At 39.7% G+C, this 72,089-nt stretch overlaps 1 protein-coding gene across 1 annotated transcript; it reads left to right on the top strand.

The window, feature by feature from the left end:
- Window positions 1–29,586: 29,586 nt before the first annotated feature.
- On the top strand, window positions 29,587–64,901 carry EXO1 (exonuclease 1). Its single transcript, XM_032389350.1, has 14 exons — window positions 29,587–29,714; window positions 31,088–31,261; window positions 33,946–34,065; window positions 36,882–37,005; window positions 37,982–38,119; window positions 39,054–39,266; window positions 40,541–40,728; window positions 41,642–41,738; window positions 46,844–47,069; window positions 50,904–51,150; window positions 55,387–55,957; window positions 58,559–58,660; window positions 61,206–61,399; window positions 64,692–64,901. The coding sequence occupies exons 2-14, from the start codon at window positions 31,101–31,103 to the stop codon at window positions 64,831–64,833; spliced, it is 2,523 nt and encodes an 840-aa protein (XP_032245241.1). The 5' UTR covers window positions 29,587–29,714; window positions 31,088–31,100; the 3' UTR covers window positions 64,834–64,901.
- The last annotated feature ends 7,188 nt before the right edge of the window (window positions 64,902–72,089 follow it).

Here is a 72,089-nt window from a genome sequence, read left to right as displayed (position 1 = left end):
TTGTATCATGTCATTTTGTTTGAAAGCTGCCTACTAGGGTTACTTTATTTGGTAGTTCATTGAATTGCTTGTCCTGAATTGTACTTTGGCTTTTTTGGACCTAAACTGAGGGACACTGTGATAAACAACCGAATGGAAGTCTCTGTTGTACTTATCAGGAGGATCCAGAGATGACAGCATCATCCCCAGCTCACACAGGGTCCTTTACAAAGACTCAGAGAGAGCTCTCTCTCAGGTCTCGGGGTAGGGAAGGCTGTGCTTTGTCCAGAGAACTGATCTGCTTTGATCTCAGAACACCAGCGTTCCTGTATGGGGATGTTATTTCCTCTCTTCTTTGATGGCTTAGAACATTGACAGCCAAATTTGTATCCTTCCCTAACAACTGTTTTAGAACATGACTACATCTTATGTTCTTGCACAAGAAATCCTCTGGCCCAGATTGCCTAAGTAATTTATGTTTACCTTTTGTATGGTATGTATTTTTATAAATTAATTTAGCCTTTCATGGGATGAGGTCGAGTACGGACAGATGATTACATACACATACACATGCATTTTATAGTTCAGCGTTTAAAGAATAAAAAAGCACAAAATTTGTTTCCAAATTTCCTTCTCAGTCTCTAGTTCTCTTTTATGAATTGATTTTGTCTGTTTCTGTGACGTTCTGCTGGTGAGTAATAAGTTCCTTCTCCCAAAGCTGACCTCTTTTTCATAAAGCACAACCCAAATAAAGCAGTCTATTTGCAAATCCAAATGTCAGTAGTCAATGTTTGTGCAAATGAGAGTGCCTCCTCCCAAAATGGGACTCACGAAACCTCTAGAAATGTAGACAATAACTTAGACCTTTCCACATAAATAGGTATCCAGGGGAAAGAGAAAAGAAGTAAGAATTAAGACCCTTTTCTTTTTTCTTACTAAAATCATGACAAGCCAAAAACCAAAACCAAAACAAAACAAAACCCACCAAAAACAGAACTTGAGGCACGAATGACATTTGTCATAACTGATGACACATTTTTTGTTGTTAATACAATCCTCTTAATTGATATGGAGAATGTATTATCACTAAGCCATTTAGAAGGCCTTTGAGAAATACACAACCATTAGGAAAAAATATTTTCCTTATGTCAATAAGTAAAAGGTTCCTTTAAATGTAATTGTTATTACATAAGAATTTTCAGGAGTTTGGGATACTATATTGAAAATCTAACCATACAGCTAATCTACTGTTTAGAAATGTGGGAAGGGTTATCTAACTTCTAAATTGTTCTCAATTAAAATTTCAAAACTGTCTTTTCATCGGTACTGCAGAGGAAGTTAAATCTGCCTTCAAACCCTTATAGACCCAGATATTGATTCGACCCCTTTCCAATCCTTCCTACCACTCCTTCCTCTTTTCCCCTGACTGATCTAACCCGAAGAACCATATCTTTCTACATTCTAGAATGTCAGCACACCATGCCATTGTGGATTCCATATATAATTTTCTTCTACCTTCCTTTAAAGACATTTCCCTCATTTCCCTGCACACTTGATTTCTACCGAAACCAACCTCATTTATTACTTTGTTTTCTCTTCCCCTACCCCACACTTCTGCCAAAGGAATAATTTAGATCCTGCTTCTAAGTCAATTGTCATGGATCAGGATACCTCTCACACTTCCCTCCAACTCCTATTCCACCCTCTATATTCTTTTAGCTGTCTTAAAAATTAGTAAATTGACCTTCCAAGGCATGGGAAACTAATGAATGCCCTGCTGAATGTATGCAACATGAGGAGATCTTTGAATTCCATTTTGATGTATATTAAAAATATGAAATGAATAACACCAACATGGATGGCATTAACTCTAACACTACAGAATTTAATTCAATTTGCCCTTGATTGACTCAGAAGGGTTATTATAACAATCCCCCTGGTATTTTGCTACTACTTAGAAATCACTGTCACTTACTATTTTCCCATAGTCTGCCTTAACTTAGTAGCTCATTCCGTTTATTTTAAAAATATTTTAAGAGTGACTTGTGATTTGTCCGCTGTGCCTGGCACATAGCTGGCACTTGATGATATTTGTTGTCTGATCTGAATTTCATGACTGCCATGACTAACTCCATTCCAATATGCCAGATGCTCTTCCTATTAGCACTGATGAGCAAAGCTGAATCATGAGCCATTCCAGCATGACAAGTAAATTATATATAAATCACATAAGAAAAAAATGCAGCCATTTCACCTAGAAAAAAAAATGGACTTACATTTTCTTTTCTCTGAGCTTTCACTTTACAAAATTATAAACTAAAAATTTGCCTGAGTTTCTGAAAATTGTGTCACTAAAAATGAAGAGATAAAGTAACATGGCTCTTTCAGTTATTCCCTCATCCAGACATTTCAATTGAGTTTTGCTTAGGTGAAATATGGACCAGTGGTTTCTAAAAGCTAGCCCACTGGCTGCATTACAATCTGCTGATAAATCGTTTTTTTAAAAAACAATACAGGGGTGCCTGGCTGGCTCAGTCCAGAAAAACACGAGACTCTTGATCTCGGGGTTGTGAGTTCAAGCCCCACAAGATCCACGTTATGTGAAGAGATTACTTAAAAATAAAATCTTTAAAAAACAAAACAAAGCAAAAACCAATACAGATTCCAGGTTTCCCCTAAAAATTCTGACTCCATTGTGTCTAATGTGGACTCAAGTCATTCTTATTATTTTAAAGATACCAAAGTGATTGTGATGTACAGACAGGTTTAGGTTGTTAAGACTAACTCAGGACATTACATAATCCTTGTGATCAATTTCTAAGTGAGTCAGCATACAGACAGCTTTAAAAACAGGAGGCACATGTCTTCTTCATTTTATTACCCACTGTGCTTAATGAAATGCCTTGCTCACTCAAAGAGCCTCATCAATGTTTATTGACGGGCTACAGTCAGAAATACCTGCTCAATCATACCTTGTCCAATTCAGTTTTATTCTGTGTGGGACTGAGAAAAACATCTCTATAATAGTTTTATACTTTTGTTTGAGATACAAGGTCATAAAGAAATATTCAGTTGACATAACTTCTCATGGATATACCTAAAATTTTAAGAACTTTCTAACTTACCAGAGTGATGCTGAGTCAAGTCTGCTGTGGATAATTATAAGCATGGACCGAGGAAGAAAGAAAAGGAAGGTGGCGCTGGTGGCAAAGCTGGAGGGTGTTTCTGCCATGCAGCCTCATGGCCAGGACATATGGGCACTGGGACTGAACCAATGGATCTGAGTTAGAATGCTCTACTGTGTTCTGGTGGGCTTTGGTATGAAGTCATCACAGTCAAACCTAAGATTATATAACTCTTTACAATGGGATGAGATACTAAAACCAACTCTTGCCAAGAACTGAAGAGTGTTCTTCAGTGACATGCTTAGAATATTCAACAAAAGTGGCCTGCATTTTTATCTGAGGAATTCGGATTATCTGTATAGATCACAGAAAACAGAGCCATAAAGGTGGGTTTCATCACTGTGCTTCCAGGTTTATTGCAGAATGATTCAATTGAGTCTATAAAGGCATATCTGCAGTCTTAGTCATTTATTCAACAAATGTTTCCTGAGCCCCTACTTTTGGCCAAAACTATGCTAAAAAGGAAGAAACTATTCTAAGCATTGAAGATAAGCTCTTTCATAGCTAATCAACCACAGAAGGAACAGATGAACAAATAAATAATTATAATACATCAAGAGATAAAAGAGGAATCTAAAGGTATTACATTTTCACCAAGTACAGAGCAACCGTTTGAGGGCCAGGGGTCTACTGAGTAAGGCAGTGGGGTGAGAGGGGAGAGAAGCCTGTAGTGTCTTGAGACATGTCCTGGGAGATGCCCAGGATGTACTTTACAAGGGAAGTCTGGAACTGAAGACATACATTTGAGAGTTGAGGCCATGGCATGGATAAGACTTCACAGGGAAAATAAATCAAATGCAAAGAGAGAGAGGGAGTAGGGAAAGAAAAAAGGCAGAGAACACCAAGCATCTCTTTCATGGAAAGAGCAGGTGAGACAAGAAGAGGGGGTGAAAGAGCCTGGGGGTGAGCGGAGGCAGGAGGTGGATGTCAAGTGGAGGAGGACCAGAAGACAAAACGGCTCTATTGTGTCTATGAGGAAGGAGAGGGTTTCAGGAAGGAACGACTGGTCAACACTGTACATTTTCAAAGGTCAGAGAATTTAAGAGCAGAAGGTTGTGCTGTACATTCTGAGAACTAAGACGAATTTGCAGACCTTCCAAAGTGGAAGGGTGGAGGCAGAGGCAAGGTGTGTGTGGAGCAAGGTGGGGGTGGAGGGCAGCAGAGATAGCAGAGTGAGAACAGCCCCTTCCAGCTGCTTTGCTGGAAAGGGAGAGAAAGCAAGTGCACTGCGGAGTGAGGGGCAAACAAGGTGGAGAGAGTGGGTTCTTTTTCTCTTGTTTTTGTTTTGGTGTGGGGGGTAGAGGTAGGTAGGAGCTGCCATTCACATCAGTGAAGGAATTGCTGGACAGAGATTTCCCCAAAACTCTGGGCGCAGTGGGGAGGCTATGTAGGAACAAAGTATCCAGAGAGGAAGCCCCAGGTTGGACAGCCAGCAGAGAGTCAGGTAGAGCTGATTTCAAATTCTGACTGGCTCTTTTCCTAGCTGTGTGACAGAGCACATTACTCAACTTTTGCAGGATTTGGTTTTCTCACATATATCCTCAAACAGAATCTCCCTCAGAAGCTTGAGTGGACGGTGCCTAGCACAGTAACAACCAGTTATAGGCATTCCCTCCCTTTTCTTTTGTCCTAAGCAAAAATCAAAAGGGATTTATTAAGAGCATATACATGTATTTACTAACCTTGAAATAAATATGTACATGGCAACTGAAATTTACATAAGTACCCACCTAGAAGCAATAAATGTATTCAAACCAATAATTTAGGTTTGAAAATGTAATAATGGAAAACATAAATGTTTCATATTCAGAAAACAACATGAAATGGTAGAAATGTATAATAGGTATCTGTAAATTTGATGAGCAAATGAAATAATGCAACCATAACTTCTACACGGCATGTTAGCACACAGACAGAACCTGGAAAAGACAATTTGTTAAGGTTTATCCTGGCTAGGGGGCGCCTGGGTGGCTCAGTCGTTAAGTGTCTGCCTTCGGCTCAGGTCATGATCCCAGGGTCCTGGGATCGAGCCCCGCATCGGGCTCCCTGCTCCACGGGAAGCCTGCTTCTCCCTCTCCCACTCCCCCTGCTTGTGTTCCCTCTCTCGCTGTGTCTCTCTCTGTCAAATAAATAAATAAAATCTTAAAAAAAAAAAAAAAAAAAGAAACATTATAAAAAAAAAAAAAAAAAAAGGTTTATCCTGGCTAGGAGAGCAGGCTGCTGACTGACAGCCACAAATTCTACCCAAAAGAGAAGAGGTTATTCATTAGGCTCTACTCGCCTGGGATGAACTATTCCTTGCTGATACATCCCAGCGCCTGCTTGGCAGAATGGTGCCCATTGCTGGGGTAGTCCTGTGTGGACTGTGGATTTGCTCAGGTAATCTGTAAAGTGGGTTCCAAGCCTAAGGACCTATGACATGCAGACTTTGAGTTCTGGAATTTGAACCCCCGTCGGTCTCCCCTACCCAAAAAGGAAAGACAGACATCTCATGACAATTGAGAATGCTCTCTTTGTCAGCAAAATCAACTGTTGAAATGATTATTCAGATTCCCTGCCAGATTATTCAGGCCAAGACAGGAGGGTCTCAGTCAAGTTACCTGTAAGTGGTGCCTGCAGTGAGCAGTTTCATCCGTCAAATCAATCCTTTTTGTAAATGTGTGCAGTATTAGCCAGACGGCTAGTCTTCTAGTATCTAATCAAGCATATCATTCCTGAATCCAGATTTCCAACCCTACCTGCAAGTTGAGAAAACAGTATGCCCCCCCTGGATCATCCAATGAAAACACTGTTTCTGGATGCCGAAATGTTAAAATCGACATGTGCCCTGACCGACTTTCAACCTTCTCCATGAATACATCCATGAAGATGAGTTTGTCAGATAATCTGATACTTCAAAAGGCTGAAAAGTAAAGATAAGGCACAAAAAGGTAGGAAGCGTGCTCGCGTGCACGTGTGAACGTGGTCCGTGTGTGTGCTTGAGTGTGATGACGAAAAAGCTGGCAAAAACACGGAAGGAACAGAGCCGCACAAGTACAAACACTCAGGAGTGAGGGTTAGGAAGAACAAGTCTAGAATATTCTAGTCAATGCTCTCCTGACTGAGCCAGCCAGGCACCCTTGTGCCCCCCCAAATCTTAATTTACCTATTTATGAGCTTGCCTACCTTTATATTGCTCTTTGAGATACCAGTTTTTAAATGGATGTATAAGTAAATGGATGTATAAGTAATGAGGTAAGGGACAGAAGGAGACGTTAATTTGCTCAACAAATATTGTGTAAAAACACTAGAGATACCTGGGAAAATAAAAGATGATCTCTACCATACTCATTGCCTAGGAGAAGAAATAGATGGAATCAGATATGGGCACTGTCGTGCTAGAGGTGCCAGGATGGAAGTCAAGACAGATACCACATGGACACGGGAAACCTTCCAATTCTGACAAATGGACACCTGTCCTTGGAGTGACAGCCATCATCTGTGCAGGGGGCCAGAAAGGAAGAAATATTTATTTTTTTAAGCTGAATGAAAGCCATTATCCAATTATTATAGGAAATGCACACCACATTAAAGACAGGAAGAGAAAGAACAATATATACAAGGGTTGCCAAGATTTGGAAATACAGAGGAATGGATGTAAAGGGGACCAACAGAAAGGATTCTTACTTATACAGCTAATCCCCATTTTATATTATATTACCAAAAGATAGATGATTGCATGTGGCATCTAAGTCAAAATAAGTTTTAGTTTACAGCCATATACCATCTGCACTACTTACTATTTTTATTTTGGCAATATGTTTGAAGAAGCATTTGATTTTAAAAGAAATGTCATATCTACTTTTAGAATTATTTTCCTACATAAAAGGCTGTAGACTGCAAGAAAGCTCAGAGACATAGGTGGCTAAATAAAATTTTTCAATGAATAGAAATAAACTAAAAGTCCCTAACATTTCCTTAAAATGTCTTATGCTATCAGAACAAATTGAACAAGTTAATGCATTGCTCATGCATACACACAATTTATTTGTGGTATAATGACTCAGATTTAGTGCTTGGCTAGTAAATTCAACTTCTGCATTTCTGTTCACTGCCTGGAAATATTATTTTTCTGCCGTACTGACTTAATCATTCATGAATAAAAGGAGATTAACATGTTGGGAAGAAAACAAAAATAAAAGGTTTCTGTTACATAGAACAAAGGATTTTTTATTAGAACAGTCTTAGGCAAAATTATATGCTGAACCAATAGTTAAGGGATTTCATTGATTTTACTATTTATGTTCTTCTGAATATAATAGCAGAATGATGAGAAATGTTGCATACAATTATTTGCAAAACTGGATCAGAAGTCAGAACAATAGAAAATACATATATGCCTCAAATTCACCTGTACAGGTGATAATCATGTGATTGTCCATCAAACATTAAATAGAATTCCTCTTCTTCTCTTCAAATTGCCAGGCCAGTTCAGTCCAGACCCAGAATATGTTTTTGACCTGGGGTTCCAGGACTGTCTCTGGTTGTTCTAAAGATTCGTCTGTAGGGGACTCACCATCTGGATCTACTCCAGTCTAAAGATCACACTAGCCACCCACACTTATCTTGAGTGGCACTGAATCCTCAAAGAAACCCTGTAAACGCCTGCTCTTCATAATTCACAGAACTAACTCAGACTTATTTTTGTGGTAAAGAACATAAGTTCTGGAATTAGCCCCCTAGGTTAAAATCCTGGCTCCACACAAACATGCTTTGGGGCAAGTTCTTTGAAATCTCTGTGTGCGAGTCCATCTGTCTCCAAAATGAAATTATAATAGTACCTACTTCATTGCATTATTATGCATATTGAATTACATAGTGCATGTGAAACTGCTTAACAAAATATATATTACACATATATACTTATTTAATGTATAATTTATATGTATATAGATGATGGATATAGATATGTGTGTGTGCATTTATATTTTTTCAGCTTTATTTCTCCTAGGCATTCACCCCACTTTGTTCTTATCTTGCCAATGTTATATACAAAATATTTTCTGATGTTTCCCCCAACTTTGTTCTCCTTCTGCGCTGCCCTTTGCCAAAATGAACACAACCAATCTAACCAGAAGGAAAGAGAAAAAACAAAGCTCACATCCTAGAAATTGTCCGTTTTTTATCCAGGTCAGTCCTTCTGACATTTCCCCCATTGCTTGAAATAGCAAAAAGATAAATAAAAACAGCTCGGGTAATCGATAATGTGCGTTTCCTTCACCAATTCGAATTATGAGACTCTAGATCCTGTGATAGGAGCAGCTTCAGCTGTGTTTTCAGAAAACATCAACAAACCCACATAGCTTTCCGTCTGGAGAGAAAATCCTTTCTCCTATGAACCCTTGATTTAGTTCAAAGGCCAATCCTACTCTAACCCAAAATAGAAGAGGATGGGAGCTCTTCAGAAGAGCATCTAAACCTGGGACTGAGGGGGCGGGGGAGAGACAAGCGAATAGTCACACAGCAAAAGTTTATTCCTGCCTGTGTTCTCACACCTTCCTGGGGCTTAATCGCTGCTTCCATGTCAGAAGTGAAGAAATGAAAAAGAACAATCAGAATGGATTAGGACTGACTGATCGGGAAGGGGAGAGACGGAGCTCAACCACAGACCTCCCAATTTTGTGTTCAGGCTACCCAGGCTCCGTGGAGCCACTCCCTGTGTGGTCACAGACCCCTAGCAGAACAGGACCATCTCGCCGCTGGAGATATGCTCCCTGGGTTCCTTAGTGTCGCTGAGAAAAGGCACGGATTCTGAAAAGCAAGTTGTGATATTGTGATATAAGAAGTACATATTTGGTTTTTAATCCCGCTTTCAGCACAGAGCTTCCAAAATCCTTGGAATTTTCCTAAGTGACCTCCTAAGAGCTATAAATGTGTCTTTTGTTATGCTAAGGAGGTGAGTTTTGGAAAGCTCCTAGGTCACGTAAGGATGGGGGAAAGGGGGTGCTTGTTACCAGAGGAACCTTGCATGTGATTAAAAGGTTGCCGCTTTCAATCCCACCCCTGACCTACAGGGAGGGGAGAGGGGCTGGAGATTGAGTTCAATCACCAGTGGCCAGTGATTTCATCAATCACGCCTATGTAATGCAGCTTCCATAAAAATCCTGAAGTCTGGGTTTTAGAGAGCTTCCAGGCTGGTAAAATGTGAGATCTGGGGAGAACGATACACTCAGAGAGGACACGGAAACTCCACGCCCTTTCCCCATAGCTTGCCTTGTGCATCCCTTGCACCTGGCTGTTTCTGAATTATATCCTTTTTAACAAACTGGTTTTCTAGTAAGTAAAATGTTTCTGAGTTCTGTGAGCCACTCTAGCAAATGAATGGAACCTGTTAAAAGAAAACCACAGGCCCAAAATGGTGTCACTTATGTTAAGTCAGTAAACTAAGACTTAATATATAACTTAACTGGGGTTTCAGCTCCCCCCTCCCTCCACTCGCCCCCCCCGCCCCCCCCACCCCTACTCCAGGAAGATAACCTTTAACCAGCTAAACTGGAATTTCCTGGTCAACTGGAATTTCCTAGTAGGTAATCTGATTGACCCCTTCTAGTCACCTTAGGAGGGCATGCTTGCCTAAAACTGCATTCCTTGCTAATAAATTCCTTCTTCCTGCCCCTCTCCATCCTTAGAAAACTTCCATTTTGTACAGCCTCTTGGAGCTTTCCAAAACTCACCTCCTTAGCAGATGGGATCCTGCCCAATTCATGAATCATTGAATAAAGCCAATTTGATCTTCAAATTTACTTGGTTGAATTTCGTTTTTTAACAAAACCAAGGAGGGGGTTACAGGAGCCACTGGTTTATAGTTGGTCAGAAGCACAGGGAACAATCTGGACCTGCAGTTTGGCATCTGAAGTGGGGACAGTCTTGTGGGGCTGAGCCATCAACCTGTGGGATTGGACACTCTCTCCAAGTAGCTAGTGTCATAATAGAGTTGAATTACAGGACACGCAGCTGGTGTTGGAGTGTTGCTTGGTGTGGGATCAGAATCAGAGTGGTTCAAGTCAAGAGAAAGAGCTGCGGACCTAAAACTGCTGTATAAAACTGGGATCATAAGGTCAAAAACAAGATGGTGGCCCAATGGCAGGGTTTAACACAAGATGGGATACTTACCATCTTCTTCCCAGTAGTTATTATGACTAAACCATGGAAATTTGGACTGGCCAATTCTGCCTGGAAGAGTGCCATTGGAGGGTACTTTAAGGAACCAGGTGACGGAGAAGCACCACCACAACCTGAGAGAAAGCTGTCACATATTGTCCATGTCCTTTTCTCGCCTTATGGGGGCTGTCAGTGAACTGGTGCTGTCAAGGATGGGATTTGAGGGGCTAGAACTAGGTGAGAACTGCCTGAGGAAGCCAAAGGCGGGAAAGCTTGGAAGAGCAAGTATAAGCCACTGCCCCTTGGAGAGACAGAGAACCCAGCTCAGTGGTAACAAATACCAACTAGGGGCTTGAAGGCTGAGTGAGCCAGCATGGGATGATTGCCAGGAAGGAGCCAAGCTTCCTTTCCAAGCAAACAATCTGCTAAAGGCTTTCATGCCCAGTGAAGCTTCGAGACTAGCTCAGCCATAGGACGTAAGGCCAACAGATATGCAGGAATCAAAGATAGTTCAAATTAAACATCAAATTCAAGGGTTCTGTAAATATGATATCTGAGGGTTTGCTTCAAAATAATGGGGAGAGGATCCTGCGTGCACAGACTAGACAAAACTGGACCTCCAAACAGAAGGGTGTAAAAAGCTCTTTTTTCATTCAGGATACATCATTCTGAATGGAGATGACAGTAGCTAAAAATTAAACATATACATGAAAAGGACCAGCTAATATTGTTAGTGAGGAAGGAAACTTATCCTGTAATGCAAAATTTCCTCTCAATTTACATCTACATAAGAATAAGGGAACATTCAAGAAAGGAGCCACCTTTATGCAGTTTGAGAGCAAAATCATAGGATGCTGTTTCTTTCCCAACATTAAAATTTTTCAATAATTACAATTCCATCCTTAGAGCCTAAGGTCTAATTTTTACAGGTTTTGTTCCCAATATTTTATGTTATCTCACAACAGCCCTGTGGAAAAGGCAGAGCAGTGCTATTGTGCGTATTGTACTGAGGAAGAAAATGAGGCCCAATGGGATGGAGGAACTTGTCCAAAACCCAGCAGCCTCGATAAGTAAGAGTCAGGACTCAGAGCCTCTGTCTGTTGGCTCCAAATTCAGGCCCTCTCTGCACCACCATGTTACTCGGCCCAGTTTCATGGGTTGCTTCTAATTGTCAATTTGGTATTCCATCCTGGTACTTTGCCTTGTTCAGTCTTTCCGGCCTTGACTGTTAGGATCATTCCAAATGATGGAAATGTGGTTTTGCAGTACAGTTTGCCCTTGAGCAACATGAGTTTGAACTGTGCAGGTCCCACTTATACACGGAATTTCTTTTTGCTAAACATAGTACAGTTCTGTAAATGTATTTTCTCTTCCTTATGATTTTAATAACACTTTCTTCTCTCTAGCTTCCTTTATTGTAAGAATACAGTATATAATACATAGAACATACAAAATTAGTTTTAATTAACTATTCATGTTATCGGTAAGGCTTCTGGTAAATAGTAGGCTATTAGTAGTTAGGTTGTAGGAGGGTCAAAAGTTATACACGAATTTTCAATTGCACAGAGTTGGCATTCTAACCCCCATATTGTTCAGTGGTCAACTGTATTCTGGTATGCCAGAATATCATGCTATTTTTTGAAAATCCAAGTATTTTCTGGTATTTTTCTTAGTGCAGCACCATTATTTCAGTATTTCAAAAATCTAAACTCTGAATTATGTACATTATGAGATATATCCAGAGAGTTCTATACTGCATTGACATTTTATATTAAATAGAGATGATTTGGGGGTGCCCGGGTGGCTCAGTCGGTTTAGCGTCTGCCTTCGGCTCAGGTCATGATCCCTGGGTCCTGGGATGGAGCCCCGTGTCCGCTCCCTGCTTAGCAGGAGCCTGCTTCTCCCTCCCTCTCTGCCCCTCCCCCTCTGTTCTCTCTCTCTCAAATAAATAAATAAAATCTTTTAAACAATAAATAGATGATAGATAGATGATAGATGATAGATGATAGATGATAGATAGATAGATAGATAGATAGATAGATAGATGTGACTTGCTAGAAAGCTTTCTCACTACATCACTTCCCTTCTAAAGCCTGTTCAAAGTATCCTTTGGTTGTATTAATTCCAATTTTCTAAATTACTAGTGAAGCTGAGCATTTTTTTGTTCTCATAGCTTTTTATTTCCCAGAGCTAGTTTGGGCCCAGTGTCCAGAAATCCCTGATGGAATTTGAATGGGGGCAAAGGTGGACATAGGGACTTAGGAAGGGGGGGCCCTACAGAAAAATGGAGTGGGAGTGAAGGCGTAGGGTGAAGAGGAGAAGAAAAGCTGGGGAAGCTGTAGATTAACGGTTCTTCCCTTTCTTTCCTGAGAGCACTGAACCCATTTTCTGAGAAACAGATGGTTCTCCCATAGGATAATTTATTTTAACTTCTTCCCAGCTTACCCTTTCTAGAATATTTAGTCTGGAAGGACACAGAAACAACAGTCCTTGGCTCTCTCTCATGTTCATCAGTTTCTCATGACAAAGTGTAGAAGATGATGGCACCATACAATTCTTTTTTTATGAAATACTGTCAGTAAGACCAACATTAGTGCTAGTATTTCAGGATTATGAAAACACCATTGTCATTTCTTTTTTTTTTCTTTAAGATTTTTATTTATTTATTTGAGAGAGAGAGAGAATAAGAGAGAAAGAGAGCATGAGAGGGGGGAGGGTCAGAGGGAGAAGCAGACTCCCCGCCAAGCAGGGACCCCGATGTGGGACTCAATCCCGGGACTCCAGGATCATGACCTGAGCCGAAGGCGGTCGCTTAACCAACTGAGCCACCCAGGAGCCCCCACCATTGTCATTTCTGTCCAATGCTGCAGTTACTAAGCCAGGGTACTGGAACTTACTAAGCCAACTTCTATGGCTCCTCTCGTGGCCTCCCCTTGTGCTTGGCCACCCACCAAAGCTGTCACATCCAAACATCAGTGGCCCTAACCACAGCTCCCACTGCTTGGCAGCTCTCTGCTGGTTCCACTGCCACACAGGGGACACTGTTCCACTAGGGAATACTTCTGCTCTGGGCAAAGCTGGGATTCTGGCATAACTGTCCTCATTCTCATTCAGGCTACCGTGGGTTAGAGGTTGGTACATATAATGCAATGAGTTTTTGCCAGAACCACCCAAATTTCCATTGATAAAGGATCGGTCAATTCACTTATAGTACATTCATACAGTGCATAATTATAAGTCATTAAAAGAGTGAGTTACATTTACATGTAGTGATATCAAAAGTCAAACCGGACTGTTAAAGTGAAAAGGGCAAGTCTGAGCAGATAAGCCCATCTGTGTCATGAAACATATAATCTCATTCATATAACGAAAACTCCATAATCAGGGTCTGTCTGTCTTCTATTTCTCAATTGAGTTGGTTATGTCTTTATAAAAGGAGGTCTGTAGAACTTACTGGACTGCCTGCGAATACTTAAATGCACATAAAATTTATTTAACACATAAATAGACAGAGTATCCAATTTCCTTAAAGTGTAAAAATAAATTAGGAGGCAAACTATGAATTGAATCCAAAATAATTTTTTGGCAGGGAGGAAGCAGGCTGCCAGCCAATGCAGAGATGCCAACTTAGAGGAAGCCAACTAAGCTAGGAAGTAGTTCTAAAAGAGTGAATAAACTGCCCCGTCTGTAAGGCAACTCTTCCCACGAGGGATGAGATGCTCAGTGTTCCCCATTCCGATAACAGCGAAAGGGGTGTCATATTTTGCTCACAGTCCATTACTGAGTCTGAATCCAGTGGTGCTCTCATACCCTTTCTCTCCCCCTTCCTTTGATTAAGAGTCAGTGAGAATTTTTTCATCTCTGACGGAGGAAAAAGAAGAAGCAGGTCAGGGTGATCATTGTCCATTAGTTGCAGCTTTGTTACCAGAAAAGGGGACAGAGGTCCTCACTTTTCATTAGCTACTGCTGTAGCAGGCTGAAGGATGTGCCACATGACCTGACCATGTAACTCATAATATTAAGGAGAATTTAGCTTTAAAGTTCAATGTAGGTGCCATAATGTAACAGATTTGACAGATACTAATGTCCATTACTGTTCATGTTTATTACACATATTTTGCTATTAGGTGGGCTTTCTAATTTTCTTAATGACTGCCAAGAGCTTTTCTTTTTCTGGGTAAACTCTCTCACTGTCTCATTCATCCTCTCTCTCTCTATCTCTCTCTCTCCACACCACTCCCCCAATTATTTTAAAATAGACCTAACTTTTACTCTTGTAGAAGATCAGTTGACTGCATATACGTGGATTTATTTCTGCCCTCTCTATTCGGGTCCATTGATCTATATGTCTGTCTTTATATCAGTACCATACTGTTTTAATTACTATAGCTTTGTACTATATTTTTAAAGTCAGAAAGTGTGAGGCTTCCAGCTTCATTCTTTTGTCTCAAAATTATTTTGGTTATTCAGTGTCTTGTGGTTCCATATGAATTTTAGGGCTGTTAATCTACATCCATGAAAAGTACCATTGGGATTTTGATTGATTGCAATGAATCTGTAGATTTTTTTGGGTAGTTTAGACTTTTTAACACTATTAATTTTTCCAATACATGAACATGGGAAGTCTTTCTATTTATTTGTGTGCTTTAATTTCTTTCATCATGGTTTTATATTTCTTTTTGTTTTAGTATAGTTGACACACAAAAATACATTAGTTTCAGTTGCACAAAGTAGTGATTCAACAAGCTTATACATTATGCTGTGTTCACCATAAGTGCAGCTACCATTGCTTTTACAATATCATTGACTATAAAAGCCACGTATGCTGTGTCTCAGTACATCGCTTTTACAATATCATTGACTATAAAAGCCACGTATGCTGTGCCTTTTATTCCCATGACTTATTCCTTCCATAACTGGAAGCCCGTATCTCCCACTTCCCTTCATGCATTTTGCCCAACCTCTCACCCCCTCCCCCTCTGGCAACCATCAGTTTGTGCTCTGTATTTATAGGTGTGATTCCGCTTTTTCTTTGTTGATTCATTTGGTTTTTTCATCAGTGTTTTATACTGCCTAGTGTATTTCACCTCCTTGTTTATTCCTAAGTCTTTTATTATTTTCTACGCTATTGTAAATGGGATTGTATTCTTAATTTCCTTTTGGTATAGTTTATTGTTAGTGTGTATAAACGCAACCAGCTTATAGCAAAGCTAAGCGATGTGGATTTTATGTTCTGTAACTTTGTTGAATTCGCTTAACAGTTCTAAAAGTTTTTGTGTGTCTGGAGATCTATACATGATATGATCATAACTTTTGATCCATCAATTCCTCTTCCAAGTTTCTGTTCTCACAAAAGAAATATAGGTACACAGAAAATCACTTAATTATTGTGTTAAGAGCCAGTGGCCAGTGACTGAAAACAACCTATACGTCTTTCAATCAGAGACTGGAGAAATCAACTCTGCCTTGTTCAACCAACAAAATACTTTGTAACTGTTTGTTAAAAAGAATAAGAGGGGCGCCTGTGTGGCTCAGTGGATTAAGTGTCTGTCTTCAGCTCAGATCATGATCTCAGGGTCCTGGGATCGAGCCCCGCATCGGGCTCCCTGCTCAGCAGGGAGCCTGCTTCTCCCTCTCCTGCTCCCCCTTTTTGTGCGCACTCTCTCTCTCTTTCTCTCTGTCAAATAAATAAATTAAAAATCCTCCAAAAAAAAAAAAAAAGAATAAGACATACCTCATTCTGATCTAACTGACCTGAGATGAAATCCAAACTACAGTTGACCCTTAAACAACATGGAGGTTAGGGGGGCCCACACCTCATATAGTTGAGAATCCATGTATAACAGTTGACTTCCCCAAAACATAACTACTAATAGCCTGCTGTTGATCGGAAGCCTTGCCAATAACAAAAACAGTCAATTAACACAAATTTTTTCATGTTATATGTATTATGTACCCTATTCTTACAATAAAGTAAGCTAGAGCAAAGAAAATGTTATTAAGAAAATTATAAAGAAAAAACACATTTATAGTACTGTACTGTATTTACTAGAAACAGTTTATGTATAAGTCGATCCGTGCATTTCTGATCCATGTTTTTCAAGGGTCAGCTAGCTGTCTTATCATTTTAAGTGGGTATCACTATTCCTGGTGGTGGTGGAATAGTGTTTTAAAGCAAGGTATGGAACAATCCATATGACATAGTACCTTTTCTGAAAAAAAAAATTCATGAGTCAGATGGCAAGAAACTGGTAATAAAATAATAATACTTTTCACCACCTCTGGAGAGCAAAACTGAGAGACTAAAGGGTGGGGATGGAGATGGGAGGATAGTGTGCTTTTCAGAGAAAACTCTCTTGTAGTATTTACATTTTCCACCTTCTGCATATTACTTATACATAAAGAATGAACCTTATCAATTAAGAGTTAAAAAAATTAACTTTATGAAATACTTTGTAGTATTTCTTAGTACTTTTAAATGTGTTCTTATTGTTATACCTACTCAGTTTTCTTAGGTACTAAATTGAAAGTAAGCAGAAGAGATATTGATTTGAAAGTTCTTTATAAAGTAAATTGTCATGTTTCCGATGTGTTTTAGTTGATTTTTAAAACTTCACCTTGTCTTACATACAAAGATAAATCTTTCATGCATTTGTTTGAATTCATGTACAGGGGCGCCTGGGTGGCTCAGTCAGTTAAGCCACCAACCCTTTTTTTTTTTTTTAATTTTATTTTATTATGTTATGTTAATCACCAACTCTTGATTTGGCTCAGGTCACGATCTCGGGGTCCTGAGATGGAGGCCAGGGTCAGGCTCTGCACTGAGCGTGAAGCCTGCTTGAGATTCTCTCCCTCTCCCTTTGCACCTCCCCCGTCCTTGCACACGCCCTCTCTCTCAAAAAAAAAAAAAATGAATTCACCTACAAATCTCCTTTTAGAGCACGAGCTGTCATATTTGACATGACATAGCCGCCCCACTTAGGAAGGCCCACCCCAGAAGCCAAGTCCCAAGCTGGCTTAAGCATCTTTGTAGTAGTAATAGCCCTCACTGTTCATGATGCTTTGCATATGAGCCACCATTTGATCTTGATCTTTTCTTCCAGGACTAAATAGATGCAGCTATCTATAGGTAAAGAACTGTTTTCTGCTGTCTTTTTGTGTTTTCATAGATAAGAGAATTGCAGCCTTGGTAGTTGATTCTTCCTTCCATCCTTCCTTCTTTCCTACTTTCCTTCCTTCCTTCCTTCTTTCCTTCCTTCCTTCTTTCCTTCTTTCCTTCCTTCCTTCCTTCCTTCCTTCCTTCCTTCCTTCCTTCCTTCCTTCCTTCCTTCCCTCCCTCCCTCTTTCTCTTCCTCCTTTCCTCCCTTTGTGTATTTGTCTACTTCTGTGTCATAAACATGATTTAAGAATTTAAATGGAACTCAGAGAGGAAGCACTTTTCAATGATTGCTTTAGGGTCAGCATGCATCTTTTGTACAGATTGACTTATTTGAATTAAAACAACTGATTTTTTTTTGTAGTTTGAGAACAGTTTTCCCCTCGGTTATTTGTGTAGGAGCCTACAGAATATGGAGGGCAGGAGAGCCCCACCTCTTGGTCTTTCAGAGCAAAGAGGGAGAGAAAAGTAGAAAAAGTCATTACTGCTGTTTCTTGTTACCTACCTCTTACTTACTAATGATTAATGTAGACTTTGAATAGAAGCTGGACCATTTTTATTTTTATTTTAAAACTAAAATTTTCTCCTAAGTTAACTTGTTAAAAAATGTAACTGATTTACTTGTATTTTTTGCTTTTGTTTTTTTCACTAAAAAAACCTCGGAATTCTTTTTATCTCATTGGTAGCCTTTTCATTTTATTTAGACTCTTTTATATAATTTCCAGTCATTCAAGTGGAAATTACTTATTTTTATGTAAGGCTTATTTCAGCTACTTTCCTCCCTTTCAGAGAGAGAAGGATGAGTTTTAGGAAGGGACATGTTTCTTTCAAGGAAGTGTTGGCCCCTAGTGGATCAAAAGTGACAACACACTTTTTGAAACAATTGGCTGATACATTGGGAAGAACTTATTCAGGGAAAGCAGTAAAACAGACAAGTTGCTAGTGCAGAAGAAAACACAATTCACTTTGCCAAATATCATAAATGCATTGGATGAAATCACATAATACCATTAGTAGAGCTGACTACCCACTAAATTTAAAACAAATGTATAAAATAGCATGAACAAAATTAAAATTAAAAAATAAACCAGAGGGAACACTGCTAACAAACATGATGTACAAGTAGAGCAAAACATACAAGAGACTTGGAAATCTATTTTAAAAACCCAAAGAAACCAGAAAACATTAAAAAATGCATAAAGTCTATAATTAGGCAAGAGAAAATCCAAATTGAGATGCTCAAATTCATTAGCAATCAGAGAAATGCACAGTAAAATAATAACTTATTACTCTTACCTGTTAGAGTGACCAGTAAGTATGGGAAGAATGTAGGGATTTAGGAGTTCTTATGCACTGCTGGTGGGCATTTAGACTGGAATATCCATCTGAAGAGCAATGGATGGTTAGTCACATAAGGTAGGACCTAGCAATTCCACTCCTGTTGAATATACACATATTCACCCATCATGTAGTACCTTGCAGCGGTTAGAAGTAAAGTACTAGATACACACAGAGCAACATAGGAGATCTTTAAAATTGTGCTAAGTGAAACTAAGAAGCAGAAGTAAATGTAATGTATAATACCATTTGATTTATATCAATCGGAAATACATGCCTATAATAGTATATATTTCCCAAGGCACATGAATGAATACATCAGGAAGCCTGCCTCTCTTGGATGCGGGGAAAGGCAGGAAGATGGGAATCAGGAAGATGGGATGAAAGGGAGCAATGTGCATGAAAAGAGGAATATCATTACCTCAACTCTCTACATCTGAGGTCCAACATCAAAAAAAGGAAGAAAAGAAAGAGAAAAGAAAACTTGAACAACCTAGTAGAAAAAAATAAGCAGAGGGCATCACGAGTGAGCACACAAAATAAATGCAAGTAAGGAAAGAACATACAAGACTCGATGCTCAACTTCTTAGTAGCCAAAGAAATAAAATGTAAAGGAAGAGTGTGATAACATCTTTCACCTAGCAGACTGTCAAAACGTCTTTTAATGAAAATACCCTACATCACTGGGGAAACAATGGAAGAGGCACTTCTAAAGAGCTGGTGGTTTAAATTGCTAATCATTTGCAGAAGGGCAGTCTGTACACATCAAGGACAGTAAGGATCAAGATCATCAAGTTCTGCAATTCCTCTCCAAGGAATTTATTCCAAGGAGGTCGTGGGATAAGAGGATAAAGATGTAACTGCGTCCACTGTCTACAAGAAAAGATAAAAACAAGCTAAATATCCAACAATAGGTAAACAATTAAATCATTATGATTCATCCATAATGAAGAAATATATAATATGTGTTCAAAAATATTGCACAGGAAAATGCTCACGAGATAACAACATACAAGAAAAACTTGAGATTATATATACACCTACATATAAACAGTGCCAAAATACATAGACTATTAATAGTAGTTACCTCTGAAAAGTCATATTACAACCTTCCTGGGGATTTTTGTTTCCTTCTCCATACGTTTCTGGGTTTACCTAAGGTCCCTACAAAATATGCAATACAAAAATATGTATTTCTATTATAATTAGAAAATACACATTGATTTAAGAGGCACAAGGACATCTTGGCTTGTCATGAACAGGTAATCTGAGGAAGCAGGACAGGACATCTGGTCTAAGCAGAAATACTACCCAAGGATGACGAAGTAATTACCAGCACCATTTCTGTAGTTGTTATTCTTTAGGAGCCAGATCAAAATACAAAATATACAGTGGGCGGGGGGGCAGGGTGAGCAGGACTAGTGGTGCATGAGGACCCCCACTGCTACCGCCAGCTCGTTTAGAGGAGATGTGATGTGCCGAGTAAAACAGAGGGAACAGATGGTCTGCAGTCCACTCTCGGTCACGATCAAAAGGTCACCCAAAACGAGAAATTTTGATGGATAAAGTCAGTGTCCTTTTCAAAGAAAAGGTACTTTGTATCATTACAGTTTCCACTGAAAAGGGATTTCTAGGGAGGTCTGAAAATTTCCAGAAAGCTACTAGCTGCATTTCACCAGTATCAGTTACAGATAGACCTGCAAATTCAAAGTTTCAGAAAAAGTATATCACTTGAAGAGCTATTGAAGACAGGTGTGTAAAGATACAATGGCACAGAGATCAGGGTAAGATACCTGCGTTATGCAAACCCGGAAATGCTTTTGCCAAAAATATTTTGTAGATTCTACACTGCCTTACAGGAATTTGGATGCAGAAAACCTAAGTCCACGTCTAACAGAGACAGACTCCCAGTGGAATGGGCTGGGTTCACTATGACTGACACACTTCTTGAGCCAAGACTCAATAGTTGATGATCTAGTCCCCAGTGAGCAGAAATACCTCAGCCTGGAGACCAGCTGTAGGTGGTGTGCATAGAAAAGGAATCCAACCCCTAAATAACTCTGATAATCAATGAATTCAAATTTTCACTCTGAAAGGTCATTGGGATTATCAGCTGTGGTGGTGGGCATGGTCCTACTGAGAAGGACGCTGGACATCATGAAGGTACATGGGTAGTGAACACCTACTTCAGAGGTGAGAAAGAGTGATCCCCGAAGGTAGGGGAGGAAAAAGCAAGAAGGCTGGGAGGGCACCAGTGTGGGAACAAGTCTTTGTGAAAATGTGATCATCAAGAATCAGCAGAAGAGAAGTGAAAAATACTTATCACCTAGACTGAGACCCAAAGATTTATGAAGGCCTACATATTTTATAAAGTCATCACATTTTTTTATTTCTGAAAACTAATCAAGCAGAGCAATAGTGAGCTATGTCATGCTCTGCTGAGGTGTTTTTGAAAGCTAAATAAAGCAAATGTTTGGAAAACAATGTTCTAGGGGAGATGATTCATTATACAGTAGGTAAAAAGAACTGAAGAAAGTTTTTCAAAGCTCAGAGGAAAAGGAAGTGCAAACTTCAGAGCTTTGGGTTCTCTGTCTGCAAAACGGATGGAAGTGAGCAGGAAGGAAGGCTTGGATGTAATTGGTGACCCTAGAAATGTACACGGAGCTGAAGACTCAGAACTGAGTCTTCAGGCTTTAATGACATTTAGCTTCCTCAAAATAAGACCCACTTCATTCTTCTCATCACTCATTCCATGAATACTTAAATACTCTCCAGGTAGCAGGCTCTGCAAGGTTTAATAATATCATTGCCTCCCAGTGCTCTGATGGTTTAATCTGGCACAAGTATAAGACTTTTTTGACAAGTGTGAGAAGGACCTTTCCCAACCCACCTGCTATACTGGACCCCCCTCCTACTCCCTGCCTGGGCAGATTTAATTATTTTCATAGTACTACATTCCTATTTCCTATTGATCCTGTTCCTATTGTGGCTCCCTTTTATTTTACAGAAAGCTGTTCAGTGTTTTGGTCTAACTCCCCACTGGTCTCTAGGCACCATGGGCACAAGGACAAATGTGTCCTTACATTCATAGCCCTTAGCTAAGAGCATGTCTTATACATCATAACCACTCTGTACCTATCTGGTAATATTCAGCTCTGCCAACAGGTCTTGATTCCTTGAGCCTCAGTTTCCTAACTGGATAGGACAAGAATGCTGGACCAGTGCTTAGCACAGGCAGGTGCGTGTGGTGACACAGGCCTCCTGAGCACGCTGGTCCTCCTTCTCCTGATAACACCAATTAATTTCTCTTTCAGAAGTCACCCTTTACCACTCTTAAGTCATGTGATTTCAGTGCTGCTGAGACTACCTGCCTCTTCTCCCAACCCTGCCCTCTAGGCTTGGGCATAACCAAAGCCAGATGGATTAGAGCCAATAAAAACTTGTCCTGGGCCTTTTGCTGAAACAGTTGAGAAAAGCCTCCATTGTTCCATGGAGGTTGCTAAGTGATTAGATATCAACTTTTGAGCTGCCAAGATTGCCCACATGCACAGCCTGCCTGCAAACACTTCATGTCAAGGCTTCATAATATCGTTTGTTCTCTTAGATCCACCCCGGTCTAAATCCTTAAGCTACTCCCGATCTTGCTGCAGCAAAGTACCACAAATCAAGTGACTTAAACAACAGCAATTTATTATCTCACTGTTCCGGAAGATAAAGTCCAAGATCAAGGTGTTGGCAGGTTGGTTCCTTCTGAGGGCTATGAGGGAGGGATGTGTCCAGGGCTCTCCCCCTGGCTTGTAGATGGCCCGCTTCTCCAGTGTCTCTGACATTGTCTTCCCTCTATACACATCTCTGTACCTACATTCCCATTTCCATAAGGACCTCAGTCACATTGGATTAGATCTCACCCTAATGACCTCATTTTAACTTAATTATCTCTGCAATAATCCTGTCTCCAAATAAGGTCACATTCTGAGGTACTGGGAGTTAGGGCTTCAACATATCTTTTTTGAGGGGTATAGAATTCAACCCATAATAGAGGGAATAAAGTCCCTTTTTACAAGAGCTGGTTTAAGCTGGGTTTCTGTCATTTGCAAGTAAAAGACTTCTTCTGCACAGTGCATTTCAATTTCCTTCCCTTACATAACTATTCTTTTAGGTCCCAGCAAGTTTCCAGAAATGGGTGATAATATGCAGAGGCACGATTTTTATTTAACCAATTCAGTTTCTTTTGAGTAGTTCTTGAGGGAAACCAGAGATTCAGGATGAGGTCGTGCAGGAGGAGACCTAGGCTCTCATTTTGATTCTTCTGTTATGAATGAAGTGGGCCAAATCAACTACAAAGATAACAACAATTTCATTTTAAAGGGAAGTAACATAATGCTATAAAAAGCCATTAATCTATGGAGGAAAATGTCTTTTTAGATAAAATATTCTGACTCTACCATTTGCTCTCTGATATTAGGGGGCCCCTGAACAGAGCTAAAAACCTCCTTCCCTTTTATGAAAAGGACAAGCCTGAACTCTCACTAAGTGATGGTGAAGACCAAATTAAAAATGTGCAAGAAAGCTCTTGGCACACTATAGATCACTACACACTATTAAATATTTGGACTTTTTTTTTTTTTCACTTAACCAATACTGAGACACTGTATTGCTTTACATACATTATCTCACTTCATCTTCACAATCCTATTACATCTATTATCCACCCCAGCTTTAGATAAACTGAAAAATAAGGACACTGGGAAATTTTTCCCAAGTCAGCTAATTAAGAGCTCACAGGTGGTGTAGTCCAGATAGGAATCCAGGTAATATATGTCCAGAACTTCAGCTCTTACCCAAGTGAGGGGGCACATAAGGGATAACAGACGACAGCTACAGAGACAAAATATGCCTATAGATGAACAAAAGAACAATGGGAAAATTGGCCACAGATGTTTGGTAAAAATATTTATTGGATTTTAAATGGTGAGATTAAAGCCTGTGTTTATCCTCTGCTTCTCAAAATAGAACGGCTGGCAGAGTAAGTGCCCCGGAGGCTGAAAGACCAATAAGTGGACACGAATTCATTATTCTTTCATTCTGAGAGCAGCAGCTTCATGCACAAATCTGGCTCTCTCAACACAAGGACCACTCGTCCCCTCATAATCAACGTAGCTCCTTTGTTCAAGCCCAGCCTCTCCCTCTTGTATTTCTCCTCACTAAGCAGGCTGTTACTGGTTGTTCTTCTCACTCCATTGATGTATCGATGTCTCTTTCTTGTTCCAGGTTGAATTTCACTGAGTTTTTCAATGGCAGTGTTCGTTTGAGCTCTCTGGTGAAAGAGTACCCTCCATCAGCTTACCACCATGGAACTATCATCCTGGCATCTTATTGTGTCACACCTTCCCACTCAAGTCAAAAAAAGCCACATCTATTTTTTACCTATGGTAGGACTGATCCCAAGCTCACCAGGAAAGGGGATTGCATTCTCTCAACTTTGGTTTTTCTAATTAAAAAACAACAACAACAACAAAGAATTGAAGCCTCGAGATGAGCGAGTAAACTTGGGCTGCAAGTGCTAAAGAATAAAAACTGCATGGTTCTAGTTACATAAGCTTCACAAGCAAGACAAAACTAACACATGCAGTTAGAAGACAATCACGGTTAACTTTGAGAAGGACAGAGATGTTTGTTCCTGGGAAGCGGGGACAAAGGTCTTCTAGGAGGGCTGAGTGGGGGTAACATATAATATTCATTTTGGGATAATTGGCTTAGCATTTGTGCATCTTTCTGTATATATTATACATCAATTAAAAAATACACAGTAGTGAATGGAAGAATTTGAGAAAGCAAAAACAAACAATTATTTTTTTATCCAGATACTTCTGTCAAGACATTTTACCCTAAGGGAAGCTGAGAAACAGGACAAAAGCTGAAGGGGTATTTTAAAGATGGGATAAAATGACTGTTTGGGAAACTCCACTTACTCATATTTGCCACAAAGGAGAAACACCTGTCCTATTACTTACTTAATAGGTTTTCTTTAAATTGACTCATTTTTAACTTAAAATTTTTAAAAAGCAAATTTCATATCCTAAGTATCACTTGCCATAACAGATGTAACTAAAATTGCAATGAAAACAAGTCATTCAATTAAAATAATTAAAAACAATTAAATGTAAGTAAAAATCAGTCGAATTGAGCTACAAAAACGGACACCTAAAAATAAGTTCCTCAGTCAGAAAACTAGAGCTCTTCATGACCAGAGAGAAGAAGAGCACTCTGTTCTCTTGCGGGATTGCAGGCTTCTTGTCTCATGGAGTCGAAGAATGAATCTCACGGACACAAAAGTGTGAAGTGACCTGAAAGTTTAGTAAGTGAAGGTGAGAACAGAAAGGAAAGGGAAAGCTCACTAGCTTGAGAGGGGTCCTGAATGGGCTGCCACTGAGGGCTTTTAGTGGCAGTCTTACTGAGAACTGACTGGGAAGCTTGTCACCTTAAGACTCTTCTGCCGTCTTGGTTTGTTCCCTGATCTCTTGTTTAGCTCTGTCTCAGCCTCTCCACCTGCCAGGAATAGTTTCAGAGCCTAGTCAAGGGAGTCAGGGGCCTCTTATCTCTCCTGTATATCCCTTCACCCCTTCCCTGCTCATGGGACAGGACCTGTGTGCAGAAAGAGCTATCAAGGAATGAGGGGTGACTCACTGGATACTTTTTAATTCATAGGGGTTAGGGATAGCGCAAGTTTCCAAGGAATCTGGAAGCGAGGCTTTCAGGACCTTGAGGGGCCAGCTGCTACCAAGATAATTTTCCTTTTAAACATGAAGACCTGAAGGCAGCCACGAGTTCCTTGAGGAAGGTCACGCTCTGCGTGTTTCAGGGATCTGTCAGTGGGCTGCAAGCTGTAAGGAGATTTTAATTTAAGTGACATTTCTTTTGCCTTTGTTTCCCACATCAGTTCCATGTCTATATATCCATCACACTATTGCTCATCATCTTCACCCTCACACTGTAAGCATCCTGCTTTTCACACATTCATGTTGAGTTCAACAGAGAGGCGAAGTGAAAACGCAGTCTCCGCAACTCTGTGACAAAGGACGCAGACTTGCCCAGCACCTCGGGTCATTCCCAGTTCCCTGTCTCCATGGCTTGGAGGGAAATTTGGTGCTGAGCAAAAGCCTCCCGTGCTGCTAAGGAAAAGAACCCATTTCCACATCTTTTCTTGGAAAATGCTCCTTTTTGCCTAAGTGTGTGGGGGTGCGGGGCATGTGCTCATCAGCTATGGCTGCAGCACCCCTGCCTGAAACCAGACAAAGGAGGAGGGGCAGCTCAGAGGGGCCCCGAATGATCACCCTGTTCCACATTTCAGAAAACACTGCTCCATAACAACAGAGGTAATATTTTCCAAATTAAAAATCAGAGCTGCCCAGAAAATCTAGAATTCATAGTGCTGTACCTAGGACATTCATTTATTAGTCCACAAATTATGACATTTTTTATCAACACCGGGGCTAAACACCAGATATGAAAATTAGGAGATATGATCCCTGCCCCCAAGGTAAGGTGTCCAGATGGAAATACAGAATACCAAGTTAAATTTGAATTTCAGATAAATATGGATTTATTTTTTAGTATATGTCCCATATATTGCCATAGACATAGTAAAAAGGTATCTTTTGCTTGTTTGAAATTCAAATTTAACTGGGTCGGTATTATTATTTGCTAGATCTAGGGGCAAAGTTGATTAAAACGGAGAGCATGAGACGTGTCAGGGCGAAAGGGTCATGGCAAAGTGTTTGGGTGCATATCAGGGAAAACTTCAGAAAACAGTCTTCAGCTAAGAACTTAGGGGTTGTACCACTCATTGCAGAATTTAACAACACACCATCATGATTTGTTCTTTAACTTTTTAATGGATACATGTTTTGTCTGCATAACTAGAGCCCAAGTTGCTTGAGGACAGGGACCATTTCCTTGTGTTCCCCACATCACCTAGTACGACGGGCACACCTAACGCATGTTACTGCATGAATTGACTCAAATGTTTTTATCCTCTCAAAAAGTCAAAGGGTTCTGTTCAGTGAAACGTAACTGGTGTTTTCTAAAAGTTCCAGGCTTCAAACACTGCTGCTGAGAATCCAGTCTGATACTTGGGAGTCAAATTAGCAGTAAAGGTATGGGCTGTTCGTAGGACAGCAACCTCCTATGGTTGCTTCATGATGGATTCCATGGGGCTGGGCATCTTTCTGAGGTTTGGGTTCCTTCCTAAGAACCCCGTGTGTGGCACATTCTTGGTTGGACCACAGCTGGGCAGTCCAATGACTGTAGGAACATTTTTCTTACAAACACGCCCCACCCACACTTATGCTCCTCTTTACCTTCCTGCAGTTTGGAACTGTCCCCCACCGAACCCTGTGGTCAGTTCCAAGCTGGCCCAGGGTGAGGTCTACCCATGGCCATTGGAAGCACAGTGAAGATAACTTTCCTGACCACCTCTCCTAGCCTTCACTCTAAAGACCAAAACTGAGGAGGAGGCAGCTCTGCACCCACTGAGCACATAACCCAAAAGTGACACCGTTTCAACAATTTCTAAGGTAAAATATGTTGGCGAGATAGATGTTAAACTAATCATGAAAAGACTTTAAAAGAAGCATAAGAGAAACATGTACAGAAGGTCATCAAATAGGGAGCATTTTTTTAAACATGCTTCTTTCCCTTCAGTTCTTTAAGATGAGTAGGAATTATCATTCCTGCTCATCCCTGGGCCCAGAACACACTCCCTAGTCCGGTCTAAGGTTCTTCCCCAATTTTTTTTACCACAATATCCCTAAGGAAAGAGGACAGATACAAGGTCTAGAGTATCATGAGGACGGGAAGCCTCACCCCAGTGACCACCAGCGTCCAAAATGTCTTTGAAGTCTGTTCACCATAGGCTCATTTTCATTATTTGGCTGCGAAGCCAGCCCGCCTCCCCCACTCCACCCCATTTAGGTCAAAGATGAACGAAGCTGGACGCTAGGTAAAGCGCTAAGGACAGTTTCAATCAGTAATACACTGCTGCAACAGGGAACAACAGTCCTGCTCTTAACTGATTTGTACTGAGGTGGGGCAGGGGGAGGGGTGTTTTAAAGAGAGAATGAGGGCGCGGGAGGAACAGAATGAGGGCTCAGCAGTCAGGGAGGTGAAAACGACAAAAACCAGGCAGGGAGTATCCCCTGGGAGTGTGAACCAGCGACTGTAGAAGTCAGGCTCCCGCCCTACTACAGACCCTGGGAGACCAGAGGCTGCCATCAGGTGTTGGCCCGCGCAAACAGTAACTTCTGTCGCAGCCTTGAGGGTTCTCAGGCACGCACGTTAAAGGGGGCCAAGGTCATCCTGGGGATGTGGCCTAGAGCTGTTAGGAACTACGTTAGTGTTTTGTTCGAGCCTTTCTAGGCCAAACATGAGGCCCGTAGAGAGGAGGGCTCACGGCCCTGTGGATACAGTGTGGTCCAGGAGCGACTGTCACTCACTTCCTAGTTGCATTACTTACTAACTGCCCCCTCTCCCCTCCCAAAGTCTCCAGGAAGGGTCCAAAGAACCTATAACTCGAGACGCATCTTTTGTTTCCCTGCAGCCCGCCATGCAGCTGTCTCTGAAGAGCTTTGGGGTCAACTGCACGCCACAGAGACTAAGAGACTAATTTGCTGCAGTGATCTCTTTCAGGCTTTAAAACCCTACACACAAACACGCGGGGGCGCTCCTTAAACCAACGCAGGCCAGACGTGAGGCCGCAGTCAGCAGAGAACTACAACTCCCAGCAGCCCCGGCGAGAGCGAAAACTACCAACTTCCGGGAGCCGTTTCCCGTGAGCCAGCTGCTCCAGCTCCGCCCGCGCCTTCGGAAGACCGCAAAGTATCCTGGCCGGCAGCGGCGGCCGGGGTCGCAGGGTCGCGGCCACATGGCGTCCGGCGAGGAGCGGGGCTCGGGTCCCGGAAGCGGAGGCCGCGAGAAGCGGAGCCGGCGCCGCGGAGGGGCGCTCTGGTGTCACTTCCGCTGGGGCGGGACCTCAAGCTCTCCCGCGCAAATTGAAAAGTCTTCGGTGCGCGGTTGCCACCCGGCTGCCTCTGTTCCGCGCCGACTGCCTCTGTTCCGCGCCGACTGCCTCGGGAGCTCTGGCCCAGGTGAGTCGGGGGCGTCGGGCGCAGGTTTCGGAGCCCTCCGCCTACCTGACCTGAAGCGGACGGGGAGAACCCTTCCCGGGAAGGGAGCGGAGTGGGCTGTGCTTGGGCCCAGGGTGGCGTCCTCTCGGGACTCCAGTCGTCCAGGACCGGGAGGAGGGGGTCCGGCGGGGTCTTCCCGCCCCGGCCGCAGAGTCCCGAGTGCTGATCGCAGTGCAGGCCGAGCCAAGGCTGCCCTGAGCGCAGGGAGGGTCTGCGGGCGCAGGCTCCCGCCCGCCGGACTTCTGCAGGGCTGCCGCCCAAGCTAGCAGCTCCCCTTTCACCTGCAGTCCTCACTCTTAAATGTGGAAAAGTGAATTTTCTTCTTGATGTCTTGCAGGATAAAGGAAGCGTGTCTTCTGGAATGGGCTTGCGGGCCATTCGTGCACAGCCTGTGGACAGGAGTGAGGCGGTGAGGTCGCCGGTGTGGTCGTACCTCGCGGGTGGCAGGCGGGCCCCCTGAGATGGTGCCCGCCTTGTGGCCCCAGGTCATTCCCACTCCGCTGAAGAGGAAACGTTTAGGCGCCGTATTTACCTAGCTTAGAAGAGACGTACAGGTTTCGCAAAATGTGTACTACCTCAGTTTCCCTCAAAGGGGAAGAAAACTCTTTTTAGAGGCATTATCTGAGAGGTAGGAGGCTAATTGCTTTTCTCAAACTGTGGCTTGAGGAACACCTGCATCCCAATTACCTGCCGTATTTAAGAGTCAGAATCCCCCACCCGTCTCCACAACTGGTAAGTGCACTGCTGGCCTAGAGCTCCGAACTTCGAGACAGCCTCAAGGTGAGGCGGATTCTTACCCTGTTCTTTCTGCCTTTCCCCCCAGACTTAATGTTTGCTGGGAGGGGTTTATGTTATGAAACACTAAGCAGCTGTTCAGCCGCATTGCTTTTACTTTTTATCTTGAGGAGTGGGGGTGGGGGGTGGGTGCTAGAGCTGACTCTTGAACCACAGGGGTTAGAACTGTGAGGGTCTAGGGGCGCCTGGGTGGCTCAGTCGTTGAGCGTCTGCCTTCGGCTCAGGTCATGATCTCAGGGTCCTGGGATCAAATCCTGCATGGGGCTTCCTGCTCCGCGGGAAGCCTGCTTCTCCCTCTCCCACTCCCCCTGCTTGTGTTCCCTCTCTCGCTGTGTCTCTCTCTGTCAAATAAATAAAATCTGTACAAAAAAACTGTGAGGGTCCGTCGATTCGCTGGATTTTTTTTTGATAAATGCAGTACAGTACTGTAAATATATTTTCCTTGTGATTTTCTTTCTTTTTTAATTTTTTTTTTAAGATTGTATTTATTTATTTGACAGAGAGAGACACAGCGAAGAAGGAACACAAGCAGGGCGAGTGGGAGAGAGAGAAGCAGGCTTCCCGTGGAGCAGGGAGCCCCATGCAGGGCTCGATCCCGGGATCATGACCTGAGCCTAAGGCAGACGCTTAAGACTGAGCCACCCAGGCGCCCCTCCTTGTGATTTTCTTAATGCCATTTTCTTCTCTCTGGCTTACTTTATTTTAAGAATACAGTATATAATACATATAACATACAAAATATGTGTTAACCGAGTTTATGTAATTGGTAAGGCTTCTGGCTATTAGTTAAGTTTTGGGAGAGTCAAAAATCATACGTGGATTTTCCACTGGGTGGGGGTGGGTGCAAATAACCCCCCTCCTTGTTCAAGGGTCAACTGTAGTGCTTCAGAAAGGTCTGAGTCAGCTCCAGAATTTCTGCATAGAAGGGACTTAAGGGCTTCTTCCTGGGTGGAAGGGGGTAGATCTTAATGCTTTTTTTGGAGAGATAGAGATTCTTGCACTTTTAGCACTTCCTGGGTGCCTAGACTTGGAACACACGTGATTCCAAGTGGGAAAGCACTTTGGAAAGAATAAACGTTACGGAACTATCAAGTGACGTTAGAGTTGGTGATTAGCATAAATATTCTAGACTGGAAATTCTTGGCAGGAGCCCAGTTAAAGTATTAAAGAGCAGTGATTCTCAAATATCTAAGCAATAACAATGGCTATATCAGTTTCCAAGCCCTTTTTCTTATTTTTCTAAAACTTTTGAGTAAATATATTTTGCTCTAAATATTGCTGTTTTTCCTTTCTCCTCTCACATCATATAGTTAACTTGGCACTATGGGGATACATGGATTACTGCAGTTTATCAAAGAAGCTTCTGAACCCATCCATGTGAGGAAGTATAAAGGACAGGTAGTAGCTGTGGATACATATTGCTGGCTGCACAAAGGAGCTATTGCTTGTGCTGAGAAACTAGCCAGAGGTGAACCTACTGATAAGTAAGTTTGGACCTTGGATTAATTAATTCTTTGTCAACTAAGAATCAGACTTATATTGGGATCGTTTTCATTCAATGCCAGGTTTATTAAGAAGTGAGACTGAGAACATTGCCAAATCAGGAGCGACTTCGTTCTGTGATGTAGTATCAAGACCCCCGTAGACAAAAACCAAAGACTGTGTCCTTTATTCTTTACCTAAGAAACTGAGCCCAGTTTGCAAAACAAAGCAGTTGCTTCAAAGGGACAAGGTGTACTGACTCCCTTTTACTTTACTTGGGGCCCAAAGTGGTGGGCCTTGCTGATATCCAATCATAACTGCAACTTCATTTGAGGCATGTTCCATGGACTAATATCTTCTCTATTTTTTTACATAGAAACATTAGAAAAAGAAGCAAGTATAATTTCAGAACAGAGATTTTCTGGAGCGATTTGATCACTATTATGAATTTTCTTTTTTGCAATATGTAATTTATTTCCTGGAGGAAAGGCTCCCGGATCTTGATGTGACTTACTTAATCACAATGAAAAATAGGAAAAATGTGTTAATGCTGTTTGTTTCCTGGGGGAAAGAGGGAAAGTCTTTATTGAATGGCGGATGTTTCGGGCTTTCAGGCTTATCCAGTTAATTTGACCAAAGGTGACCCGGAACAGTACGTGTGGGATCTGAAGGAGCCGGAGCCCTGCTGCCACTCCATCTGAAGGCCATTTCTTTTCTTTTTTTTTTTCTTTTAAGATTTTATTTATTTATTTGACACAGAGAGAGAAAGCACAAGTAGGCAGAGAGGCAGGCAGAGAGAGAGGGAGAAGCAGGCTCTCCACTGAGCAGGGAGCCGGACATGGGGCTCGATCCCAGGACCCAGGGATCATGACCTGAGCTGAAGGCAGCCACTTAACCGACTGAGCCACCCAGGCGCCCCGGCCATTTCTTTTCTGCCACTAAATTTGAATAGTGACAGGTGTAGCTGAAGACTATAAATTTTTCATTCTACCTGCAGTATTTCTTTGAATATTCTTCACAGGGGAAGAACTTTCTCTAGTTTTTTGTAGTTCTTGGGATTCTGAGATTTTTGACTAATTAGAAGAGTTGTCCAAAATACAGAAAATATCCTTTATTAGAAATGTCATTGATGAACTCCACAGACCTGCCATGTAGTAATTTATTGAACTAAAAAGTTTCAGGACTTTCTACAAAGTATTGTGGACTTTAATTTTTTTTTTTTCTCACAGCAACTAATAAGACTTTTTTTTTTTAAGATTTTATTTATTTATTTGAGAGAGAGAGAGAGCATGAGAGGGGGAAGGTCAGAGGGAGAAGCAGACTCCCCGCTGAGCAGGGAGCCCTATGTGGGACTCGAACCCAGGACTCCAGGATCATGACCTGAGCCGAAGGCAGTCGCTTAACCAACTGAGCCACCCAGGTGCCCCAATAAGTCACATTTGATAGAGTTTATTTTTCCTTTCTTATCCACCTTTGGATGGGGATATTAACTAGAAAAGGTCAGAAAATATGGATAAGTGTATGATAAGCCTTTATGACAATTATAAGGAACGAGGTAGGTCTAATATGCTGACCTGGTAAGATTTCTGCAACAGGTGTCTGATGTTTGTATTCTGTCTGATTAAAAAAATATGTGAATTTCCTTTGAGATTTATTATGATTTTATATTTGCTTTCCCCTATCTTTTACATGATACTTCATTAGTAGGCCCAGAATTAGTACAAAGTCACTGTTCTGTAGACAAATACATGTCTGTTGTCACTGGTTTACAATAAAAAGAAGGACCACATAGTCTTTCATTAAGATGAGTATTATGTGATTTAAAAGATTATCTTTTAATGTTATGTCTATTTCTGTTCTTTAGTTAAAATATCCTTTTCTTTATAAATGATGGAAGTTGTAATGTGGCTCTCTTTGTTAATTGCCTTGCCGGAATAAAAAAACTAAAAGCAATACATGATCCTTGTTTAGATCCTAGACTGTTGGGGGAGAGGGGTAGCAACGTTGTGCTGGAGCCAACTCATACAAGTTTCCTATACACCATCTTCTCCCAGTTCAGCATTTGGTGACCCCGCATTGGTAGTTTATTCACCATTGTAATATATTCGTGTCAGGGAATTTGACAAATGCTACGGAGCAGGCACCCCTTCCCACAGAACTGGTTGTTAAACCTTTACCAGGACACCACTGGTTATAAGAAACACTGGAACAATTGGACAAAGTTTAATATAGACTAGTATGTTAGATGATACTTTATTGCTTTTAAATAGCTCGGGTGTTGTAATGGTATTGTTGGAGGAATCAAATATTTATTGTACTGTTCTTTCAATTTTTCAGTAGATTCAAAGTTTTTTGAAGCAAAAAAAAAAAGTAGGGGAAAAAGGCAAGATTTGGAACCACAAAATATCAGAACTGGAAGGGATGTCAAAACCTTTTCATCTGCAGATGAGAAAAGCAGGGTTTGCAGCGTCAAATAATCCATCATTTGTCACATAGACCATTAGGATCCAAGGCAGGATTTGAACCCAAGTCTAAATTAGAGTTTCCATTTCCTGTGAAAACATTTGCTTAAAAAAATAGTAAAAACCTTCTCTTTCATAATCTGTCTCATCTGATTTTAAAAAGAGCAAGAGTATTACCTTACAAGATGCCACACACCTAAATGAGTTTTTCTTTATTTTCATAGGTATGTAGGATTTTGTATGAAATTTGTAAATATGTTACTCTCTCATGGGATCAAGCCTATTCTCGTATTTGATGGATGTACTTTACCTTCTAAAAAGGAAGTGGAAAAGTCTAGAAGAGAGTAAGTTGATTCTCTAGTCACTCTCTAATTTAATTGCATTTAAGTCTGATGCTGTAGTCTTATACCAATTTTCTTAAATTTTAATTTGTTGAGGCTTGCTTTATCGCCTAGTACTTGAACAAATGTCTTTAAATGTTCCATGTGTGCTAGAAAGGAATGTGTATTCTCCAGTTACTAAGAGGAAGATTCTATATCTGTCCAGTAAGTCAAGCTTATTGATTACGGTGCTCAAATCTGTATCTTTACTGTTTTGTTTGTTTTTTGTCTTTTTTTTTAAATTTTTGTCTACTTAATTCATAAATTACTGGGAAAAGTATGTTAAAATTTGGTAGTGGATTTGTCATTTACCTTGTAGTTCTGTCCACTTTTTGTTTTGTTTATTTTGAATCAATTTTATTGGTTGCGTTCAAGTTTAGAATTAGTTACATTTTTGTGGTAAACTGAAACAATATATAGTGACTCTTTTAAACTCTAGTTAGGCTTCTTTTTCCTAAAGTCTATTCTGTTTGATATTAGCATACCTATAACTTTTTTCTATGTTTCTACTGTCTTTTTTTTTTTTTTTTTAATTTGTTCACCTTTAGCTTTACTACATCATTGGTTTTTAGGTTTGCCTCTTATAAAGAACACATTACCATGTGTATGTGTGTGTGTGTGGTTTATTTTTTATAAGATTTATTTATTTGAGAGAAAACTTATGTTTGTGTGGGGGGAGGGGCAGAGGGAAAGAGAGAATCTAGAGCAGACTCCCTGCTGAGTGGGGAGCCTGCCTGCCCATGGCTGGATCCCAAGATCTTGAGCCAAAATCAAGAGTCAGCCACTTAACCGACTGAGTAACCCAGGCACCCTATGTTTTGTTTGTTTGTATCCATTCTGTCCATCTTTGCCACTTCTTGAAAATCTTTTAAATGGAGAGTTTATTCCTTTTACATTGACTATTAATTACTAATATATTTTAATACATTATTTCTCTTGGTATTTTACATTTGTCTTCTCTTTTTTTGTGTGTGTGTGTTTTGTGGTTTTGTTTTTGTTTTTGTTTTTTGGTAACTCCTACCTTGCTTGACTTCTGAATTGATTGTTTTTCCACCCTGATTATATTGTCTCTTGTTTCTAGTTGAAAAGTGAAGCATTCTGTTTCTCTTCTTTTAATAGTTACCCTACACATGTTATCATTCATATTTAACAGATTCTAGTTATTTTATAATAACAGACCTTAGAAGGAATTTCTTTATTTTAATAAAGCAACTATGCCACCTCATTCATCCATTCTTCTTTTCCTCCTGTATTTGTTCTTAGGTCCAGGAGTCATTATTTCTGTGTGGGAAAGACCACTGGGCTTAGTTGTCAAAGGTAGTGTGAGTCGCACCCAGATAGAATTAAGCCTCGCTGAGGGAGCATTCTGTTAGGGTGCTGCTTTCTTGGTTTTGCTCTCTCTCTGGGCCTAGAATCAGGTGAGAGTTTTTCAGATCTAGGTTTTTCAATCTAGCTGACTTGGAGGGCTCTGATTTTTTTTTTTTTTTTTTTTTAATTCCAGTATAATTAACATACAGTGTTATATCAGTTTCAGGTTGGAGAGCTCTGATTCTTAAAGCCAGAACTATATAAAGTTTATTTACAAAGGAGTAACTGAAACTGAGTCCATATTCTATTACAAATAATGTATAGTTTACTAAATATACTCTTAATAAAAAATTAGTAGATTCTAGGTGAGTTCTAAAAGGATGGGTGACAGTCCCAAACTAGTATGGCTAAGGGATTAATCCAAATCAGGTCCCACCTGGGTGTCTCATGTTCTTAATTCTAATTGCAGATACTTATTAATTTTCTCTTGCTAAGCTCAAAAATGGCTAAAAAAAATGTTACAACTGTCTGTCTGTCTGTCTCTGACCTGTGAAGTCTTTTTGTCTTTGTAGGATGAGCTTTCCCTATGACAATGTAGCAGCGGGAGAGGCACTTAAAATCCTTTTCTACAAGTCTCTTCATCTGTGGAGCCCAGTCTAAAAGTGGAACTAGGGAATGTGTGTGTATGTGTGTGTGTGCACTTTTAAAGATCAGAACCTCATGAGTTCTGATTGATTCTTCCAGTTCAGACTCAGGACTGTAGGGTTTCTCCTTCTTCTGTAATACATCTTTATCTCCTTTCTTCCATACTGAGAATATTTTCAAGGGCACGGGGGGATGAAGTTGCAGTATCTTATAATGACTCACTTATCTTATCCCAAAATAAGTATAAGTATTTTATTACACTCAACAGTAGATTCAGAATAAAATACTGATGCTACCACTACCAATATGATTATTGAAAACAGTTAAAATTTCTTCTTCCTTCGCATATGCTCTCTCTTTTCCCATTTTAAAAATAGCAGTTCTATATTGTTAGAATGTGTACTATCACTGTCTCCCTGTTTAATGGTATTTGGTATTGATTCTACAAATTACCACATATTTGCTTATTATAGACCATTCTGCAGATGTTATTTTGGTTTTTCTGAAATTTGTTCTCTAGTAGATCCCACAAGCTCACAGAAACGGTATTTCTCAAGTTCTTCATATGTTGATAAAGGTGCACCTTTATGCTTGAAAGTTAATTTTGATGGTGTGAAAGCCTTGACTCACATTTTCTTAAGTGTCTTAGTTACTCCATTTTCTTTTGACGTAGAGCATTGCTGTGGAAGTCTGAGGATAAGCTTGTGTGTGCGTGCATTATAAATCACTTGTGTTCCTTTTACTAGAAGCCCAAAAGATTTGGGTTCATGTTCTCAGGGACCTGGTAAACACTATCAGATGAGTCAAACTTTTTTTTCCCCTTGCAGAAGACGACAAGCCAATCTTCTTAAGGGAAAGCAGCTTCTTCGTGAGGGCAAAGTCTCAGAAGCCAGAGAATGTTTTACCCGTTCTATCAATATCACACATGTGATGGCCCACAAAGTCATTAAAGTAAGCCAAATGAGAAATAAAGCCAAAGTAACCAATGGCTAAGTTCATCAAAGCTAGTTATGAGTCGTTTATTGGTGGGAGAACAAGAAAGTGAAGGGAGGAAAATTATTCTAGGCCTAACCTCAAGGAAGGGGCAGGTCTCAGGAAGAAGGGAGCAGTATCTTTCAACAGAGGAGAGGAGTCCAACAGTCTGCAAGGGAGAAATCCTAAGGACTAAGGGAACGCCCTCCCTTTCTAGATATTTGAGTTTGGTGGGCATCTTGTTCCGTAGAGATGGAAGGGATGGTTCCTGGAGGGCCAGTCTCACCCCACTGTCATGTAGTTGTTAACACTTAACACCTCTACTCTTCATGGCCATGGGATTTGTCGAACCAGCCTCACTGGCTCAGGACCTCTCAGACCCCTAGTCTCCTCAACCTGCTTCTGCGTAGAAGCTTCTTACCACCATAGATCTTCTTCTGTGGCCAGCAGCTCGAGCCCTCCGTTCCCCTGCTTCAGGCCTCTGTTCAAACGGCTTGGTAAACACAGGAAAATAAATACAGAGATTAAATTCTGTAGTTTTATCAAAACAGTGTCAGATACACTTTCGTAGTCTGAAAAGAAAGCATGTTATTTTTATGGGGAAAATATATTCAGAGCTCCAAACAAATGTCTTTTATGCTTTTGGAGCATAGCCGTTCTTAAGATGCAAGCTTTCTTTCTACAATTTGAAATAATTTTTTCTGGCTTGTAGTTGTTTCTCTCCCTCTGAATATACAGCAGTATTTTCTCCTATAAATTGATTTTTTTAAAAAGAAATCTTTGTGGCTATATGATTAGTTCAATATGTGCTAGGACTAAAAGTGGAAAAACCCCAAAGGAAATGATTTCTGAAAATAACATGAGCATGTACATGTTGAGGCTGGTAATGAGATGGGAAGTTGTTGAGTTCTCTCTAGATATTCTGCTGGAGATTGACCACGACCTTCTCTGGCAGGCTGCTCGGTCCCAGGGAGTAGATTGTCTCGTGGCTCCGTACGAAGCAGACGCACAGTTGGCCTATCTTAACAAAACGGGTATTGTACAAGCTATAATCACAGAGGACTCTGACCTCCTCGCTTTTGGCTGTAAAAAGGTACTTGACTACAACTATATGCTGCTTTTCTGTGTAGTTGGCAGTGGTGTAAAGCAAGGAAATAAGGTTTTTCCTCTCTAGGAATCATTAATACCCGCAGTTAATATCTACCTACAATGATAATAATTTTATTTAAAATGAAAAGGGTTTTGCTGCTTGACATTTGTGCAGTCTGGACACTTTTTCATAATAAGCCCTTAAGGTTAGAAGGTTTTATTGTTGTTTTATCCAAATTCTTCAATAGAGCGTAGACTTATTATTTTTATTTTTGGTATAACTTATATGCTTTACATTTTTCAGTTAGGTGAGGTAAATAACTTATCCAGCCGGTTGCTTTGCAGTTATTTAGAATTATGTATAAAGCTGTTCAATGGAAAATTTTATCATGATGTAGTAAGGGGGGAATTAAGATACAAAACTACAAGATGATATCATTTTTGTTACTGCCAATGTTATTTATATCATCTATAAATTTCATAGAAAGATCTGTCAAAGGATTAATGCTGGGTAACAGTGATAGATGAGAGATGTCAGGCAACTTCTGTTTTCTTCTTCCTGAATTTCTATGTTCTCCAAATTTTCTACAATGAGCATGTATTACTTTAAGAATAAGAAAAAGGATTTTTGTGTGAATCACTGTTTGATCACCATGACAATCCTGGATGTCAGTGGGAGGTAAGAGGTACAGAAAGGGCATTCTTTCTCCCAGAGTCAGAACAAGGGAGTCCTGGCACACGACCTGGTCTATCCTCATCTATGCTTCAGTTTCATTTATTTGTAGATTTCATAGTAATTAACTGGCCTGCCTATCTCTCCTCTCTCTCAGTGCTATGATAAAGAACAAGAAAGAATTCTTAGAAATATTGCAGTGGATTAGATAATGAAAAATTAAAATGACCCTTATAGGTATTGACTATTTCCCTTCCTTTTGAAGGTGATTTTAAAAATGGACCAGTTTGGAAATGGACTAGAGATTGACCAGGTGCGGCTGGGCATGTGCAGACAGCTTGGGGACGTGTTCACAGAGGAGAAGTTCCGCTATATGTGCATTCTCTCGGGCTGCGACTACCTCTCCTCGCTGCGTGGGATTGGCTTAGCAAAGGCCTGCAAAGTGCTAAGACTGGCCAATAATCCAGACATCGTGAAGGTAAGAGTGAGTCGCCCAGTCCGGTTGGGTTTCCGGAGCATTTCTTACGTCAGAGATAAACCCTTCAGAATATGAATTTTAAATATTCTATCCTCTCAGTAGCCCATATCATGTCATCAAAAGGACAAAATGACTAAAACACTAGGATTTTGCTTTTGGCAACTGATGGACCTGCTTTAAGCAATTGGCAAAATTTTTTAAATGAAGACTAATGTAAAGAGACTTAAGGGCAAAATGTTCTAGATAGAATTAATGTTAAAATGTATTATCTTTCAATTTCTGTCCTATTCTCTGTAGTGGTGGCTCTCAAATTTTTTGGTCTCAGGGTCCCTTTACCCTCTTTAAAGCTCTTGGTGGCAATAATTTTTGTTAAATGGCTTATAGCTGTTGGTATTTACTGAATCAAATTCAAACAAAGATAAAATGTTGGTTAATTTAAAGCTAATAGTAATAAATTCATTACATGTTAGCATATGTAGCATATTTTAATGAAAAATAGTCGTGTCTTCTGAAAACGTGAAAATTCTGACAGGGATTGCACATTTATGTAAATCTCTTTCACATGGCTTGATAGAAGACAGCTGGGTTCTCCTACCTACTTCCTCTGACATAGTATCATGTGTCCTGTGTCCTCTGGAAAACAGACACCTGCATCACCGCTCGATCATTTCTCTGATAGCTTTACCTTTTAAAAAAAAAAGGGGGGGGGCAGCATATGTTGAAGAAGCTCATTTCGCCACCCCCACCCCACTCCCCTTGGGGGGAAGTGGGGGGGCCCGAGGGGAAGGGAGCCATGCACTAACCTGCCAGTGACCCCAGGGCCACTGACTTCTGCTCTCTGCCTCTCCCCTTGTTCATCTGTGAGTGTGGTAGGGAGTATTTAAACCACTACCAGCTTTAATCATCCATGACTCTAACAGAAGTTAGAGGTCACCTTCATTTTAATTCTCGGGTTTTGTATGTTTGTATTTTGCTGTGTGGATGAAAGGGACTTTGAGGGCGGGGAATGTGTCTTAATGTCACACCTGGGGATATAAACTAGATGTGTAACTGACTTGTTCATAATAATAGAAAAATCGAAGAAAATGCTGTTACAGTTTTTAGTGATATGACATGGTCGTGTTTGCTGGTAGAGGCTTTCAGTGCAGATAAAATCAATTGATTTTCTGTCAGTCCTCAGCCTCTTCTAATGTGAACCAGTTGATCTTGGTGATGATACACTCCCTATTCTGTATTTGCAGATAACTAGTAAATATTTTTACATTCATTATTAGGTTATCAAGAAAATCGGACACTATCTTAAGATGAACATAACAGTACCAGAAGATTACATCAAAGGATTTATTCGAGCCAACAATACCTTCCTTTATCAGCTAGTTTTTGATCCCATCAAAAGGAAACTCATCCCTCTGAATGCTTACGAAGATGACATTGATCCTGAAACACTAAGCTACGCTGGGCAGTATCCTTTCTGAACCAGAATAGTAGAATTTTGCACTTGTTCCATATTTTTATGGTGAAACTTTTGGTGAGGCATTCAGTAAAAAGCCTGCAAATTGTTTTTTTTCTTTTTTATAGTGAAACCTATGTCTTTTAATTATCATTTTAATTATCATGCTAGTGAAAATTCATTTCATTTTAATTATTGTGGTAGTGAAAATTCAGAGCATCTTTTTGTTTATAAACCTGCGGCTCATCTATCATAACGTGCTAATTACTTAGGTTGCCTTGACAGAAACCTGTACTGAGTCGGTCACTTAAGGTACACATTCCAAAGGTGGTACTTCTTGGTCGGCAAGTTCCACTTCCTAGGAGGGGCATTGTGGATGTGTGAGCCCACCCGTTGAGGATGCCCTGCACAGAGACCCTGGCTGCATGCACGCAGGCTGATTCAGAGCTCAGTCACGTAGCCGGTGGCCAGGACTCCCTCTCCGTCTCCCTGGGAAGGAAGTGATGACGTGGGCTTTGCTTCCAAAAACGGCCAGCCCCTACAGTGACAGATAGAACCTAGCGGATGACCCCTGTGGTTGTCATCTCCTACAGTGACAGATAGAACCTAGCAAATGACCCCTGTGGTTGTCGTCTCCTACAGTGACAGATAGAACCTAGCAAATGACCCCTGTGATTGTCGTCTCCTACAGTGACAGATAGAACCTAGCAAATGACCCCTGTGGTTGTCGTCTCCTACAGTGACAGATAGAACCTAGCAAATGACCCCTGTGGTTATCGTCTCCTACAGTGACAGAAAGAACCCAGAATGACCCCTGTGGTTTCAGTCATGCTGAGTGTGGAGAGTAAGGAATACACTTTTCGATCTTAATACGTTATCGTACAGTTGTTAATAAAGGCATTTTTCCTTAATCTTACCAACCAAGGTATTTTGATGATTCCATAGCTCTTCAAATAGCCCTTGGAAATAAAGATATAAACACTTTTGAACAGATTGATGACTACAATCCAGACACTGCTACGGTAACATCTTAAGGACTTTTTTTTTTAATGACTTCATCTTTTAGAGAGCACATTTTAATTACATCTCAGGAACTCTGACTAAAAGATTTTTATTTTATTTATTTGAGAGAGAGCATGAGCAGGGGGAGCGGGAGAGGGAGAAGCAGACTTCCTGCTGAGCAGGGAGCCTGATGCGGGGCTCAATCCCAGGACCCCGAGATCCTGACCTGAGCTGAAGGCAGACACTTAACCAGCTGAGCCACCCAGGTGACCCAGGAACTGTGACTAAAGGCAAATCTTCATTTTGTAAACATCTTCTATGCATCTCTATATCCCAGCACTATGCAGAATATGGGTTTAAAACAACTCAGTGATAGAGAAATTATCTTAGAACAGATATATTGGCTAATTTTCTTAAAAAGCAACCAAATGATATATCACCAGACCTTTAGACATGAACATTTCATCTGAATCTACAAGCATTTGATGGTTTTCTTCTCGTCCCACCCCATTCGCCTCTGATATTTGGCATAGTTGAAAGTTCAAACCTAGAAACGCTACCATTGGAAGTAAATGCTGTTTTCTCGCTCACTCATAAGCACTGCACAAATATTAATGGAACACCCCTGAACTGTGTCTCTGAGCCCATTCCCATTCACTTTTTCCCAGTTGTGTATATCCCTTCTGACACACTCCCCCACCATTCTCTCCTTTCCCAGACTCTTCTCTTTTCTGTTCAAATTTATTCCTTAAGTAAGTTCTGATTATTTTATCTTATTTATGCAGAAAATTCCCACATCTTTAACCTAATCTCTAGTCTAACAACAGCTGCATAATTCTAAATGTTTCTTGGATCTCTACATAAATGATTTCCTATAACCTTAAATCTATCCACAGTCAAAAGAATTCCTTAACAGTTTTCCTTAATGACATTTCTCCTGTTTAGCACTTACTAATGCCTAAGTTATGTCTCCGTAGTTTACTTTGTGGTTCTTCCCAGCAGAATATAATTTTCATAAAGGCAGGGCTTTATGAACTTCACTGCTGTATTATATTTACCACGTTTATTTGTTGAAGGAATGAGTATCAGTTACATGATCTCTTTCATTCTCAGACTAGAAGACTTGGAAATAAACTTGGGCTTCTCTTTCACTGCTAATCCTTTTGCTTTTAGTTCTTCTGAATGACAGTTTCTTCTTTCTCATAGCTTCCAGTCTAATTCGGGTCTTTCTACCTTTGCTCACTAATTCAGTTCTTGACTGAGCATTTATTAAGCACTAAAACAAGCATAGGTTAGCTAGTGTTCTGGAATATAAAGAAAAATAAAATATAATTCTTCCTCTGGTGCTCATTGCCTAGGGAAGGGAGATGTGGTTGTATATATAGAAATGTGGAAATTTCTGTAATAGAGATGTATTCTAGTCTCCATGAAAAAGGTGGGGGGCATGTACCTAACTCCACCTAAGGAAAGGATGCTTCATAATAATAATACCAAACATTTATTGGATATTTACTACATCCTAAATGCTGTTTTTTTTTTTTTTGAAGATTTTATTTATTTGAGAGAGAACATGAGGAGGGGAAGGGGCAAAGGGACAAACAGACTCCCCGCTGAGTAGGGAGCCTGACACGGGGCTCGGTCCCAGGACCTGAGATCATGACCTGGGTCCAAGTCAGACATTCAAGTGACTGAGTCACCCAGGCGCCCCCATTCTAAATGCTTTCTAAGCACCTTACACATAGTAACTCATTTACTCTTCAACAAGCCTGTGAGGTCAATACTGTTATTCCCATTTTACGGATGAAATGAGAGGGAGGTTAAGTAATTTGCCCAGAACACACATTTAATAAATAGGGGAACTGTGATCCCAGGTCAAGCTCTCTCTGTCTCCTTTAGAGAAACTGAGGTGTCCTGGGTTTGCAAAGATCAGTGGGGATTTTCAAGATGAGATAGATGAGTGATGCCAGGCTGCAAACAACGTGTGTGGAGTAATGAGTAGTTAATTATGGCTGGCCCAAGACTGTCCTCGTGTTCACTACGTGAAGGGAGCAGAGCTTGAGAAAGAAGACGAGGTGAGCCTGGAGAAAGTGGCCAGTGAGAAACCAGGACCAGTTGAGCATTGAAAAGAAATCATTACTGTCAGCTGAAACAAACCAAGCTACTAAGAGCACAAATCCCTAACGATATTCGGAAAGAACCTTATGTGCATCAATTCAAATCACGTAAACCTTACACTCAGGTTGCTCTTTCCTCTTTCTCTTTTTAGAACTTCTCTTAATTAGATGTTAGATTTCCTAGTCTTCGACTTTTTCTGTCTTATTCACGTCTTTGTCTTGTGTCATGTTTGTCTTCCAACTTTGTACTATCCAGTATAGTAGCCAGTAGCTACATATGGCTATTTAAATTAATTCACATTGAATAATATTTAAATTTTAGTTCTTCAGTTGCATTGGCCACCTTGCAAGTACTTAGTGGCTAGTGGCTATCCATATTGGACTGCACAGAACATTTCTGTCATTGCTGAAAATTCTGTTGAGTTTTTTTCTATAGTCATTTTCTTTTCTAAGGGTGCTTTCTTTAATTGTACTTTTTTAAAGATTCTGTGTCAGGGGTGCCTGGGTGGCTCAGTCAGTTAAGTGTCTGCCTTTGGCTCAGGTCATGATCCCGGGGTCCTGGGATCAAGCCCTGTGTCGGGCTCCCCATTCAGCAGGGGGTCTGCTTCTCTCTCTCCCTCTGCCACTCCTCCTGCTTGTGCTCTCTCTCTGTCAAATAAATAAATAAAATCTTTTTTTAAAAAAAGATTCATTGTCATGGATCTCTCTGAGAATATCAATTATAATTTCTTGCACATTTTCTCCCATTCTCTGCATTCTCTGTTTGCTCTGAATTGTTTTTTTTCTACTTGTTTTGGCCTTTTCTCTTCCATGGTAGAGACTTTCTTCAAACATCTGAAGCTTCTTGTCTATTTGTTCTTATTTGAGAGAGGCACCGAGCAGCTGGAGAAGATTTGTGAACAATTGGGGCTTATAATCTTGGGCTTTACTCTTGGGTGATCTGATTGCCAACAAGCTGGCTTGATTTTGTTTTCTCTGCACAGTTCCAATTTCCAGAAAGGGATCCATCAGTTTTGACTTAGCACATGTATACATGGCAGTTTGCATTTTGAGAGCAGGTTAGGGAAAGCGAGTTGGGGTGGGCCTTTCATTTGACCTCTGTCTTCAGACAAATGGATTTCCCCATCTTCTGAATTGCCTACTCCTTCTGGGTTTCAACTGAACAGTTGCTCTGGTTCTGAAGGCAGGTAGGTGTGAGTTGACTGTATGGTCGGGTGGAAGATGAGGGCCCAGGGATCAAATATCCTCATCTTAGCCCTCCCCCATGTGAGCCCTGCATGGTACCTGGTGCCTTAAATCCCTGAGCTCTTCTCACGTTTGTGTAGGAGAAATTGACTTCCCTTTGGGATTCTTTTCTGCAGACACTTGGGTTTGGTCTAAGTTCTTAAAATTTCTCTATCTGTACTCTGTCTTCACTATGGTTTGGGCCATACAGATATCTCCTAATTTTACTGCAGATGGAATTTGATTATTGTTTTGGGGAGATAGTAATCAAAGGAAGGGGATTGAAAAGTGTTTACTCGTCAATCTTCTTTACACATTTGAATTATTGCTATTATTATAATTTCATCAGGAATGATTCTTAAGTTATTCCTTTGTCTCAGAAACTCTAAAATAGTTGGTTGTGTTGAATGTGTCCAGACATTAACGAGAATGTTATGGCTCACTAAGATGGCCATCCTTTTACAGAGAAATTTCTGTAGGAACCATTAATTGTACCAAACTAATTCTTTTTGTTTATCTAAAATTTAGTCTTCCCAGGATGGTTTTCTACTTGCCTGTTTCTTTTTTCAGTAAAACCATCAATGGGATCTAATGCCATGAGCTATTATGCTTAAGCTGTTTTTTATAACCATTCACTCAATTATTCCAAATAACCTTCTTTGTTAATTCTCAAGGTGTATCCTGAATAATGTCACCTTGTTTTATTTATTTTTATCCTTTAAGTGAGAGGCTTCGATTAGATTCCAAGTTTAGGTGGGATTTTTGTCGAGTGGAATTCATGCCCTAAGTACCAACATTGTTTATGTCTTTGTTAATTTTTATCTTTGCCTCTCTGCTCTATTAGAATATCATTGATATCCTCTTAATAGAGCATTGTCATCCAAAATATGTTGTAATTGTGAATAAGTTATATTAGCATTAAGAATGATCGCTTACCAGCCCTTACTGGCAATAACTCTTTTATGCAAGATTCAATGTAGACCCAAATAGCTTTCTGTTTGTCTATACTGTCCACTAAAGACGGCACTAAGTATGGGTCAAACAGAAACTGGAGTTTTAAATTAGATCGTTTTGGGGGTGTGAGTGGCTCAGTGGGTTAAGCGTCTGCCTTTGGCTCAGGTCATGATCTTAGGGTCCTGGGATCGAGCCCCGCATCGGGCTCCCTGCTCAGCGGTGAGTGAGTCGGCTTCTCCCTCTCCCTCTCCCTCTACGCGCACATGCATGCGTGCGCTCACTCTCACTCTCGAATAAATAATCTTTTAAAAAAAGAAAAATAAATTAGATTGTTTTGGTTTAAATTCAACCAGGTTTTAGAGATGGGATGGTTGCTTACTTTAAATATACAGTTTTATGGTCTTGATTCTCAGGTGCTTTGTAACTAGGGTAAGCGACTATTTAGAGGCTTATTGCCAGATCATTATTAAACTAATTGCTATTGTGTTTTGAAATAATACTCAGATTTTAAAAGCACTTGTTCTGGCCACATTTCTTCAAGTATATTTTAATTTCTTGCACTGTTAATCTTAAGGAGATTCACTTTTTATTTCTTAGAAATGAGCTAACAACTCACTTGACTTTCATTAGAAGAGAAACAGACCCAGGAGTGCAAGACACATTTAATAGAAAAGTGTAGTACCATCAAAGTAGAAAATGTTATTAAAGAATAGATATTTCATCAGAAATTGCTCAAAAGAGTAAATTATTTGCTTATGATTTATGTTGCTAGAGAGGGAAATATTTGGCTATTTTCCTTCTTCAAGTAATCCTTTTCGATTTTACTATTTTAGCCTGCCCAATCAAGAAGTCAGGGTTGGAATGACAAAACATGTCAGAAGTCATCTAATGTTAATAGCATTTGGCATAGGAATTACTGCCCTAGACTTGAGCTGGATGTTGTTTCAAATGCTGCAAGATTGAAGGAAAATCCGAGTACTGTGGGCATTGAACAAGTGATCAGTATTAAAGGGTTAAATCTTCCAAGGAAGTCATCCATTGTGAAAAGACCAAGAAATGGTATGTATTTTTGCTTGCAGTATATATTGTGAAATATTAGTGAGTGTTGATCACATTTAAGAAATCTTTGCCAAACCCAAGGTCACTAAAATTTTCTCCTGTTTTTTTTTTTTTTTTTCTAGAACTTTAGTAGTTTTAGCTCTTAGATCTAGGCCTTTGATCCATTTTGGATTAATTTTTTCGTATGGTGTGAGGGTAAGGATCAAGGTTCACCTTTTTTGTATATGGCAGTCCACTTGCTCCACCATTTGTTAAAATATTGTCCTCTCCCCATTGAATTACCTTGGCACATTTGGTGACAATCAGTTGACCTTGACCATATATGTGTGAGTCTGTTTTGGACTCTGTCATTCTGTATCATGGGTCTCTTTCGCTATCTTTATGCCAGAACATCATCTTAATTATCGTAGCTTTCTGTAAATCTTGGAATTAAGTAATATAAGTCTAAGTCTACTCTAAGTTTGTTCTTTTTTTGCAAAGCTGTTTTGGCTACTCTATTTTTCTCAATTCCATACAGATTTTAGAATCAACTTGTCAATTTAAAAAAAAAAAAAAAAGCCTGCTGAGATGGTGATTGGAATTTAGTTGACTCCATAGATCAGTTTGGGGAGAATTGACTTCTTACCAAGATTGGGTTTTCTGATGTGTTTATTTAAGTCTTGTTTCATTTAGTGTTCAGCAGTGCTGTGTGGTTTTTAGTGTCTTACACACACATGTATTGTCAAATTTATCTCTGTGTTTCAGATTTTTGATGCTACTACAAATGATATTTTAAATTTTGATTTCTAATTGTTCATTGCTAGAAATCCAGTTGACTCTTGAACCAACAAGGGTTTGAACTGCGCAGGTCCTCTTATATGTGGAATTTTTTTCATAAATACAGTGCAGTAAATGTATTTTCTCTTTATGATTTTCTTAATATTTTCTTTTCTCTAGATCACTTTATTACAAGAATACGGTGTATGACACATATAGCATACAAAGTATGTGTTAATTGGCTGTCTGTGTTGTCAGTAAGTCTTTTGGTCAGCAGTTGGCCATTAGTAGTTAAGTTTTTAGAGAGTCAATAGTTAGATACAGATTTCTGACTCTGGAGGGGGTCAGCCCTTAACTCTCCTGTTGTTCAAGGGTCAACTGTAGGATTGATTTTGTATTTCAATCTCCTGTTTGTACCGCAAATCCGCATATTAGTTCATAGTGTCCCTTTCATAGACTCCACAGGATTCTGCAGAGACAGTCAAGTCACCTGCAGATAAAAACAGTTGTGCTTCTCCTTGTCCAGTCTGGATGCCATTTATTTGTTTGTTTGTTTGTTGTTTATTTTTTTTTTCCCTTCCTCCTTTTATGTCTTTTTCTTGTCTTCTGGAACCTCCAGTATAATGTTGAACAGAAGTGCTGAGAGTGGAATACTAAGTATTAGGGAAAGCTGTTTTATTTTTATCATAGAAGATGTGTAGAAGTAGAAAGACTAATTGTAATCTGGTCCTTCTCTCTTCTTTCCTTCAGACATGAATGAATGAAAGTCTAACAACAAAACAAAACAAGCCCTTTGCAAACCTTTTAGCTCATGCTTTTGCTTTTCAAATTTAGGTATAGATTATTCATGTTTTGTCAAAATGTATTCCTTATGAGTGTAAATCTTTCCCTGATAATATCTCTGGACCTTTGTTTCCTCTTCTGAAATGGGAACTATATCGCCTGTTCACAAATGTTAGTGTATGTTATGTACTGTAATGTATAAAAGCCCCTTGTCCATAGCAAGTACACTGCATGTTCGTTCCTTCCCTCCTGTTCCCATGAGGATAAGCTGTTCATTTTATGTAGAGAACTCATTATCTCTAAGTTCTTTATGTCACGGTCTGCTTTGTTATAACTGCCACCTGTCAATGGATTTTGTGCCCTGGGCTCACACAAACATAAAATAAAACAGTAAGTTTCTTTCCCTCTTTTAGTTGACAGGCCTTTCATGTATTTAGAGACAGCCATTATGACTCTCCTAAATTTCTTTTCCAAGCTAAAAGTTGCTTACCTACCCAGTTTGTGTTTTGGATACAATACAGGTTTTAATAATTGTGGGACTATTATGGTGAGTGGTTGTTGAAGTGCAGTCTTCTTACCACAGAGCACAATAAATGTTTAGAATTGTGTATTTTCAGCCTTCACCCAGAGACTATGCTTGTATTATTGCAAACTAAGAAAGATTTTGTTAACATTCCTGTCATTTTACTGGCACTTACTGAGTTTATAATCAAAATCAACTAGTTGTTGTTAAGGCAGGTACAGTTATACTTTTAAACTTAAATCTGGATTAAATTATCTACTGATGCAATCAGTTCGTTATAATCCATTTTTGCCTTTCTTGAAAAATCTTTGTGTTGTCTACTAACAGATGGTTATTATCTGTGTCACCTGGAAATGAGAGAAGTATGGCTCCCGGTGTCTCAAAGTTTTGAATAAAACGTGTTTGCTTACGTAATGTTTAATGTACTGACGTCGAGAGCACTTACGCTAGATTCCAGACCGTTCAGACTGCTAGTCACCTGTGGTCTTTCTGGGCACTTCAATTTGCTGTAATTCCACATAACTCATATCCAGTTATTTTGCTCTGCCTTGTCCACTAGGATAATATGAGAGACACTGAAGTGTCCTGCTTAGCATCTAAACCCATGGAATTCCCCCGAAAAGCTAGTCGAATAGCCTTATCACAGTAGGAAAATGCGGTTAGCTTGGCATGGCTGCTTCTTGGAGAAACCTTGCTGAGGATCCTACAGTGTTTGTGTTTACTTCTTCCCTCTTCCCTAAGGGCTCACAATTCTCTGCTTAATAAACAAATTAAGGCTTTTATAAGCAAAATCAAATTTACAGATCTGTAGCTTCTTAAAAATCTGTGTATTTGGGCACCTGGGTGGCTCAGTTGGTTAAGCGACTGCCTTCGGCTCAGGTCATGATCCTGGAGTCCCAGGATCGAGTCCTGCATTGGGCTCCTTGCTCAGCAGGGAGTCTGCTTCTCCCTCTGACCCTCCCCCCCCCCTCATGTTCTCTCTCTCTATCTCATTCTCTCTCAAATAAATAAAATCTTTTAAAATAAAAATCTGTGTATTTTTAAATTTGAGGTATCCTCTTCTGGTCTCTAGTATTTGGTACCCCCAACCATTTTACTGATCTCCTAGGGTAGTGAGCACTCACTGTTCAGGCTGAGAATTAGTTGTAGTTGGACTGATTTCAAGCACCTGCCCGCTATCTCTATGTTGTTGTCTATGTCAGGCATCAACTGACTGTATTATTTAATCTTATGATTTATTCTACTGCCATAGAATACATTGGTTACACAAGTTTCTCGGGCCCCATGGCTAGGTAATGAGGATCAGAACTAGAGCGCAGGTTACTTCACTGCGTGACAATCCTATATACTTCAAAGGCAGTAATATATCGGTGGTGGGTATAAGTGGCTGCTGGTTTTATTGGAACATTTTAAAAATCAAATAGGAAATCGTACATTGATGTGTAAATTGCCTTAATTTTTTTTATTCAAAATCAAGCCTTTAGTATCAGAAGTAAATAGCCTTACAGAATTGATTGTATCCTGAAATTTTGGTTTCGGTAATTTCACATTAAATCATACAAATAATTGACATTACAACTTAACTAATCTGTGAAATTGTAAAACACAGCTAAGGGAATTTTTTTTCTTTTGAGTCATTCTTGTATCTCCTTTTGTGATGCATCATTAAAGAAATAAGACTTCCTCCTTAGGACAGTGAGATGCGGACTGTAACAGTGAGGCTGAGTCTCCACACGGAACAAAGATTTACAGGCCATTTTGTTTTTATTTAGAAGAGCTGTCAGAAGACGACCTGTTGAGTCAGTATTCCCTTTCATTTATAAAGAAGACCAAGAGAAATAACTGTGAAGGTCCTACATCCTTGAACTCTTCTGAAATGCTCATGCCTGACGTGGCGGATGGAAGTACTGTTAGAAAAAACGGGAGCGCAACACTTATGACGAGAAATAAATTTGCGGCGTTTTTACAGAGAAAAAATGAAGACAGCGGTGCAGTTGTGGTCCCAGGGACCAGAAGCAGGTACAGTTCATCTACACAGTGTTGTGTGTCTGTTGTATCACCCACTCCGCCGGTCCTTATTCCACTTGTCCTACGTAAACACTGAATCCGGGTTGTCAGTGTGGAGCCCAGCTTGGTCCATGTACTGTTTGCGTCATGTGTCACCTGAGTCCCGACGTAAACGCACATCCGTTCTCTTGAACATCTCTTCATACTAAAGCAAAATAAGAATTGTAGACTTATATTTTGCATTAGAAAAATTGTGTTGTTTTGGAGGGTCCCTTGCTTATTTCTACTGTTTTTTAAGAACTACGATTTTGCAGAGTAGGGTTTGTTTTTTTTTTAAGATTGGTTTATTTGAGAGAGAGAGAGAGAACATGAGCAGGGGGGGAGGACAGAGGGAGAGGGAGAGAGAGAATCCCAAGCAGACTCCCCACTGAGCACGGAGCCTGAGATTATGACCTGAGCTGAAATCAGGAGTCAGATGCTCAGTCAACTGAGCCACCCAGTCGCCCCAACAGAGTAATTTTAGAAATATATTTAAATACAGAGTTCTAATATTAATTGAGAACCTAATACTATAGTAGACATTGGGTTACAAAAATGAGAGACATAGTATTTGTTGAGAAGCTTGTAGTGTAGTTACAAAAATAGGTCCATAAAGAAAATCTGTACAGTGTGGCAGGTACAACAAAAGTATGCCTGAGGTGTCCTGGGGGCATTAAAGGAACGTCTCCTGCTGAGTGGGTGGTTGGAAAGGGTCAGAGGGAAGGGACAGGTGTCAGGTACCGTTACAAAGAATGGAGCCTCTACCTTCCCCGTGGGCAGAGACATGGAGCATGGGGCACCTACTTGCTGTCGGCTGCTCCTGTTACTACTCCTGCCAAAATGTAAGTCTGCAAAAGGACACTGATGGAACAGAAATAGACAGGAGGCCAGTTCATGGAGGGTTTGTAAGCCAGGCTAAGGAACTTCTAGACTTTAGAGGTGATAGGAGCTATTTGGTGGGTTTTAATCAGGGGAGGGGTATGATTTGATTCCTGCTTTTGATAGACCATTCCAAGTGTGCTGTGAAGGATGGATTCTAGAAGGCCAAAAGTGGAACAGAAAGATGGGTTAGGCCGTTTTATAGACCCTTTGAGTGATGATGAGGTTTTGGAGTTGGTATAATGTAGGGGTCAGCAATTGGGACCCTGGGATTGGACCACCTGGATTTGAGTCCTGTCCTGTTCGCTCATGAGATGTTTGACTCAGGCAGATTAAATTCTGGGTGCTTCAGTTTCCTCTTTTTAAAAAATGGGGCCATACTCTGGTTTCTCTTCAGATCGCATGAATCTTTTGCCTTTTTAAAAAATGGGGCCAACAATTATGACAAGCTCAGGGCCATTGTGAGGATCACATTATGACTGTACACAAAGGTGCCTAAAGCGGTACCTGATGGATGGTAAATACATGGTGAGTAGCTCTTACTTTATGGTCTGGATGGTGGTACCACACCGAGCGGCAGGAAGTTGGAGTGTTAGAAGTTACCTAGGCATGACCTAGTAGCCCAGAGAACACCGATCAGCCCCCACATTCCTCTGGAAGACTTAGAACGGATGTGTTCTTCAAGTTTAATCCACCAGGCCGCGGCCAGTCTGTCTAACCGTGACGGTGAGAGACGGGCATGAAGGAACCAACCGCTGGTCATCCTTGAAACTCGCCGTAGGCGTCGTTCCAGACCCTTCTCCCATCGGGCCTTCCTAAGGAAAACAGTCACATCCTGATTAAATGATCATTCTGATTCTGCCTGCACTAGTCCCTCTCGTGGAAGGTGGTTGTTACTAGTGGAATGATGAAAAAGGAGGCTGCAGATGATGGAGAAGAAGACATGATACATGCCGGTTACTACATTCTAGAAAGTTGGCTTTCCTCTCTTGCAGAAATCCTTGGAACTTGCGTTTCATTTTTCCACGTGGATGAGAATAAAATTTCCCTTTTCTGTCCCTCGATGTCCAGCTCGGTCACCACCCAAGCTTAATGAGATACCCGTTCACAGCTGCACATCTCCACTCTATAGTTTAGGCAGATGTGTCACTGATAAATTGTTAAGAGATCCTTGGAGAAATGCATTTTTTTTTTCCTCCATCAGTTTCCTGTGAAACAATAATTGTAAGTCCTTGATGTAGGATTTTCCAACCTGGGTGGTACAGCAACATCCGATAACTAGATATGATTAAATCAGTTTTCTTAGCTAATTTTTGAAGTTGTTTAATACACTCTCTTATTCCTCACAGCAAAATTATGAGATAGTCAGGGTCGCTGTTTTTTTCTCTATTTTGGGTTAAGACACTGAAGGTCTGAGAGGTTAAACAACTTTCCCGGGGTGGTGTAGTTAGTACCATCGACACAGGGGTTCCTAGTCCTCATCAGTGCGGTGGGTTGAAAGGAGCAAGCAGTCTCATTGGCCTGGATATGAATTCTCACTGTGTCATTGAATTAGTTGAGGGATCTTTCACACACCACTGAATTACCCTGAACCTATTTCTTTATAAAATATGGATGATCAGCTACTGGAGGTTGTTCTGGAGACGAGCAGAAGTAGATCAAGCATCTGACACAGTGCCCAGTCACTAATATATATGCAAGAATTTATCATCACCCCCCTCTGTAATATGATTTATATTTAATGTAATATCACCCACTACATTAATGTAATGCAACACAAGCTATTAAATATGCCAAAGATTGTCTCCATCCCATCTGCTTTTTTGGAAGTCTGCTTTAACTCTTCTTTATTACATAGATACTTATCCTAGAAACATTCCGGTTTATCTTTTGAGACCTAGAAATAAAAATATCAATTAAGCAACACTGTAGGCTAATTGGGAAGAAGTAGCCTGGATCTGAGAGGGTGTTCTGGGTTTTAATTCTGCTTTCTAGCTGATTAATTTTATAACCTTGGGCACTGTCACTATTAACTTCTCTTACCCATGAAATCCTACCTGGAAGACTATTTGGATATCATAGGGGTTCTTATTTACTTAAAAATGAATGATGTGATCAGACCTGGGAGCTCCTGTTTTGTGCTTAGTGAATAGCCTAGTAGACCTTTCCTTCCATGGACTGCTTCCTTCTTGGCCTGTATCCACACCTCAGCCGGGGATTTGATAAAGGACAGAGGGGATTTTTACCCTCCAGCATGTAGTAAATATTCTGTTTATCATTTTGGATTTGAACTAATGCTTATTAAGGAGGTAAATTCTCTTTAGGTTTCATATTTATCTGATCATATACCCTGGGAATTTCCTTTTTTTTTTTTTTTTTTCTCTAAAGATTTTATTTATTTGTCAGAAAGAGAGAGCTCAAGCAGGGGAAGTGGCAGGCAGAGGGAGAAGCAGGCTCCCTTCTGAGCAAGGAGCCTGATGCAGGACTCAAACCCAGGACCCAGGGATCATGACCTGAGCTGAAGGCAGATGCTTAACTGACTGAACCACCCAGGTGTCCCTGAGAATTTCCTTTTTAACCTCAAAATTCTCTGAGTACATCTTCTCCGTAATGATACTGATCTTTCTTTTGTATTGGAGTGTTTATAAGTGACTTTTTAAAGCTGCTACACTAAGTAATACCTCTTATTAATACAGAATCTTATGATAGATATGAAAGTCATAACCTCAATACTTAAAATAGCATAAAAGTTTATAGGGTATTTATTTAAAAAGCCGGTAGAGTACGTACCACTACAAGTTCCCAGATGATTTGCTACTAGGAAATAAGCTAAGATAAAGAGTAAGTGGCTAATTTCTTTTATTTTGCTTTTACAAAATAAGAGACAGTAGTTGCATATTTCTGTAACTCTTCACATATTTGACTGTCAGCCATGTGTTAGCCGCCAGTGTAGGTGCTGTGGATGGCACCTGTCCTTGGGGAGCTTCTAGTCTGTCTGCGAGTTTATTAAATAAAGGTTAGGGGGGAAAGACGTATGTGATGATTAGGTGTAGATAAAATATGCAAGTTCCAAGTAATGTATGTAGAGAGGACTGCTTTTAGGAAATCCTATCTACAAATTCATTATGTAAATAAATTTCTAAATGTGTGAATGTCGGTATAACCAAAATTTAAGCTTTCAAAATCTGTTTTGTCTTTATTTATGAAATTATGTATTCATGAGATTTTTCTTGAAGAATCTAGACCATTTTTCACTCCCTGAATCTTAATCACCTTTGTGGGAAAACTCTAGAATATTTATAAGTTCTTTCTGTTGTTTTTTTCTGGCAGGTTTTTTTGCAGTGCTCTGGATTCTGCCGACTGTGTATCGGTGGAAGCAGGCAGCCAGCCCCTAGAGGAAGGCGCTGTCACGGAGAAAGAGACCAGTCTAAGTGAGTCAGGTTGCGTAGATGGCCAGAAGCTGGCTGGGTTGGACGTAGCTCGTAGCTCAGGTGATCCGACTGCAGGCAATGGAGCCGTGACTGACAGTGAGTCTCAGTCTTCTGAGACCAGCAGGTTCACCAGGACCATTTCACCACCCACTCTGGGCACACTCAGAAATTGTTTTAGTTGGTCTGGGAGTCTTGGAGACTTTTCACGAACTCCAAGCCCTTCGCCAAGCTCTTCTCCACGCACAGCATTGCAGCAGTTCCAGAGACAGGCTGACCCCCGTGCGGCCCCGCCTGGCCGGAGGGAAGTGTCCCATGTGTCTCAGTTAAAGAGCGATGGGTCAGGTGATGAAGAGCCTCCCTTATGGCCAGTGGGGTCCTCTCCACAGTCTCAGGAAAGCGCAGAATTATTGCCACACAATTTGAATGCATCAAAACTTTCTCAGCCTTCTAGTAAGGATTCGGATTCAGAGGTAAGTCACGTTATGAAGCCTTTGTTTTCAAATCCATGTGTAAGAGGAAATAGGGTGTTAATCAGATAATTGGGGAAATGTTGCCCAAGTTTTAGAAATAATTGGCGGTCTTAATTTTTTATTCTAGATCTTACTTGTAGAAAGTTCACATTCTATCCATCTTAAGGACTTCTCCGAATGTTCATATTTTAAACTCTTGCACATTTAATCTAACCCTGTATTTCCTGAGTCACTGTGTGCTCTGTTGAGAGGTATCTCAAGTTGTGCGCAGTTAAGACGTAAGCAGAATGATACATTATAATAAATTGAGTATTTATTTTCTTAATATACTCTTGAATTCAGATAACATTTGAAACCTTATAAGGAAATGGCCTTATTAATTTGCTGGTGTTCATCTTAAGCTTTAGTACTTAAAAATATGTTTTCATTTACTCCTCTTATTCTTGCTACACTTCCCCTTCTAACAAAACAAAATAGTAGTACTTGTGACTTTGTTACTCTGTTTTAAGTTAATAAAAGCATCCTAACCATTTTTTTCCTTATTTATAAAATATCTTTTAGTCTGATCTAAATCAAAACTTCAAATAAGTACTGCTCATAAGCGCCAGTGACGGTTCTATTTTAAAATGCACGAGAGCTTCCTTTACATCTGAGTCACCTCAGACTTAACAGTATAACATACTTCATTTTATCTTCACCAACTCCAATTACCAAGTTGTAAGAACAATTATAGCCACGGTACTATTTGACAGAATCTTGATAATCCCGAACATTGAGGAGTAATAAATCAGAATAGCTTATATTTATCAAAAGGAAAATATTTTATTCAAGTTCCCAAAGGAAACATGAATTGTACTGGACTCAAACTGAAGAAAAAAGCTAACCTAAAATGTCAGAACAAATTGTTTTCACTTGGAGAAAGCCGAAATCAGTTAATATATTGAATCCAAAATCTGTTCCATGTGGTGTTTGAGTTTTGAAGAGTGGGGACAGCCTTTGAGACTTGGGCTTTTCTTTCTCCTTTCACTTGCTTTGGCTTCAGTTCATCCATACTGGTCCGGAACCCCCTGTTTCTTTTAATATAAGCCCCCATTTTAATACCATCATTTTCATTTTGTGCTTCACACTGCATTTGCTCTTGGCCCCATGCGGGTGCCGCCACAGCCGCTTTGTCTCGAACATCTTTCATAAAAACACCAATTTATGAGAATACAGGTCTGCTGAGCTCTTTCAGGATGTTCTTTTTCCTTTTTCCAGCAGACCTTTTCCTGTCTCACTTTGTAAGCTTTTAGCCATGTGTTGCTGAGAAGCCTTCCTAGCTCACAGGCTGTGGCCTGGGCATGCTGATGGAACTTTCCACATTTCTGAATTCTGGATAACCATTTTTTGTATCTCTCGCCACCAGATGTAGTAAACTCCTGTTAGGATAAATAAATTGTTAATTCTCAAAGAATCAGAACACTAACAGGTGACATAAAATTATATAATCTTTCTTTGATTCAGAAAATGTTTCAGAAAGCCACAATACTATTGGGCTTCATTTTTAACATTAGTTTTTACCGGATGACTCTGTGAAGAAAATATTTCTCTAGTGGAGCCTTCCATTGGTAGTTGACTGTGAAAAGCAACAACCTTAGATTCTATGTGTATTGAGTTCATTGACCCTATTTGAGGTAAATTAATCTTAGGACCTTACTCATGACCTTTATTTTAAGAAATTTAACATCTGAAACTAACATATGTCGACTACACTTAAAAAGAAGAAAGAAAAAGAAACAAATGATTTATCCCAGAGTCACCACAGCTGTTAGCTGTGTGAGGAATATTGGAGTTTCTGTGAGTTACAAGCCAGTTAATGGAGTTATTTTTCACGTCGGGATTATTTTTTTAAGTATATAATACTGTAAAGAATCACAAGGTAAATTTTTTTTAAATCCTCTTGAAGAATGCAGAAATGTAAAGTCTTCTGAATCTTCATTCATTGTCCTTTTTTATGTGACTTCTGTGGGAAGCCAGATTATTCTGTCTATAGAAAAGCTCTACATGATGGGATAGCCAGAGGTGAGATCTCAAGGTCACTGTGAAAAGTAACTGCATTTGACACAGTATTACTCTACTTCTTCAAAGTAGATCACCCCCCTTTTTTTTTATGTTGAACACGTTACCCAATTAAAAGATGTGGCTATTCTGGTTCAACTTTTTGTAGCTAGTAATTTATGAAAACTCTCAGCTGGGCTTGGGTAAACCAGTAACGTTACAGTAGGAGACTTGTCTTACTTGAGTCAGCATTTTGACAGGCTCCTGAAAGGGTTAGGAAAGCCTTCAAATTTAAACAGATCCTTTATTTTATACAATTTCCTTTAGCTAAAGCATCTTGCTAGTTTCTTCGGTGAAACTTGGGGTAAGCTGGCAAACACCGTTTCCACTTCGATTCATTTTCTTTTCATCTACTCCGTGTTTCATACTTTTCTGAGAAATTACATTTTTTATTTATACTGATTTTCTTGTTTCACTTGTTTCGTGTTTTGTTGAATATGGGTTAGTTGTCATAAAGAATCCACAGTCAAAATCTAATTTTTTTTTTAATCTGGGGGAATCTAGGAATCTGACTGCAATATGAAGTCACTTGATAATCAAGGTAATCTGAAATCCAAGCTACGTTTATCTCAGTTTTTGAAAAAAGACACACTTCCAAGAAACAAGGTAAAAACAAACACTTAATTTTTTTTAATTTCAGAAGCAGTGTATGTTTATTATCAGAAACTGAGAAATATCAACAAAATTAAAAATTAAAGTGCCTATATTTTTATTTACAGGAAAAACATCTACTTTCAATCCTATTAGGACCATGTTTATACCTGATTGTAGGTGGTGAAGTTGTGAAACCCTTATCTTCTCTTGCAGGTCTTTTTTCCATGTGCTTCTACAGATTACTTGTAACAACTGAGCAATATGCCATTGTATGAGTTTAGCTAATTCCCTTACGTTTGTTATTTCCCCTAAACATATTTTACTGTAGTAGATAGTACTGCATTCAAGATCTCATGGATAAATATCTGCATACCATTTTTGATTGTTTCATAGGGATGAATTCCGTGGGCTGGTATTACTGGTCCATACGATTTAAACCTTTGATGTATGTTGCCAAAAGACCTTCTAGAAACTGAATATCCAACAAGCCAGGTTTTTTTTTTTTTAATCAAAATATATAAATATTTCCATGACTACATAGTGAAAGCTCACCGGTTAAAGCATATTTTATGTATTTTATTAAATGTTCTTGCCTGTTAATATGAAAATGCTCGTTTCTAACTCAAAAATGCATAAGAGATACAAACAGTATAAAAGAAAAAGTACAAGTGGTTGATTAGTATATAAAAACGTGTGTAACCTCATTAGTAGTCAAATAATGCAAATTAAAATAATGAAATATAATTTCTTACCTCTCAGATTTTCAAAAAATATTTTTAATTTTAATTGTACTCATTTTTATGAGTGTATAGTGAGAAAATAATCACAGCTTGTGTATAAATTGCTCTGCCATTTCAGAAAAGCAGTTTGAATGGGTTTAAGTAATTCAACCCCATAAGTACATTCTAGAACTTGAGTCTAAGGAAATAATGAGAGTTTAAGTACAGGAATACTTATCCTGCATTGGTTACAATAGTGGAAAATTGCAAATAGCCTATCTAAAAATAAAGGAGTGAATTATTAAATACATAATTGGTTTTAGCTCTTAGGTGGTGGAGTACAGGTGAATTTTTTTTCTTGTTTTCTCATGTTTTTCCATAGTGAACACATTATTTTTCTAACAGCATAAAAACTTTTTTAAAATTTCAGTAAATGGTCTGCATATCCATTTGAAAAAAGATCCCTGTCTCATGCTATATAAATATAAATCCTAAATATATTAAAGATTTGAATGTAGAATATGTAAATATAAGACTCTTTTTAAAATCTTTGCATGCAAAAGGCTTTTTCAGACCTACACTGCCTTGGAAGGGTGTCCATATTATTTTTGAGTAAAGAGGAAGAACATGAAGCAATATGTATAGTGTGGTATTTTTGCTTAAATACTCAAAATACTCATGCAAACTGTATATGTTTATATAATCATAGTAAAAAGTCTGGAAAGATGCCAAAATTATGTGCAGTGACAAATAGGACTGGAGATGTAGAAAGTACTTTCCCGAAAGAAGTTATGTCGACATTAAACCGTCGTCTTCGTAGTCATCGTCGTCGTCGTCTTATTATTATTATTATTATTGCTCTCAGAGTTTTTGTCAGGGTTTTAAATGTCACTTCTATTTTGGTGAAAACTCCCCAGATGGACCTTCCCTCTTGCTCCCCAATATCCATCTTTAATATCCAAAATTAAACTCACCTTTTTTGTTGTTGCTATACCTCAAACCAGTTCTTCTCAGAACATTTTTTATTTTCATCTGCTACCTAAGATTATATTATTCTCTTTGTCATTTAATTTCAAAATCTTAGGGTCCTTTTTCTTTTTTTTTAAGATTTTATTTATTTATTTGACAGAGAGAGACGCAGCGAGAGAGGGAACACAGGCAGGGGGAGTGGGAGAGGGAGAAGCAGGCTTCCCACAGAGCAGGGAGCCTGACGCAGGGCTCGATCCCAGGACCCTGGGATCATGACCCAAGCCGAAGGCAGATGCTTAACGACTGAGCCACCCAGGCGCCCCAGGTCCTTTTTCTTTATAACTGCCAGTTCGATCCTTCTGCAGGGGGTAAAGAGAAATAACCCCACATCTGAACCTATCCAAATTCTAATGTTTCTTTCTTTGTCTTGTTTTTCGCTCTCTCCCTTTCCCCCTCACCAACACCCCACCAAGATATCATCTTTCATGTGTGAACGTTCCCGTTCTTTATACCTCCTCTGGCAACTTCATCAATTTGAAAGCCTTGTTCTATATGCCGCACTCTTACTATCCTAAAGAACAACAACAAGACATTGATGGCTCCATATTTCCCACAGGATAAAAATCAACCCTTGGATAGAAAAAGCTAAATGTCAGTAGAGATCTTTTGAAGAACCTATTCAAAACAAAATTCACTTTTGCATGTGAAAAGGAAAACTATCCAATCAAAACATATTAAGTGAAAAAAAAAACATTTTTACACACTGCTTATTGGTTACTTTTCTATTTTAATGTGCAGAGAATAGTTTGAAATTAACTAAAGGTCATTGCTTGAACAAAACAGTATTAAAAGGGGCATTTATTCTTCAGGTTCCTGGGCTGTATAAATCTAGTTCTGTGGACAGTCTTTCTACAACCAGGATCAAGCCTCTAGTTCCTGCCCGAGTCAGTGGGCTCAGCAAGAAGCCATCGAGCATCCAGAAGAGGAATCATCATAATGCTGAGAACAGGCCAGGATTACAGATAAAAATCAATGAGCTCTGGAAAAATTTTGGATTTAAAAAGTGAGTTGCCTTGTTACTTACTCTAAGGATAAATTATTTTTTTGTAATTTCTATCACTTTTTCCCAATTCTTTGTTTTCAAAGGAGTCAATTTTGTTTTCTCTTATCCTAAGAGAATTATTTTCGTCTATTCTCTTTAGCTGACTCTTTTTAAGTATATTTAACTTCGATGTCTATACCTTCATTTAGTGAAAAGATGACAAATTAAAAAGCTTCAGTTCTTGGTCTGGCGGGGTCTATTGTTAAGCAAGTGACTTTTTCTAGCCTAAGTGTCTTGGCTTCCTTCCTTCCAAGTCTCTCAGGATTGTATTGAAAATAAAGTTGTTTTAGACATGAGGGTAGGAATGTAATGCTCTATCATATTCCTTGATTTAAAGCAATTTGTTCCGCTAAATCATCACATCTGAAATGGGGAAAATCACTGAGCGTATGTGATGATTGTGCCAGATTTCTAATGTATGGGACAAACACTGTTTTTTTTTATTTTTTTATTTTTTATTTTTTTTAAAGATTTTATTTATTTATTTGAGAGAGAGAGAGACTGAGAGAGAGAGCACATGAGAGGGGGGAGGGTCGGGAGGGTCAGAGGGAGAAGCAGACTCCTTGCCAAGCAGGGATCCCGATGCGGGACTCGATCCAGGGACTCCAGGACCATGACCTGAGCCGAAGGCAGTGGCTTAACCAACTGAGCCACTCAGGCGCCCAAACACTGTTTTTTTTTTAAAGATTTTATTTATTTATCTGACAGAGACAGTGAGAGAGGGAGTACAAGCAGGGGGAGTGGGAGAGGGAGAAGCAGGCTTCCCGCCGAGCAGGGAGCCCGATGTGGAGCTCGATCCCAGGACCCTGGGATCATGACCTGAGCCGAAGGCAGACGCTTAACGACTGAGCCACCCAGACGCCCCAGAACAAACACTGTTTTAAAAGAGCTGACCCTCTGTATATTTACCTTTTTTGAGCCACACAGTACTTCCTTCCATTAAACTACAAAATTAGTCTCAGAGTACTACGATTTATAATTAATTTATTCCCTTGTTCTTCTCAATAAAGCAAATGTGCTAAAAATAGAGGAAGGGAAAGTTACATGCGTGGTGGGATTAAACCTTACTTAATAGAAATGTCACAATCAGATGAGATGATATGAGCAGAAACACTTTGTAAATAGCAAGTGCTGGACACAATTATTTTTATTTTGCATTGTGTGAAGTCTAGGATTAAACCATATAGCAGCAGTTCTCAAATATCTGCCTTCAGGCACCCTTTACACTTAAAAATTACTGAGGGCCCAGAAATATTTTGGTTTATGTGGGGTTATACCTGTCAATATTTAACTGTCTTAGAAATTAAAATGGACATTTTTAAATAACAATGACAAACCCATATTAAAATCAATAGTATATTGTTACAAAAAATAACTTTTCCAAAACCAAAAAAAAAAGTGAAAAGAGTGACTTTTTTATACATTTTTGCAAATCTTAACTGTGGTTTAATAGGACTGAGCTGGATTCTTACATCTGCTTCTGTGTTTGATCTGTTTTGATAGGTTGTCTTGGTTGAAGTGTAGGAAGAAAATCTGGCTCCACACATATTTGTAGTTGGGAAACACATATTTAATAGACTTTTTATTTAGCTGTAAATTTTCTACTTTGTTATTATACCAACATTCAACAAGTGATGGTTTCTCAAAGGTTAGTTACAATATCAGATACGAAACCAAGTCAGCTGACTTTTCATATTCTGTGTTTCATTACAGTCTGTTGGTCCATAGCGCACCTTGAGTGTATCTTTTGCTCATGCATGCATTGGTCATCTAAAAAATGTTGACTTATTGAGTTGTGTTTATCTTCCAAATGTAGACACATTTCATTATACAATATAAAGAAACCACAGTTTTATCAGAAAGTCTTTAAGTATTGAGAAGCTGTCAAGTGGCAGACACAGGTTATCCAAAATTCTGACTTTCACTTGAAAGCTTGAATTTTATAGTTGGCAACAAATCCTGTTAGTTTTTCCTTGGGGGTAACAACCGGCTCTCTTTGTTCATTTTATTTGTATTTTATTTTATTTTAAAGATTTTATTTATTTATTTGAGAGAGAGAAAACATGAGCAGGGGGGTAGGGGTAAAAGGAGAAGCAGACCTCCGCCGAGTGGGGAGCCCGATGCAGGACTCGATCCCAGAACCCTGGGATCATAACCTGAGCTGAAGGCAGACGGTTAACTGACTGAGCCACCCAGGTGCCCTCTTTGTTCATTTTAGAGAAGCCCTTTGCCAGATAACTAAATTTGAATAACCATGGTGTGGCACATGCTTTTTCACTTGAGATAACCATCATACTTCACTACCAACAGAAATGCCTCATGTTGTATTTCCCATTTTGTCATATAGTACTAAGAAGTTGAGAGGGTTGAGATTTAATTAAAATTAATGATTTTTACTACTTCCCCAAAACATTCTTAAGTGAGACTAACTTTTCTCTTTTCTTTTAACTGCAAGTACATGTTGCTGGAGAATACAAGTGCTGCTAGTATTTCTTGTGCAGTTTGGGGCTAGTGTCCTGATTTGTGCTGAGTTGCCAGTCGCTTTGATTCAGCTTTGCTTTTGGATCATCAGTACAAATGTCAGCACAGTGGAAAGCAGATAAAGTCTAAATATTATGAAATAGTTTTAATCTTGTAAACCCCCTAAAAGGCTCTTGGAAATTTTTAGGGGCCTGTGAGCCATACTTTGAGAACTGCCACTGAAGAGAAATTGAGGGTACAAAAATATTCCTAAATGCCTTTCAGGAAAAAAAAATAATAATAAATGCCTTTTAGAAAATAAGACTACTTTGTTGACAGGAGATAGAATTACCTGTGTTATCTTCATAATAGGATGAATTTTTATAGACCTGGAGCTCCCTTCCAGCCAAAAAATAAGTTGGGGGGAGGGAGGAGTAAAAGGGCTTAAACCTGACTCAGGCATCACTTAAGTTGGTGCTTAGCCAGACTCGAGAAGGGTGCTAAGGAGAAAGGAACTGAAGTTTCTTTATTGGACTCATTCTGCCTTAGCTAGTACACATTCAGTAGTGGCCTTGCACCTGCCTTGAAAGGTGATTTAGGAAGCAGAAAGGGGAGCTAAGAAGCAAAACTCAAATTTTATTGCGATACTCAGAGGAGACCTGAATGTGTCATATATTAAATTAGGACAAATTGAAAGGTCTTATCCTCTTTATATACCTCTCTTTGGTCTAGGTAGATTATTCTCTATAATTAGTACCCTAAAAACACCAATTCATTTTATTATATTTTGCAGAGATTCTGAAAAGCTGCCTTCTTGTAAGAAGCCAGATCCCCTGTCGCCAGTCAAAGATAACATCCAACTAACTCCAGAAGCAGAAGAGGATATATTTAACAAATCTGAATGCCTGCGTGTTCAGAGAGCAATATTCCAATAAATGCAGACAGCTGGGAGGCTATTGCCTGCAAGAGAATATCAATTTGAAGTGCTGTTTGGGAATGCATCAATTACCAGACTGAAAGATTTATTCATAGACATATGCCATTTTTTAAATAGCGTACATTTTGTATATTAACTATGTAATTATTTCTTTTGTTCAGCTTTTTATATTTTCATAAGAAGCTAAGTAGAGAAATCATTTTAGACAGTTTTTGGAAGTTTTGATGGTTTGGGGCAAGTCCCCTGGAATTGATAAAAGCCTACTCTAAAGATTTCTGTCATGTTGTCAAGTATAAGGATGGTAAATGAAAAGCCACAATTCTGTAATCATTTTTATCCTGGAGGGAATCACTGTATTTCTCAAGCTTTAAATTTTACCCCCTGCCTTTCCTGTCTCTTTCAGGGTTGAATTGAAAATAAAGTTGCTGGCATGGGAGGGGTAGCTGGAAGGGTCAAAGATCACCGCCCGCATGGGACAGTGCTCTGTTATCTCTGAAGGTTTGCTTGGGTTATGGATTGACAGTGAAGGAAAACTGCTTTCAGCCTCCAGTGGAAAGAACTACTTCTATTGTTAATATTCTTAAACTTCAAAATAGCCTGTTTTTCCTACTATGTCGTTTTTAAAGCGTGGACTGAAAATCCCTTAACTAGGGTCTTAGGTGTGATGCAAGATCCTAAAGCGTCAGGGTCTGTGATGTGTACACTCTGCAAAGACATAGGCAGGTACCTGGAAAGAGAACCAACCATGCCAGTGAATATTGGGAGGGAGGGATGAGAGGAGTGGGGAGGGGGGAGGTAAGGAAGGATGGATCTGGCTGGAGACAAAGGTGTTACCTGAGATACAGAGGATAAAGTAAAGGGATCCAGAGTATTTTAATTTTTAAATAAGACTTGATAGAAGACTCTTGGATGAAGAGAATGGAACAAAAAACATAAATTGTAAGAAACAGCATAAAAATTGTAAAAGAAATAAAAACCAACCTGAAAAAGACCCAAAGAATGCAAGCAAATTCGAGCTCTCTATGAATATTTCCTGTTCTAGAACAAATTAAGAATGTGACTCTAACATTGTCTACAAATGCTTATCTCCTCGCCCACTGAAAATGCCACTTAAATGACAGAAAAGGAATAAAACAGTATAAATCCATAAAGGTTAACAGAGGAAGAGACATCAGGCAAGGAAACAGATGGATAAGTTGTAAGTGATTTAGCAAAAAATGATCAGTTCTGCAGTGGTAGAAGCCAACAGGAAGCAGAGGTTTAGATGGGCTCAGTAAATGGAGACATGCAGCTTCCTCCAAAGCCAGGGGCCCGAGCTGAGTCTGAAAATGGAACTAGCTGAAAACCTTCAAAAATAGTACGGGAGGAGGGGAAGATGGCAGCAGGGCCATAGTTTTCCCGTCTCTGAATCCCCACATAACAGCAACTGGATAACAAAATCAAAAACCTGTGAACAGCAGTACAATAAATTTCGGTGACAGTATCCTTAAATCACAAAATATAAGTGGGTGAAGACAAGCCACCAACAGCCACAATTCCACAAGATGGAAAAGCAGAGAAAGGCAATAGGGCATCGACTGGACCTGAGAACAGAACATTAGAATAGCCATTAAAACACACAGCAAGTGGTGTTGGAGCTGGGAGAGGCTTTCCCATTCCCATCGTGAGTGAGCACAAGGGGCGTCGGAAGGAACTGGCTGGTCTGGTCCACGTGAACTATTGGAACTGATCTGCTGAGTTGGCCAAGGTTCCTGGGATGGGGTCCCCCACAGAAGAGAAACTAGTGAGAGGAAAACCAAAATTGAGCAGGACAGAGACAAGAGAAGCAAAGAAGAGGTTGAAATACAAGTAGAAGGAACAGGTCAGCAAGAAATCTCGGCAAAATACTGTCTTTGAACACTAGAAACAATGTTTGGGGCCCCTGGGTGGCTCAGCTGGTTAAACAGCTATCTCTTGATTTTACCTCAGGTCATGATCTCAGGGTCCTGGGATCGGAGCCCTGCTCAGCAGAGAGTCTGCTTGAGATTATCTCTCCCTCTGACCCTCCCCCCACTCCTCTCTATATAAATAAAATCTTTTAAAAAATTTGATGTTCAAGAAGCTCCCATGAACTATGCTTCCTTCTCAAAGAAAACTAATTTTACTTTAAAAAAAAAAACAGAAAAGCTTTTAGATCAATCTCTTAAGATGTTAAAAAGAGCAGAATAACATCTTTATAAATAGTGAAAATCTACCAAAAAGGCCCACAGAGCAGATGAAAAACAGTCCATTTGAAAATGTGGTAAAACTTAAATGATACAGAATATGGAGGAAATCTAGAATTGGGAAAACTTAAGGTAAACTCAGAATAAGCATTAAAAATAAACATTTCAGAAGTGAAAGCTAAACCAGAAGGAATACAAGCAAATAAATACTACAGATAATGCCTTAAAAGATAGGAGGTAAAAAATTAGAACAAAAGAAAAAAAAAGATTAGGAAGTAACAAATATTGAAGATAGGGCGCCTGGGTGGCTCAGTTGGTTAAGCGACTGCCTTCGGCTCAGGTCATGATCCTGGAGTCCTGGGATCGAGTCCCACATCGGGCTCCCTGCTCAGCGGGGGGTCTGCTTCTCCCTCTGACCCTCTTCCCTCTCATGCTCTCTGTCTCTCATCTCTCTCTCAAATAAATAAATAAAATCTTTAAAAAAAAAAAAAACAAATATTGAAGATAGGGACAGAAAGTCCATTATATAGATAATAGTTTTTGAAGGGGAAAAAGATAATTTCAGAAAACTTTACTAATTAAAATTTTGAACCTTTTTTTTAAGAGCACTTTTCAAAAAAAAAAAAAAACCAAAACATTTTACTTATTTAGAGAAAAGAAAATGTAAGCATGGGAAGGGGCAGAGGGAGAGAGAGAATCTCAAGCGAACTCCGTGCTGAGTTCGGAGGCCGACATGGCTCACAACCCTGAGAACATGACCTGAGCTGAAATCAAGAGTTGGGACGCTTAACTGATTGAGCCAGCCAGGTTCCCCTTAAAGTTCACTCTTGTACCCAAGATTATTGATCCAAAACATGCAACACCAAGACTGACATAGTTAATTTAAAAAAGAAGAAATCCTTGGGGTAGGCAAAAACAGCAAGTGACAAGGAAAAAGATGATCATCAGACTTTTCCACAATTATTCTTTGTGCTTGAAGAAAATGGAGTAACATTTTGAACATACTCAGGAGAAGATGCAAAAATTTGGGGAATAGTGTTCCCTTAAACTGTTCTTGAGGAATCTATCAGAAAATGAGCTCCATTAGAAAACCAAAATAACTAGAGAAATAGCACCATAAAGACTAGTGGTGGGCATTAAACAGTAGCCTGTACAATTAAAAATTAGAGTTACAAGAGAGTATGGTATGGAATGCCTGTATGTCCAGATGACAGAGTACAACGGAAAAAAGAGGGAAGCAAATGCAGAAATACTTGGCTTAGCTGGTGGTAGTCTGATAGTGTTATTTAGACTTGGGCATATAATGTGGGGTAGAATAAATGGACATTTATGGGATATTTTAATTCATTCCCAGTTTTCTTGAGACCCAGGATTCTTGATGTGGGAAACAGGAGGTGTAGATGTGGGTTATTTTTTTTTTTAAATCCCTTATGAATTTGAATTGGAAGTAGTGGGAGAAACTTAAGAATATATAAAATATATATATGTATATGTATATACTCCTTATACATATATGCTAGATGTATACATGCTGAAGAGACCTAGAAAAAATCCAGTGCCAATAAGCATTACTCAGTTTATAGTCTTAAAATACCATTTTTTAGTCAAAGGAAACCAGAGCATCTTGGCAAAAAAATAGTCTGGCAGGAAATACAGCAGAAAAGCCTGGAATATCTTATTAGAACAGAAGCTATCATAGGCTACTGTGTAATTTCATAAAGACGTAAGAGCCAACTCGAACAGGTCCAAACATTGCTAAATTTGATCTTGAAAAAGGATAATAATTGCAACTTATTGAAACGCATCATAAACATTAGAATTGGTCACCTATTAATTATCTTGAAAATAGGGAAGTGGACATTTTCCTGTCTTTCCTCTGGACTGTACCACCGGGTAACCAAATAGCAGAAGGGGGAGAAACACCTTTTTGGTGTTCCAATAATGAAAAAGATATGTCATTATATCACCATTTTGCAACACCTTGTGGATTAATGGGTTTAGACGTTGAGCGTCAGCTGCCATTAATATTCCAAAAGGAGACAACCAGACATGTTATGCCTCCTAGTGAAAGAAAGCATCCTCTATAGTCTTGCCAAGGGATGGGAGGGGAGTCTGATCGTGCCTTTGGGTCCAGCTGCCAAAATGCAGGAACAAAGAGGGCAAAGGAATGTGTGGAGCTTAAATGTGCAAATAGCACAATCCAGACCAGGAAACCACAGATTTAATAGGCTGGGATTTTCAACAGATAAACTGTAAGAAGGGATGAGGAGGGAAATTCCATATTTTTTCTTTAAATGGACAAAACTAAACTAGATAATTTAAGGATGCACTCTTTGTTGATAAAACAATAGAGATATACAAAGAAGTGATAACTCTAAAATTCAGGATAGTGTTTAGGGGAGAGGGAGGGCACTGATGTTGGGAAAAATCACGTGGAGGGGATTCTGGGAGTGGCTGGCAAAGTTTTATTTGATGACTTGGGTATAATGTATAATAGGGTTTGTCCTATAATAACATAATAGCTTATTAAGCGGTCCATATCATAAAGTGTTAGCCTTATAATAACATAAGCTATTTATTCTGTGTGGTTTTCTGTTTGACAATAATTTTTTTTAAGTAGTAACTCATCATTGAAGATGTAATTGATTGTAAGATGTACCATTTTTTTAGATTTTTGTTTAAGATTTTATTTATTTGAGAGAGCAATACAGAGATAGAGCACAAGCGGGGAGGAGAGGGAGAAGCAGGCTCCCTGCTGAACAGGGAGCCCAACGTGGGGCTTGATCCCAGGACACTGGGATCATGACCTGAGCCAAAGGCAGACGCTTAACCAACTGAGCCACCCAGGCACACCACCATTATTTTAATCATTGAAAGAAAAATCTATTATATTGACACTATCAACTTTAAGACACACTATTTTCAAAAATGTTACAAAGCATACCTTAGAATAGATGAAATGCAGCACTTAGGCAACACCGATCTTGTCCCTCATGCACAAAATCCAGCAACTATCCTCACTTCCCAAAGACTCGAAGCTTACTCTGGACAGTCGGCACCAGACCGCCTCTGATCTTGAAAGACCTGGAACACGGAGGAGGGAAAGATGGCATGTGGTTCTGGAAAGAAGGAATGACGTGAGAATAAGCTAGAGTATGATCCCCCGTCCCATGTCCCTACTTAGCTCCCATTCTCGCTTCTCCTGCTGGGATCCCAATTCTATTGTGTTAGACTTTCAAAATTGTCCCTCACCTCTTAACAGTCTTGTGTTTACTTTCTACTGTGTTTTTCTCTGTTTTCAATTTAATTTCTACAGATCCTTTTCCAAGTTTACCAGTTCTTTCCTTTGCTCTCTATTACTGTGTTTTTGGTTTTTATTTCCAGCATTTCTATTTTACTCTTGTAGTATCCATCTCTCTAGTGATGTTCCCCCATCTGCTCATGCATGTTATTCATTTTTCCCACTAGAACACATATTAGCCATAGTTATTTTATATTCCTTGTCTGGTATTTCCAAAATCTGGGTCATCTCTGAGTCTGTATCTTGTGTGTATGACAGTTTTCTTTTGCCCTGTTTATTTGTGTGTGTGTGTGTCATAGTTTTTGATTGAATGCCATCTACGTTGATGCAGAATTGTAATGACTGAAATAATGGCTATGCCTGGAAGTGGGCATGCCTTTTCTACTACCAGGGTTAGAGTGGGGCATTGGTAAAGACTAGTCAGGAGTTTAATGGGGTTGGATTTGTTGTAGGTGTGCCATGGACTTCATATTCCTCGAATGTTGCCTGTGGTTGGGTGGTGCTCTGGTGCGGGGTTGTGTTGCTGTTTCCGTCGTGTTCTCGCTGTATCCTTGGTGTCAGCCTTCCTCATGCACCTGTGGCTCAGAAGGGCCTCTCTCCACCCCCTTGCCCCTCTTCGGCCGTTGGCTGCTGTTACTTATTTGGTGCTTATATAATGACTAGATGCAGCCTTGAGGGTAACGCTAATATTAAGTGTGGCAATTCTGTTAGATTTTACAATCCACTACACAATAAAAGCATTATCCTCCTTTGTTTCTCAACTCCCAGCAAGATCCTGGCAACCTGGTCAGTGTCCCACATCCCTCTTATTAAATGACCTCTAGCTACCAGGCATTGTACATTGTACAGAGATGACTTTCTAAACACATTTTGGTGTTTAACACTTGTTGACTTATGGTTTGGGGGAGGCAGAAGAATAGTTCAAGAATTCCAGTTAGGAATCAGAAGACTCCATCTGTAATTCTGACTTGCCTCAAGGAAGTGATTTTGGGTAAACCACAGAACCAATGCTGTCCTCTTTTTCCTCGTGGGTCAAACACAAGGGGTTGACCTGAGAGTCAGAAATTGCAACTCCCAAATTCTGTGAACAAAACAATAAATAAATAAAGGCTGTTCCACAAGGTCCACAAGAGGGCAGCCCCTCCACATTGTTTAATGTCTGAAGAGCCCTTGCAAGCACCGTTAAGTCTATTTTAAAAATCCTCTTGTGCAATGTTTTATTTTTATTTCTTTTAATTATACAGATAGAGCACAAATATATTCTCACTTATGAAAATTCTAACATTACAGACCAGCTTCAAGTCTCTTCTGATTAGTACCCCCAATCCTAATCCCCTTGCCCTGTTTTTAGGTCAGTGGGTAATCTTTTATGTTGTTTTGTCTTTATGTGTTTTTTTTTAAACATGATTTCTGCAACTAACTTTTTAAAATCCACATGTGATTTGAATATATTTTCCATTAATATACATAGATTATTTTTTTTAAAGATTTTAATTTATTTATTTGACAGAGAGAGACAGCAATAGAGGGAACACAAGCAGGGGGAGTGGGAGAGGGAGAAGTAGGCTTCCCATGGAGCAGGGAGCCTGATGCGGGGCTCGATCCCAGGATCCTGGGATCATGACCTGAACCGAAGGCAGATGCTTAACGACTGAGCCACCCAGGCACCCCTACATAGATTAACTTTTTATTTTATTTTATTTTTTAAAGAATTTATTTATTTATTTGACAGACAGTGAGAGAGGGAAC

This window comes from Phoca vitulina, unplaced genomic scaffold (assembly GCF_004348235.1).
Source record: "Phoca vitulina isolate PV1807 unplaced genomic scaffold, GSC_HSeal_1.0 scaffold54, whole genome shotgun sequence".
Lineage (NCBI taxonomy): Eukaryota > Metazoa > Chordata > Mammalia > Carnivora > Phocidae > Phoca > Phoca vitulina.
Note: the sequence above shows the minus strand (reverse complement) of the source record. Positions and strands in the feature narration are given on the sequence as shown.

What these genes read in the sequence shown, in the direction of transcription:
- EXO1 (XM_032389350.1), top strand. Translation starts at nt 31,101, where the DNA reads ATGGGGATACATGGATTACTGCAGTTTATCAAAGAAGCTTCTGAACCC. An exon ending in TGGCCCACAAAGTCATTAAA is followed by an intron (nt 37,006 to 37,981) that starts GTAAGCCAAATG and finishes CTTCTCTGGCAG; the next exon opens with GCTGCTCGGTCCCAGGGAGT. An exon ending in TGTGAAAAGACCAAGAAATG is followed by an intron (nt 47,070 to 50,903) that starts GTATGTATTTTT and finishes GTTTTTATTTAG; the next exon opens with AAGAGCTGTCAGAAGACGAC.